Source organism: Cynocephalus volans, chromosome 12, assembly GCF_027409185.1.
Source record: "Cynocephalus volans isolate mCynVol1 chromosome 12, mCynVol1.pri, whole genome shotgun sequence".
Classification (NCBI taxonomy): Eukaryota; Metazoa; Chordata; class Mammalia; order Dermoptera; family Cynocephalidae; genus Cynocephalus; species Cynocephalus volans.
In genome coordinates, this window is record NC_084471.1 from 100602982 (window position 1) to 100675070 (window position 72089).

Genomic DNA, 72089 nt, shown 5'->3' on the forward strand with positions numbered 1-72089 from the left:
TGCCGTCTTGACCTGAAGCCCCCTCATTAATCTTTCACCTTAAAGGTAGTCATTATTATTAGTCTCATTTTGTAGGCCAGGAACCTGAGGCTCCAAGAATATTAAGTAGCTTTCTAAGAGTCTAGAGCTAGCAAGAGAGAGAGAGAGAGAGAGAGAGAGAGAGAGAGAGAGAGAGAGAGAGAGAGAGAGAGAGAAGAGTTAGGACTTAAACTCAAGTTGAAAGACTCCAAATTCTTTGGCACTTAAAATACATCATGCTGCCTCCTGTATGAAATCCACTCAGATTTTGTTAAAGAATTGTGAGAAATGTAGGGAGGGAGAGAACTGAGCAAGGATAAAAAAGGGGAAAAAGGAAAAGGAGTGTAGTGAGTTCCAGGTAAAAGAGGACGAGGACCGCAATGATTTCCCTATAATCTGGAATCAATTATTTTGGAAATTTAAAAAATTTTCTCATCTTCTGCAACTTTCTCACGTTAGTTATGAGTTACTCATAACTCCTCTCCAGTTACTAGCACATTGGTAAAAAATCTGAAAATGACACAAAATGAATTTGCACTATAGAAGCCAGGGAAAGGCAGCTGGCCTGATTAGGGTCCATCGGGGGAAACTTGCAGGGACATCAGTGAGAAGGGCTTCTGGATGTTCTTATGTGTGTTCATGGCCCTCAAATTCCGGTGATACACACGGCATCAGAAATTGGATGCAGATACTATATTCCTGGTGTGTTGAAGACAGAGTTATGACCACATTGTTCCAATGTCATGGCTTCCTGAGGGAAATTATGTTCTTATTCACTTTCTGAAACAAACAAATGAGGAAGTTCATAGGGAAGACTTGATGTGGCGGGAAGTTGCTAATCCCTTGCTGGTGTGACACAGGTGGGTAGGTGAGAGCCCACCTTCTCTCCCTGTCCCCTGCTCCAATCCCCCTTTCCTTCCTGATTTCTTGTTGCTCACTCTTTCTATGTGCCTGGCAGACAACGTGCTCTAAATTGTTGCTTAAAAGATGAAGACATAAAGATTATTCTTAGATTATATAAGATTATTAAAGATTGTTTAAGATTAATCTATAATTATAAGATTAATCTATAATTATATTACAGGTTATATAAGGTTATATCTTTTGGTTGCTACTGGAATTTCCGGAGATATATTTACAAAGATGGTCACTGAAACACATACCTGTAATATTGGAAAAGTGAAAGCAGCCTAAATATCAAATTGACAGGGGCTTGTTAAAGAAATTATGGTACAGCCACACATTGGAATAGTACACTTTTGTAAAAAAACTACAAAAAAAAAAAAAAAAAAGAAAAAAATTGAAGAACACACCATGAGAAAGATTATATATATTCAAAGATATATGTATCTCCGAAATGATGTGGAAGTTTTCTAAGAAACAATATTTGAAGTGAGTAACGCAGATCTGCATGCAGAGTATGATACCATTTGTGGAAAAAAGGATTATATATGTTTATATAAATAAATATTTCCAAGAGGATATCCTAAAGAGTTAATGGTGTTGGCTTTCGTAGAGAGAGATAGGAGGCAGGATGAGATATGCCTTTAAGATTTAGCTTTATTCCCTACTGTTCAGTTAGATTTTTTCTTTATTTAACTTCAGCATGTATTAATTGAAAAGTATTTAAAAAACTAGATGTCATTTAGCAGCATCAAATTAAGCTAGCAGATAACAGGCATACTGGACCTGAGATGTCTGTTGTGATACAGGCCTGTGCAGAGTGTACGCCTGGACACTTGAGATGAGAAGCCATTGAGTTTGAGCAGAGGAACAAAATCTTTTCCCAATGATTACCTGTCAGTTTAGGACAGGTACTCATTTAGAAAAAGGAAACTTTGGGGCATTGTTTTTCAAAATCAGAATTCCTTGAAGACCTTGTTAAAAGAGCAGGGACTTGCTATCCTAGCCCAGAATATATGAATAGGAATCTTAGAAATGTTTATGGACTGTGAATAGGAATCTTAGAAATGCTTAGGACTATGCAATTTTAACATGTTTCCAGGTGATTCATTTGCATACTGAAGTTTGAGAAGTGTAGGACTTAGGGCCTTTGTTGCAGAGTGACGTTGAAGCATACCTGTCACTGAATTCTAGATTAGTGGGATTATTGGTCTTATGAAGGTGGTAATGGTCTAGAAGAGGTGGTGATGTTCCATTCCTTTGGGGAGGTGGTGGTGGTCTCTGCCCTTGGGTAGGCGGTGGTGATCTCTGCCCTCCTGGAGGTGGGGGTGATATATCCCCCTAAGGATCTAGAAGACTCTGGGGCCCTACAGGAAGAGGTGGGGGAGGGCCTCCTAGCGTGCATAGTTTCTGGATCTCACCTTGGACTTCACCTCCAGGATAAGGAGAACGCAGAGAAAATGGACCCCTTCAGTCATTTCTTGGCATTTCTGCCTGAAGCCAAATAACAGTGGAGAGAAACATTTGGGAGGAAGGAAGCAGTTGAGGGGCTCTCAGTAGGACGGAGAAATCAGAATTTGGACCAGGTTCCAATAGTCTGTCATCTTCAACCTGTTGTTCCTGTCCTGGGGCAATAGGCAAACCACTCCTGTAGTCATCTGAGTCTCTGGTATTCAAGTGGGTGGCCTGTGCATGCACCCCATTATCAAGGTTGGCTAAGGTCTTCCTATATCTTGAGGGGTTCTAACATGAATCAATTGCTGACAAGAACATAATGGGTAAGAAGACACTGGAAAACTGAGAGATTCCTGAGGACCAACAGGAGAAAAAAGTTAATTGAAAATTGATTAGGATTCACCTCTCAACAAATAGGAATCATGTGCATGGTTGACACCTGGGTAAGGAAGTTCAGGATTAAGTGAGAAATTACGTCACAAATCTTTCAGGGCTCACAAGTGTTCAACAGGGAAAGGGGACTCTGACTGCACCCTGTATGTCCCCTGGTTAACTCGTCAGCCACTCTCTGTGATGCTGTTTGAAAGGGAGGAGATGGACAGGTGCACCAGGCTTGCTGCTGTGAGGAATAGAAAGTAGAAAAGCCCCTTTTTGTCCTCCCTAGGGTGCCACAAACCTCAATGCTAATTCATGTCAAGAGCTCTGGGTACTTTAATGTCATCTTTTAACATTATTCTGCCCTCTTCTTCTCTAAATACTTTGCTGACACTAACATGCTTCCTCCACAGGAGCAACCCGGAGTCCTCATTTGCACACAACCTTACACACACTGCACACGGCACAATGAAATTTAGATAAATTTAAAGTTGAACTGAAATTCTGTACTGGATAACCAGCTATCACCAGGCTCGGTTGGCTTTTCACCTCTACTCATAGGTCTTCTCACTATTTTGCCACATAGATGAGTTTGTCCTTGTGACTACCCATGAGTAGTTCATCTGGTTTCGGGTTTTTGGGTTAAAGTTCTCTTTGTCAAAGTTGTTCTAGTTAATCCATTATGTGAAAGGTACAAGGGGGAAGCTTTGCTATTTGGTATCGAAGCTTGTTCTTTCATCTTTCCCTTACGGTACTGTCTCTGTAGCCCCTGTGGATAATTTCTATCTCCTATACTTTTAAAGGTGTTTGAATGGTTTGGTTTAGAGTTGAGTTCTGTTTTTCATGTTTGGGTTGTCTGGGCTAGAGCTGGTTCAAAGTGGTCAGTTGGTGTGAAATCTTCTGGGTGTAGTCCAGATGCTTTGAATTAAGCTACACTTTGGTGCGTCTAAGGATACTTTCTAGTACACTTACCTTGTTGCGACTTGTCTCCTCTACGTCTATTGGCAGTAGCTTTGGTACAAATTTCTTCTGCAGTGGTATTTTAGGAGGGTGACGGGCGGTGTGTGCATGCCTCATAGCCTTTTTCAATCAAGCTCTCTATTCTTGGTTTACTGCTAAATCCTCCTTTGGCCCCTCGTTTTCGTGGGGGCTGTTGTGGGTGGGTTGTTCTGGGTCAGAAAATGTAGCCCATTTCTTCCCATCTCATGGGGTGCACCTTGACCTAACGTTTTTATGTAGATTCTTGGGCTTACTTTTTGTGCCTTGGAAGGGTTGGCTGAAGATGGCGGTATACAGGCTGAGTTGGCAAGGGATGGCGAGGCATATCGGGGTTTATCAATTAAAGAACAGACTCCAGTCCTCTGAGTTTTGGGCTGTTGCTGGCAGTACTCTGGCGAGCGGTTTTGTTTGACTAGCCCTTGGGTTTATGGCTGAGCATAGTGGGGTATCTAATCCCAGTTTGGGTCCCAGCTGTCGTGTGTTCAGGCTGTTATAAAGTCACTTTCGTGGTTTATTTTGTCCATGGCTATGGCTTTTTACAGTTTGGATGTGGTTTAACTTTATTTGTTGTTTGTACTCCTAAACAAACATTTGTTTGGATTGATTGTATGACCGCGGTGGCTGGCACGAAATTTACCAGTCCTAGGTTAGCGTAGCTTAGTCAAACTTTCGTTTTTTGCTAAATTTTTATCACTGCTGTATCCCGTGGGGGTGTGGTTAAGCAAGGCGTCGTGAGCTACCTGGTTGGTGTGCCTGATGCCTACTCCTTTTGGTTATTAATAATTTAGAGGGTATCTTCACTGGGTTGTGGATGCTTGCATGTGTAATTTCGCTAGTAACTAATAAAAAGGCTAGGACCAAACCTATGTGTTTATGGAGTTTTGGGGACTCATCTCGGTATTTTCAGTACCTTGCTTTGGTAATTTAAGCTACATCAACTCTACTGATTTTCAGCTGGGCACTAAATTTTTGAATGTGGGTGCTATGTGAGTATTGAGAGGGGGGTTAGAAATGCTGGTAAGAAAAGGGGTTGGGTTTCAGTTTATTAAGCCTAAATTTTGACAAAATTTTGGGCAAAAATTAAGTTGCTTTACTTCAGAGTTGGGCTGAAATCCGCTTCTAGATGAGTTTATAATTAAATTTAGGGGGAGGGTTTGAAGGATTTGTTTTGGTCGGGGCTTATTGGGCTGAGGTGTTATATGAGTGTTGTGTGGGGTTTTGTTTTACTGTTAAGTTTCAGTTTGGGTAGAGTTTAGGTGGCAGGGGTGTTATTGTGGGTATCTCCAGTTGATGGGCAGGGTGTATCTCTTGTTTTGGGGGTTTGGCAGGAGGAAATATACATCTATGGCTTGCTGAGATTGGGGAAGCGGGGAGGGTTGTGTGTGTGTATGTGCATGGGTTGCATATGTTTTATGTGTTATGTCCTACAAGCCTGAATGAATTAGCACCTTATGGTTGTCATGTGAGCAAGGAATATTGACTTAAAGTCCAGCTACAGCTGATTTGATTGTGTCAAGTCCTTCCTAGGCCAATGCTGAGCCCCAGCACTCCTCCCGCCCAAAAAATTTAAAAATACCAAATGCATGACAGCACAGTTATGTGTGATCCTGGGCTGATTAGTCATTAGTCCATCGAGATGTCTTATTTAAGGGAACGAATGGGTGATCTTCATTCCATGGCCCGGAAGTAAGAACCAGATGCCAGATATAGTTTCAGGCTAGAAACCCTCAAGGTTCGTGGGAACAGAGCTAGGAGGGGGACACTTCCCCACTGGGTTGCTGGTTTCTCAAAGCTTGGTAGTTAAGAAACCAATGTTGGAGGCGATGTGCATGTTGGCTGGAAATGATTTGGCTTGAATGTGCTATGTCCGATCAAGAGATTACATTTGTTGTGGATATTCCTGTTCCGGTTGGCTTTCATGTACGGTAAATCACTGTATGTCTTATTTGTAGTAAACTGTAACTTGTGCTTGCTTATACGCATTGGGTAAATAAGTTCATGTATGATAATATATATATGTACTATGTACTGTATAGAGTATCTAGTACTAGCATATTATTCATGGGGTAAATCACTTAATGCATGATGTACATAGGGTGTTCATAGTTTTATGCATTAGTTAGGAGAAAAAGGAGAAAATTGGGCCCTGAGATTTCCATATCTCCATGTGGGAAGAGACACAGTTATTCTCCGATGCCCTGTCTCTGAAATAGCTCTGATCAGTGTTCATATCCGTCATCCACCTTCTACTCTGATTACTGTGACATCTTCACAGTTGCGCTTCCCTGTATCAGTCTTGTCATCCTGTGGTGCTCTTTCACAGCACAGTCTAACAGACCTTTCTGAAAATGCAAACCTCACCTTGTGATTCTTATGGTCAAAATTCCTGATTGGGTTCTGATTGTATGTTAAATAAAGTTAATTCTTGTCATGGAATGGGACATAAATGATCTTCTCCTTGGCATGAGCACTCTGCAGCCCCATCTTTCTTCTCATCCCCTCCCCTCTCTCCCACCTCTTCATCCACAGTGTGGTCTCCTGAGCCCCAAGCAGGGTCACAGCACCTGCTTCCCTTCTGCCCCCCGCCCCTTTTTAAATCTTCTTTTGAGCTGTGAGCTGAGCTCAGGGCCAGCGAGGTGGCTGAGAGCAGGAGCAGCAGCATCTTGGAGAAGGCTCTGGAGTTGTTCCCAACTCTATGCTGGGAGAAACAGGGCTGCTGCCTTTATAAGGACAGCAGAACAGTGGCACCTTCAGGCCACATCTCACCTGGCAGTCTAGGCTTTGCTTTGTTCACATCAGGTCAACTGTATCTTTATTTCTCTTTGGGGCTTTAGCCCAGCAGGATGGGCTGGGAAGGATGTTGTTCATGTCGTTTCTAAAATATGCAGCATGTATACCTTTTGAAGGTACACAAAGATTTTGAAGAATCAGTTACTCTGTCCTTCCATTGTGCTGTGTGTGTGTGTGTGTGTGTGTGTGTGGGGGGTGATCCTATAACCAAAGTGATGTTGGTCAATATCTCTGGCTATTCCTATAGCCCAAGTTTTACCATTCATGCAGTGTATGTACAGATATGAATGATATTTACTTATTTATTTTTAATTTTAATTTTTTATTATTAGCATAAGCATTATTACAAATTGTAATTTTTCTTTATGCCCCTTACCCAACCTATCACTCCCCAAACCCTTCTGTCCCTCCCCACCACCATCTCTAGTATCCTTAGGTTTGTTCTCTCCTTCTGAAAGTTCAACATGTTGTTGTGGTTCTTTCTCTCTCTCTCTTTCCCTCCCTCCCTCCCTTCCTTCCTTCCCTCCCTCCCTCCCTCCTTTCCTTCCTTCCCTCCCTCCCTCCCTCCTTTCCTTCCTTCCCTCCCTCCCTCCTTCCCTCCCTCCCTCCCTCCCTCCTTCCCTCCCTCCCTCCTTCCGTCCTTCCTTCCACCCAGTTATTAGTGAGAACATGTAGTATTTCTGTTTCCTTGTCTGGCTTATTTCACTTAATATAGTTTTCTCCAGACTCATCCATGTTGCTGCAAATTGCAGAATTTTATTTTTTTGTTATTGCTAAGTAGTATTCCATTGTGTATATATACTACATTTTCCTTATCCAGTTGTCCATCGATGGACACTTAGGTTCATTTCATATTTTGGCCATTGTTAATAGAGCTACAATGAACATGGGAGTGCAGGTATCCCTTTGTCATGTTGATTTCCATCCTTTTGGATATATATACCCAGTAATGGGATGTATGGATCATATGGTAGTTCTATCTGTAGTTGTCTGAGAAACTTCCATACTGTTTTCCATAATGGTTGTACTGAATTATATTCTCACCAACCGTGTAGAAGAGTTCATTTTGATTTGATTTTAGTATATGATGAGAGGTACCAGTCCAGTTTCATTCTTCTGCATATGGAAGTCAATTTTCCCAGTACCACTTATTGAAGAGGCAGTCTTTTCCCCAATATATGTTCTTGTTGCCTTTGTCAAAGATCAGTTGGCTGTAAGTATGTGGGTTGATTCCCAGGTTATCTATTCTGTTCCATTGCTCCAAGTGTTTTACTGCTTTTATGCCAGCACCATGCTGTTTGGGTTACAATAGCTTTGTAGTATAATGTGAAGTCAGGTAGTGCTATGCTTTATTTATGTTGCTTAGGATTGCTTTGGCTATTTGTGGTCTTTTGTCATTTCATGTGAATGTTAAAATTGATTTTTCTATTTCTGTGAAGAATATCATTGGCACTTTGATGGGTATGCATTGAATCTGTAGATCACTTTGGGTAGAATGGACATTTCCATAATGCTAATTATTCCAATCCAAGACATGGTATGTCTTTCCACCTTTTTGTGTCCTCTTTAACTTCTTTCAGTAGTGTTTTATAGTTCTTATTGTAGAGATTTTTCACCTCCTTGGTTAAATTGATTCCTAGGGGGCCGGCCCCGTGGCTCACTTGGGAGAGTGCAGCACCGGTAGCACCAAGGCTGTGAGTTTGGATCCTATATAGGGATGGCTGGTGCACTCACTGGCTGAGAGTGGTGTGGACGACACCGTGCCGAGGGTTACAACCCCCTACTGGTCAGGAAACAAAAAATTGATTCCTAGGTATTTTACTTTTTTGGTGACTATTGTAAATGGGCTAGCTTTCTTGATTTCTTTTTCTGGTAGGTCATTACTGGAGTATAAGAATGCTACTGAGTTTTGGGTGCTTATTATTTTGTATCCTGCAACATTATTGAAATTGTTAGCCAGCTCTAAGAGTTTTTTGGATTTTCTCTATATAAGATCATGTCATCAGCAAACAGGGACAGTTTGACTTTGCCCTTTCCAATCTGCATGCCCTTTCTTTCTTTCTCCTGCTTGATTGCTCTGGCTATTACTTCCAATACTATGTTGAATAGGAGTGATGAAAGTGGGCATCTGGGTCTTTTTCCTGTTATTAAGGGCTCTTCCCCATTCAGGCTGATACTGGTGATTGGTTAGTTGTAAATGGTTTTTATCATGTTTAGGTAAGTTCCTTCTATACCACATTTGCTGAGAGTCTTTATGATGAAGGGATGTTGAATTTTGTAAAATGCTTTTTCTGCATCTATTGAGATAATCATGTGGTTTTTGTCCTTGATTTTGTTGATGTGCTGTATCAAATTTATTGACTTGTGTATATTGAACTATCCTTGCATCTATGGGATGAATCCCACTTGATCATGGTGCTTAATTTTTTTCATGTGTTGCTGTATTCTACTTGCTAATATTATGTTGAGGATTTTTGTGTTTATATTCATCAAGGTTATTGGCCTGTAGTTTTCTTTTTTTTGTTGTATCTTTATCTGGTTTTTGGTATCAGGGTGATGCTGGACTTATAGAGTGAGTTTGGGAGAGTGGCTTTTGTTTCAATTTTTTGGAATATTTTGAAGAGAAATGGTATTAATTTTTCTTTAAAGCTTTGATAGAATTCAGCTGTAAAGCCATTTGGTCCTGGGCTTTTGTTTGTTGAAAGATTACTGATTACTACTTCAATCTCATTGCTTGTTATTGGTCTGTTCAGGTTTTCTATTTCTTGGTTCAGTCTCAGTAGTTTTTATGTGTCCAGAAATTTACACATATCTTCCAGGTTTCATATTTGTTGGTGTACAGTTGTTTATAATAATCTCTAATAATTCTTTGTATTTCTGTGGTATTGGTTGTAATGTCTCCTTTTTCACTTCTGATTTTTGTTATTTGGGTCTTCTCTCTTCTTTTTTTTGTTAACCTAACTAATGTTTTGTCTATTTTATTTATTTTCTCAGATAACCAGCCTTTTGTTTCATTGATCTTTTATAACATTTTTTAGGTCCCTATTTCATTTGATTCTGCTCTGATCTTAATTATTTCTTTCAATTTACTCCCTTTTTGGATTGAATTGTTGTTTTTTTCTAGTTCTTTTAGGCATAGCATTAGGTCATTTATTTGAAGTCTTTACAATCTTTTGATGTAAGTGTTTATTGCAATAAACTTCCCTTGTAGCACTGCTTTTGCAGTATCCCACAGGTTTTGGTATGATGTATCTTTATTTCATTAGTTTCAAGAAATTTTTAGATTTTCTGTTTAATTTCTTCTTGGACCTATAGGTCATTCAGGGGTCTGTTGTTTAGGAATAAATAACACTTGTATAGTTTACAGAGTTTTGGTTGTTATTGATTTCCAGTTTTAACCCATGGTGGTCTAAACAGATACTTGGCATGATTTCAATTTTTAAAAATTTGCTGCAACTTAATTTGTGACCTAACATGTGGTCTGTCCTGAAGACTGTTCCATGTGGTGATGAGAATGTGTATTCTGTAGTTGTTGGATGAAATGTTCTGTAGATGTCTACCAGGTCCAACTGGTCTAAGGTGTAGTTTAAATTCTTTGTTTCTTTGTTGATTTGTTGCCTGGAAGATCTGTCCAATGCTGAGAGAGGATTGTTCAGGTCACCTACTATTATTGTATTAAGGTCTCTCTCTCTTTTTTGTTCTAAGAGTGTTTGCTTTACATATCTGGGTGCTCCAGTGTTGGGTGCATACATATTTATGATTGTTATGTCTTCTTGGTGGATAATCCCTTTATCATTATATAATGGCCTTCTTTGTCTCTTTTATGATCTTTGGTTTGAAGTCTATTTTAACCAATATAAGAATAGCTACTTCTAATAGTTTTTGGTTTCCATTTGCATGGTATATCTTTTTCCATCCCTTTGTTTTTAGTCTGTGTATGTCTTTATAGGTGAGGTGGGTCTCCTGAAGACAGCATGTAGTTGGGCCTAGCTTTTTTATCCGATCAGTCAGTTTGTGTCTTTTGGATGGGAAGTTTAGTCCATTTACAACTAAGGTTGTATTGACAAGTATTGCTTATTCCTGTCACTATATTGCTTTTTGTTTAGATGTTTTAAGTATCATTTGTTCCTTTATTCCCCTTTCATTTTTCATCTTCAATGTTAGTTGGATTTTTGAGGTGGCATGATTTACCTTCTTTCTCTTTCTTATTTGCATTTGGTTTTAACAGTGGGTTTTGCTCTTTCTTGTGAATCCATGATAGTGGTCATCATCTTCCAGATTCCGGATGCAGGACTCCTTTGAGAATTTCTTGCAGGGCTGGTTGTGTGGTAGTGAACTCCCATCATTTTTGTTTGTCTGGGAAATACACTATTTCTCCCTCATTTCTTTTTTTAAAAAAATTTTATTTTGTCGATATACATTGTAGCTGATTATTGCTCCCCATCACCAAAACCTCCCTCCCGTCTCCCTCCCCCCCTCCCCCCAACAATGTCCTTTCTGTTTGCTTGTTGTATCAACTTCAAATAATTGTGGTTGTTATATCTTCTCCCCCCCCCCGGTTTGTGTGTGTGTGTGTGTATGTGTGTGTGTGAATTTATATATTAATTTTTAGCTCCCTCCAATAAGTGAGAACATGTGGTATTTCTCTTTCTGTGCCTGACTTGTTTCACTTAATATAATTCTCTCAAGGTCCATCCATGTTGTTGCAAATGGCAGTATTTCATTCATTTTTATAGCTGAGTAGTATTCCATTGTGTAGATGTACCACATTTTCCGTATCCACTCATCTGATGATGGGCATTTGGGCTGGTTCCAACTCTTGGCTATTGTAAAGAGTGCTGCGATGAACATTGGGGAACAGGTATACCTTCGACTTGATGATTTCCATTCCTCTGGGTATATTCCCAACAGTGGGATGGCTGGGTCGTATGGTAGATCTATCTGCAATTGTTTGAGGAACCTCCATACCATTTTCCATAGAGGCTGCACCATTTTGCAGTCCCACCAACAATGTATGAGAGTTCCTTTTTCTCCGCAACCTCGCCAGCATTTATCGTTCAGGGTCTTTTGGATTTTAGCCATCCTAACTGGGGTTAGATGGTATCTCAGTGTGGTTTTGATTTGCATTTCCCGGATGCTGAGTGATGTTGAGCATTTTTTCATATGTCTGTTGGCCATTTGGATATCTTCCTTAGAGAAATGCCTGCTTAGCTCTTTTGCCCATTTTTTAATTGGGCTGCTTGTTTTCTTCTTGTAAAGTTGTTTGAGTTCCTTATATATTCTGGATATTAATCCTTTGTCAGATGTATATTTTGCAAATATTTTCTCCCACTCTGTTGGTTGTCTTTTAACTCTGTTAATTGTTTCTTTTGCTGTGCAGAAGCTTTTTAGTTTGATATAATCCCATTTGTTTATTTTTCCTTTGGTTGCCCGTGCTTTTGGGGTCGTATTCGTGAAGTCTGTGTCCAGTCCTATTTCCTGAAGTGTTTCTCCTATGTTTTCTTTAAGAAGTTTTATTGTCTCAGGGTGTATATTTAAATCCTTAATCCATTTTGAGTTGATTTTAGTATACGGTGAGAGGTATGGATCTAGTTTCATTCTCCTGCATATCGATATCCAGTTATCCCAGCACCACTTGCTGAAGAGGCAGTCCCTTCCCCAGTGAATAGGCTTGGTGCCTTTGTCAAAGATCAGATGGCAGTAAGTGTGTGGGTTGATTTCTGGATTCTCTATTCTATTCCATTGGTCAGTGTGTCTGTTTTTATGCCAGTACCATACTGTTTTGGTTATTATAGCTTTGTAGTATAGCTTAAAGTCAGGTAGTGTTATGCCTCCAGCTTTATTTCTTTTGCTCAGCATTGCTTTGGCTATTCGTGGTCTTTTATTGTTCCATATAAATGTCTGAATAGTTTTTTCCATTTCGGAGAAAAATGTCTTTGGAATTTTGATGGGGATTGCATTGAATTTGTATATCACTTTGGGTAGTATGGACATTTTCACTATGTTGATTCTTCCAATCCAAGAGCATGGAATATCTTTCCATCTTCTTGTATCCTCTCTAATTTCTCTCAGCAGTGGTTTGTAGTTCTCATTATAGAGATTTTTCACCTCCTTGGTTAACTCAATTCCTAAGTATTTTATTTTTTTGGTGGCTATTGTAAATGGGCAGGCTTTCTTGATTTCTCGTTCTGCATGTTCAGTATTGGAGAAAAGAAATGCTACTGATTTTTGTGTGTTGATTTTGTATCCTGCTACTGTGCTGAAATCATTTATCAATTCCAAGAGTTTTTTTGTAGAGGTTTTAGGCTATTCGATATATAGGATCATGTCATCTGCAAACAGGGACAGTTTGACTTCATCTTTTCCAATCTGGATGCCCTTTATTTCCTTCTCTTCTCTGATTGCTCTGGCTAGTACTTCCAACACTATGTTGAATAGGAGCGGTGAGAGTGGGCATCCTTGTCTAGTTCCTGTTCTTAAAGGAAAAGCTTTCAGCTTTTCCCCATTCAGGATGATATTGGCTGTGGGTTTGGCATATATGGCTTTAATTATTTTGAGATACTTTCCCTCTATACCTAACTTATAGAGGGTCTTTGTCATGAATGAGTGCTGAACTTTATCAAATGCTTTTTCAGCATCTATAGAGATGATCATATGGTCCTTGTGTTTGAGTTTATTAATATGGTGTATCACATTTATTGATTTGCGTATGTTGAACCAACCTTGCATCCCTGGGATGAATCCCACTTGATCGTGATGAATAATTTTTCGTATGTGTTGCTGTATTCTGTTTGCTAGTATTTTAGTGAGGATTTTTGCATCTATATTCATCAAGGATATCGGCCTGTAGTTTTCTTTTTTGGTTCTATCTTTACCTGGTTTTGGTATCAGGATGATGTTTGCTTCATAAAATGAGTTTGGGAGATTTGCGTCCGTTTCAATCTTTTGGAATAGTTTGTAAAGAATCGGTGTCAATTCCTCTTTGAATGTTTGGTAAAATTCTGCTGTGAATCCATCTGGTCCTGGGCTTTTCTTTGTTGGGAGCCTTCTGATAACAGCTTCAATCTCCTTTATTGTTATTGGTCTGTTCAAATTTTCTATGTCTTCACGGTTCAGTTTTGGGAGCTTGTGTGTGTCCAGAAATTTATCCATTTCCTCCAGATTTTCAAATTTGTTGGCGTATAGTTGTTTATAGTAGTCTCGAATGATTCCTTGTATTTCAGATGAATCAGTTGTAATATCGCCTTTTTCATTTCTAATTTTTGTTCTTTGAGTCTTCTCTCTTCTTTTTTTTGTTAGCCATGCTAATGGTTTGTCAATTTTATTTATCTTTTCGAAAAACCAACTTTTTGATTCGTTGATCTTTTGAATTGTTTTTTGGTTTTCAATTTCATTCAGTTCTGCTCTGATCTTAATGATTTCTTTCCGTTTGCTAACTTTAGGATTGGATTGTTCTTGTTTTTCTAGTTCTTTAAGGTGAAGTGTTAGGTTGTTCACTTGCCATCTTTCTATTCTTCTGAAGTGAGCATTTAATGCAATAAATTTTCCCCTCAATACTGCTTTTGCAGTATCCCACAGGTTTTGGTATGATGAATCATTGTTTTCATTAGTTTCAATAAAGTTTTTGATTTCCTGCTTGATTTCTTCTTGGACCCCTATGTCATTAAGTAGAATGCTGTTTAATTTCCATGTGTTTGTATAGTTTCCAGAGTTTTGTTTGTTATTAATTTCTAGTTTTAATCCATTGTGGTCTGAGAAGATACATGGGATAATTCCAATTTTTTTGAATTTATTGAGACTTGATTTGTGACCTAATATGTGATCTATCCTGGAGAATGATCCATGTGCTGATGAGAAGAATGAATATTCTGAGGTTGTTGGGTGGAATGTTCTGTAGATATCTGCCAATTCCAATTGGTCTAGAGTCTTGTTTAGATCTTGTGTTTCTCTACTGATTCTTTGCCTAGATGATCTGTCTAATATTGACAGTGGAGTGTTCAGGTCCCCTGCTATTATGGTATTAGTGTCTATTTCCTTCTTTAGGTCTAATAGAGTTTGTTTTATAAATCTGGCTGCTCCAACATTGGGTGTGTACATATTTATGATTGTTATGTCTTCTTGATGGATCAGTCCTTTTATCATTAAGTAGTGTCCCTCATTGTCTCTTTTTATGGTTTTTAGTTTAAAGTCTATTTTGTCAGATATAAGAATAGCCACTCCAGCTCGTTTTTCTTTTCTGTTTGCATGGTAAATCTTTTTCCATCCTTTCACTCTTAGTCTGTGTGAATCTTTATGGGTGAGGTGGGTCTCTTGTAGGCAGCATATAGTTGGGTCCTGCTTTTTGATCCAGTCAGTCAGTCTGTGTCTTTTAATTGGGGAATTTAAGCCTTTAACATTAAGAGTTGTTATTGAAAGGTGTTGATTTATTCCTAGCATTTTATTGGTTGTTTGGTTGTCTTAGGTGTCTTTTGTTCCTTGCTTTCTGATTTACTGTTTGGTTTCTTTGTTTGTTGGTTCCTTAGGTTGTAGATAGTGTTTTTGTTAGCTTGTTTTCTCTTCATGAATGCCATTTTTATTGTACTAGCGGGTTTAGATTTTTCTTAGGTGTTTATGGCAGTGGTAGTTATTTTTCAGGAACCAAACCCAGTACTCCCTTGAGGATTTCTTGTAAGGGTGGTCTTGTGGTAGTGAACTCCCGCAGTTTTTGTTTGTCTGAGAAATATACTATTTGCCCCTCATTTCGGAAGGATAACCTTGCTGGAATAGAATTGTTGGCTGGCAATTTTTTTCTTTTAATATTTTGAATATTTCATCCTGTTTTCTTCTGGCATGTTAGTTTTCAGCTGAGAGGTGTGCTGTTAGTGTGATGAGGGCTCCCTATAGTTGGCTTGATGCTTTTCTCTTGCTGCCTTTAAAATTCTCTTAGTCTTTGAGTCTTTGAGTTTGGCTGTAACGTGTCTTGGAGAGGATCTTTTGGATTAAATCTGTTTGGGGATCTTTGGGCTTCTTGGACCTGAAGGTCTGATTTTCTCTCCTTATACCTGGGAAGTTTTGTTATTATTTCTCTGAACAGATTTTTAATGCCTTTTCCTTTCTCTTCCCCTTCTGGAATACCTATGATTCAGATGTTTATGTGCTTGAGGTTGTCTGCTAGCCCTCTTAGCTTTTTCTTCATTTTAAAAAATCCTCTTTTCCTTTTTTATTTTTGTCTGCCTGGGTTATTACAAAAATACCATCTTTGAGGTTTGAAATTCTTCCTTCTGCTTGCTCTTTCCTGATGCTCAAGATTTGTTTTGTTTTTATTTCATTAAGTGAATTCTTCAGTTGTAGGAGTTCTGCTACATTCATTTTTAAAGTATTAATCTCTTTGTAAATTTCCTCCTTCATATTCTGGATATTTTTTATTGATTCTTGTGTTCTCTAATTGATTCTTCTCTTATCTCTTTGAGTTTTCTTAAGATCAGTCTCAGAATTCCTTTTCAGACATTTCAAGTGTTTCTTGCTCTATGAGGTCTGGTGCTTGAGAATTACTATATTCCTTCAGTGGTGCCATATCTTTTTGTTTATGTGTAGTTCTGTTAATTTTTCATTGATGTTTGGTCATCTGGTAGGACACTTGTTTCTTCTATTATTCTGGAGTGTGCTATGAGGAGAAGCACTTCCTCCTGTATTTGTAGGCTCTGCTGGTGATTATTCTTGTATTATTGCGGTTGAGCATGTGGTGGGCTGCCACAGCTCCTGGTCAGTCAGGGGTGGGCCTCTCCAGGGCTCAGGCATGGGCCTGTGGTGGTGGTGGGGGCATGCAGGATGGCACTCACCTGGGCTCCCACTCAGTCAGTGGGCAGGCTTCTAAGCAGTTTGGGCATGGGCTGGTAGCAGCAGTGGGGGTGGTGCACTGGGACCAGCACTCACCTGGGCTCCCATTTGGTCAGTCTGTATATGATATTTTGCTAAATTTTTGGTGCTATAGAGATCATTTCTGTGTAACTTTGAGATGTCTGTGGACAACACACATTTGGGCATAAATGGATGACAGAAGGTTGACCCTCAGCCTGCTTAGGCCCACAGATTCTCTGGATCTGGTTCTAATCAAGGAATTCTTGGTGTTGTAGAACACAGATGGCCTAAAACCTTCTATTTTTATTAGTGTCCTTTGAAGTTATTAAAGAAAAATTGTCTACAGAAATGACCATGGGAGTTCTAGAGCAGAACAATGTACATGCACAGTTACTTCATGAACCACACTTCTTCATGTCTATAAGACTTCTTCCATGCTCTTCCCCTTTTCTAGAATGTTCTGTATGATTCAGTTTGGGTCTTATTTCTTCTAGGAAATTTTAAAAATCATTGTCACTGATAATTGAGTGGAAACATTTATAGTCTCAAATAAGTTGTTCTGATACCACTTTCAGAGCCCCAGCTGCCCTGCACTGGCTTGCATTTCTCAGTTTCTACACTGTTTTCTCAGGTTTTCCTTCAAGATCTGGGATTTTCTCTACAATATCTGATGCCCAATCCTGTCCACTCTCCTTATAGAATTTATTCATTGATATTTATCTTTTGAATTAATCCTCCCTGTGTTTTGTTTTTTCCTCTTATGTCTGGCTTTTTTTATGGCTATGCATTTTGGGATAATTCCTTTATTTTCTCTTCTGAATCAGGGTCTACAGTATTCTTCACTAGCTTTGTTTCACTTTTGTGTTTAAACTTTGGCAGTAAGGTATTGTGTTTGCAAAAAATCTATTTTAGGTCCCTGAACTGGTCACTCCCTTTTCAGTGGCTGATTATTTCATCATGTGCAGTGGTTTTCTGCTCAGCCTTTTTGTTGAAAATGTAGATTAGTCATTATCATTGGCCATCACTTACCGTTTTAGACCTTATGTAGGACTCATGTTATTTCTCAGTTTTGTGTGAGGTTGGTGGTCATTGGAGGATAGTTTGGTAGGGGGGAGGGGAAGGAGGGCATGGGACTGCATCTTAAACACAGGCCCTTGACCATTGGGAATGAGTGAATCCTGTGCTGTGTATGTGGGCGTCTGGTCTAGCCCTATCCCGTGTGGTGCAGATAACATTGCAGGAGTGATTCTTAATACAGTAGTGTTTGCTACAGAACTTTGCCATTGCTAGGTGACCAGCAGATTGTTTTATCCCCCGGGCATGATTATGGTTGTTTTCTGCAGTGGTGATGTATTAATAGTTGGCAATTATCCTCTGGCTCTGTGGGAAGCAGAACGGTTCCAGCTGAGCTTTGGGGGCTTAAGGGAGGCAGAGGTTAGTTGCTAGGGCCTACTGTGTTATTGGGATGACTGTGTCTGGTTTCTGCAGACACTATTTGGGAAGGGAAACTAGAGATGAGTGGTCATGACTCAGTGACTCATGGTTGACCTTCAGGTAGGAAAAGCAGGTGGTTCTTTCAAACAATCCTCAGCTCCAGCTTTTCCCCTAACCTTGTTTAGCAATGTGTGAAAGAGATTACCGTATCATGAAAGAATAAATATCAGCTAGGAACTGACCATACACAACCAAAACAGAGTGTACAGAGACCTGAAAGAGGACACCGTGATTAGGAAGGGTGGGTTTAAAGCAAAGCCAGGGCAGTGGGCAGATCAGGGCCTTCAGGTGAGTGAAGATGCTCAAGGAATCCACCCTCCTCTGATAGATAGGATAAACTTCACATGTCCCACATAGATTTCTTGATTTTCACATCCTAAAACCTGTTCTTCCTCATATTAGTTTGCTATGGCTGCCCTCACAAAACACCACAGACTGGGTAGCTTAAACAACAGAGATCTATTTTCTAATGGTTCTGGAGATTAGAAGTCCAAGAGGAAGGTGTTGTCAGGCTTGGATCGTTCTTTGGCTTCCAGATGGCCACCTTCTTGCCGTGTCCTCACATCTTCTTTCCTCTGTGCAAATGTCTCCCTTTGTGTCTGTGTGTCCAAATGTCCTCTTGTTTTAAGGACACCAGTCAGGTTGGATTAGGGCTCATGCTAACAGATTCACTTTAACTGAGGCACTGCTTTAAAGGACCTTTCTCCAAATACCGTCACATTCTGAGGTTCTTGGCTTTAGGGCTTCATCATATTCAGTTGGAGGGGACACAGTTAAGCACATGTCACCTCCCAATTATTTCTCAAAGACAGCTGTTTTACTTAGGTGTTCAGAAAAGTAGGAGTCACTTTTGAATTTTCACTCTTCAGGCACCGCCTGTTAGGAAATTCAGTTGGCTCTACCTTAAAAAATGTGCCAGTTATGAGCACTTGCTTCACCTCTACTAAAAGGCCCTGGTTCAGGCCATGATTCTTTGTCTCTGGGGGATTTCAGCAGCCTCTCACCTGGTCTAAACATTCCAGCTCTCCACCAGACCTCCCATATCAGTTCTCCTCAATATAGCCAGAGGATTTTTTTTTTTTTATGAACAGAATTTAAATCATGTCACTTTCTTGCTTACCGTCCCCTAAGATGTCCCCATCAAACTAGTGGTGAGATGTAAATTTCATGCCTCATCTACTTCAGCAGCACCTGTCCGACTGGTGCTCTTTGAATGTGACAGAAAGCAAAATCTTCTTTGTCATACTGTAGTTTGCCCGGAACACTGAAGGGCAGTTTACCAGGAAAGATGCACACTGACAGACTACACAAATTTGTGCTGAGACCAGTGACCTGCAGTGGGTCCCTGTGGCCTAGGAGGAGTTCAGGTGAATTGGAAGAATTGTGTCCATTGAATCAACTAAGCATCCTGATGATGCAGTTAGAGAATAAACAGAATTGTCTCTGACAATTAAACTTTTCTTAGATATTTCTAAAAATTCTGGGTATACTATTATGATTCATTGAAATATGGGGAGAATAAAAAGTCTTTACACAGTGGTGCTAAAAATATCTAAGGACACTAATATCACTTTTCTGTATTTTATAAGTGAATTGTGAAATCAAAATTGTATGCTGAGGACTGATATTTTGGGCCAATGTGTCTACACTTATAAAGTGTTCATACAGACTTCCCTAAAAGTAGCTGTGCTAATTTATGGTGATTGGAGCAGGGTATGAAGATCCTAGTTTGCTCACACCCTCTCCATTCCTTGGTGTCTGTTACTTTCATATATTTGCAGGTCCGATATACAGAAACGGATCTTGATCTTCTTGTATATTTCCTGGTTATTGGTGAGGGTGCAAGTCCTTTGTATGATTATTGGCCATTCATGTGCCCTTTTGTGTGTGTGAAATGACTGTTCTTATCTGTCTCTGATTAGGAGAAAAAACATTCACAGGCACCATTTCGGTAAATCAAATAAGGGTGACGTGTTCAAAAGACGGGGGTGGTGGGGGGTGGCAGACAGCCAGAGTGCTTCCTGCAGGGATCAGCAAGGTCAGCCAGGACAGTGGGGTGAGGGCCCAGTGTGTTCATGGTGTTCGATGATGAGTCTGAGTCAGGGAGGGTCAGACTTCCTGGAAGATGAAGTGCCCCCTCTGGGCTCAGCAGCTCTTATGTCAGGCTGAGATGGGTGTGTAGGCGAGTAGGGCAAAGTGGATAAATGCCACATACACCTCATATGAGCAGGGATGTCATCTCTCTCAGAGGGTTCTAATTTTCCGTGTGACTGCAGAGTAAAGTGCCACAGCTGCAGGCATGAACATGATGTCACCCTGAGCTCTTCAGCCTGCTCTAGCCTGAAGAGCACATTCCAGCACATTCCTGGACATAGAGCTAAAGAACTGAAACATCCCATGGGAGCCCAGATGCCTTTGGGAATAAATTCCAGAATATCTCATATCAGCCAGAGTACCTGTTCAGCAATAACACTTATTTATTTGTATAATGTATATTTTGTAGTTTTCTTATTAATTGATTTTATTTCTTTACATGTTCTGGATATCAGTCCTGTGTATGGTATACATATGTGTGTTTGTATATATATATGTGTATATATATTTTTTAATCTATTGTTTTAAAATTTTATATTGATTTAGTTGTACATATTTGTGTTTTAGGGGTTATTGCTTCAATACATGCATATAGTGCAATGATTCAATTAGTGTGGATAGTGTAGTTTTATACTCATTAGTCCACCACTTCTCCTCTGCCCCTCGCCACTCCCCTCCCAGCTGGTGGTAACCATCATTCTACTCTTTTCTTCTACAAGAACCAGTTTTATTTTTACTTTTTTGGATTCCATGTATGAGTGAGATCATGTTGTATTTGTCTTTCTGAGCCTGGCTTACTCCTCTTAATATGATGGTTTCCTGGTCTACCCATGATGCTGCAAATGAATAGTATTCCATTGTGATTTATACCACAGTTTTTTTTTTTTAATCCATTCATCCGTTAATGAGCATTTAGGTTGATTCTATCTCTTGTCTATTGTGAGTAGTGTTGCGATGAATGTGGAAGTGCAAGTGTCTTTTTGATTTATTATTGATTTTATTTCTCTATTACTGGTATATACCCAGTAATGGGATAGCTTGGTCGTAAGGCAGATTCATCTATCTTTAGTTCCCTGAGGAACCTCCGTAATGTTCTGCACAGTGGTTATACTAATTTACACTCCCACCAGCAATGTAGGAGAGCTCCCTCTTCTCCCATCCTCCCCAGCATTTGTAGTTTCTGTCTCGTTGATAATAGCCATTCTGACTGGAGTGAGGTGATATGTCACTGTGGTTCTCATTTGCATTTCCCTGATGATTAGTGATTTTGAGCATTTTTCCATATGCTTGTCGGCCACTTGTATCTCTTCTTTTGAGAAATGTCTGTTCTGGTCCTTTGCCCATTTTGTAAATTGGGTTATATGTTTTCTTTTTGCTGTATAGTTGTTAAGGTTCCTTATATATTCTGGATATTAGCCCCCTTGTAAACACTTTCTTCCATTCTGTAGGTTGCCTTTTTACTTTGTTGACAGTGTCCCTGGCTGTGAAGAAGCTTTTTAGTTTGTGTAGTCCCATTTGTGCATACTTACTTCAGTAAATTTTAGTCTGGCTGAAAATAGCACAGCCCATTCCCATTTCACATAGGATTTCCCTATGTTTCCTTTTAGGAGTTTTAGAGTTTTGGGTCTTAAATTTAGGTCTTTGACACATTTTGAGTTGATTTTTTTTGTATGGTGGGAGATAGAGGTCTAGTTTTAAATTCTGCTTGTGGGTATCTTGTTTTGTCAGCACCATTTATTAAAAAGGCTGCCCCTTCCCCATTTTTGGCATGCCTGGTATATTTTGGCACCTTTGTCAAAAATCAGTTGGCTGTAAATGTGTGGGTGTATTTTGAGGATGTCTACTCTATTCTGTTGGTCAAATCATTTGTTTTTATCCCAGTACCATGCTATTTTGTTTATTAAAGCTTTGTAGTATGTTTTGAAGTCAGGAAGTGTGATGTCTCCAACTTTGTTCTTTTTGTTCAAGATTTCTTTAGCTATATGGGTTCTTTTGTGGTTCCACACAAATTTTAAGGTTGTTTTTTCTATTTCTGTGAAGACTGTCATTGGTATGTTGAAAGTGATCGCACTGAATATATAGATTGCTTTGGGTAACACGGACATTTCAGTTATGTTAATTCTCCCTACCCATGAACATAGGACATCTTTCCATTTATTTGTGTCCTCTTCAATTTTTTTCACCTATGTTTCATTGTAGGGGTTTTTCCTTTCCTTTGATAAATTTACTCTTAAGTCTTTCATTTTTTTTGGTAGCTATTGTGAATGGGTTTTCTTTCTTGATTTCTCCTTCAGCTATTTTGTTATGGGCGTATAGAAAGGCTATTGATTTTTTTGTCTTAATTTTGTATTTTGCCAATATCCTGAATTCATTTATGCATTCCAGTATTTTTTTTGTTGAGTCTGTATGGTTTTCTATGTACATGATCCTGTCATTTGCAAAGAGGGATAGTTTGACTTTCTCCTCTCCAATTTGAATGTGCTTTATTGCTTTCTCTTGCCTTCTTGAGCTGGCTAGAATGTTTGGTTCTATTGTACTGACTTGTACCTTTTTAAATTCATACTCTGGAGAAACTACCAGTTTTATAAATGTAATGTAATGGCAGTTGTACAATACCTGCATTCCAAAGTTTAAAATGTTTACTGTAAATTTCTGTTCCTTTAAAGATTACCTGGGACATTATCCACTGAAATTTATCATTCACTTTAATAATGCACTTTCTCTTATTAATTTTCTTTGAGTCATCTCCTTCGTTGTGTACATAAAATCACTTGAATCCATTGAAGTGTTTCAGGGGTAATACTGTGTTTCTGGGACCTTATCTATGATGTTTATTTTGGAATTGGAATAGCTAACCACTTGGAATAGCCCCGCATTTTCACTACCAAATAAAATCCATTGAACTCTGATGGCTGTTATAAAAGGAACTTCCCTTTTTGTTTATTTGCTTAAATCTGCTGCTTCATTAAGTTTAAAGGCAACTCTGTAGGAAGAAAGGAGACTGTTACTCAGAGTTCACATGTAGTAATTATTGGGGGTGATTATTTCATTTTATTTTGTTTACTGAAAAGTGGGGAATCATTTTTTTCCCTATATGTACCAAGAGTACTGTCAAAAATGGCATCAGCTCTTGTGTTGTGTTCTGTTTTTCTTATTGCTGATGTATGCTTAAATTTTCAAATCAAATACAGTTTGCTGAAGTTTTGTTTTGTTATTCCTTCTCTAGTTTCCAGTACGCATATGATAGACTTTCTTCTCAAAGCCATTCACTCAAGATTTTACCTGGGAAATATCCTACATACTGCTTACTTTCTCTATAAAACTCATAAATAAATCATGAAATGCACTAAGTTTTGTGAATCAGGACCCTAAATGTTTAATTGTAAATACTTTAAGCTTCAAATTATTGTTACTATAGCTTTGTGTTGAAGTTTTGTTTTTATTTTTCCAATTAGTTAAGTCTTTACTGCTTTTGAAATAACTATATATTGTAGAATATGCAAACCTTTACAAGCATAAATATTTAAACTGCAATGCTAATTTTAAGAGATTGCAATAAAGTTTCAGCTAAACTTGATTATGTTTAGATTCTAAGGTTTGTTCTCTATTTCATACATGCATTTTGAAGAATTAAAGAACCCCTGTTTTTCATTGGCAATTTGTTTTTGTAAATCAGCTTGTAAAAAGGCAGATAAACTGTTTGTGGTATGAGGAAATAAAAGAATGGAATTAGCAAAAATGTAAAATAAAAAAGAAATAAAAAAATAAAAGTGGGGAAAGTGGGCATACTTGTCATGTTCCAGATCTCACAGGAAAAGCCTCTGGTTTTTGTCAGTTCAGTCTGATGTCAGCTGTGGAGTTGTTGTATGTGGCTTTATTGTGCTGAGGTACATTCCTTCTGTACCTCATTTGCTGAGTTATTCTGTTATGAAGAGGTTTTGGATTTTATCAATTGCTTTTTCTGTGTCTATTGAAATAATCGTATGGTTTTTTCCCTTCATTCTGTTGATTCTTTGTATCACATGTGTAGATTTCTCTATGTTGAACCACTCTTCCATCCCTGGGATGAATCCCACTTGATTATCACGTATGATCTTTTTAATGTGTGATTGGATTCTGTTTGCTAGTATTTGGTTGAGGATCTTTGCATTTGTGTTTGTTAGGGATATTAGTCTATAGTTTTCTTTTTGTGTTGTGTCTTTTTTTGGTTTTGGTATGAGGGTAATGCTGAACTTATAGAATGATTTTGGAAGCGTTTCAACCTATTCAGTTTTTGGAGAAATTTGAGAAGAATTGGTATTAGTTCTTTTAAAAATATTCTATAGAATTTGGCTGTGAAACCATTTGGTCATGGTTTTTTTTTTTTTTTTTGTTGTTGTTGGAGGACTCTATTACTGCTTCAATTTCATTATTCGTTATTCATCTATTCAGCTATTGTGTTTCTTCATGATTCACCTTTGGTAAGTTGCATGTGTCCAGGAATTTATCCATTTCTTATAGGTTTCCTGCTCATTCATGTATAATTGTTCATACTAGTCACTTATGATCCATTATATTTCTCTGGTATCAGTTGTAATGTCTCCTTTTTCATTTCTAATTTTATTAATATAATCTTCTCTCTCGTTTTCTTTGTTAGGCTAGTTTAAGGTTTATCAATTTTCTTTATCTTTTCAAAAATCCCACTCTTTGTTTCACCAATCTTTTGTATTTTTTTTTTTTTTAAATCTCTAATTCATTTATTTCTGCTCTGACCTTTTTTTGTTTCTCTCCTTCTACTGATTTTGGGTTTGGTGTGTTCTAGTTTTTCTAGTCTCTGAGGTGTAATATTAGGGTGTTTATTTGAAATCTTTCAGTTGCTGTAGGTGTCTGTTGTTATGAACTTTCCTGTTAGAACTGTGTTTGCTGTATCCTGTAGGTTCTGGTATGTGGTGTTTCCATTTTCGTCTGTCTCCAGGAATATTTAGTTTCACATTCGGTTTCTTCTTTGACCCATTTGTTGTCTAGAAGCGCATTGTTTAATTTCTATGTATTTGCATGATTTCTAGTGTACCTTTTGTTGTTGATATCTAGTTTAATTCCATTGTGGTCAGACAAGGTGTTGATATGATTTCATTTTAAAAATATTTGTTGAGACTTTTCCTGTTTTCTCACCTATGGTGTATTCTAGAGAGTGTTCCGCGTGTCTCTGAGAAGAGTGTGCATCCTGTAGCTGTTGGACAAAGTGTTCTATATATGTTCATTAGGTCCATTTGACCCATAGGAAAGAGTAATTCTGATGTGTCCTGGTTAATTTCCTGTCTGGATAATCTGTCCTTTACTGAAAGTGGGGTACTAAAGTCACCAACTATTATCACGTTGGAGTCTATTTCTCCAGTTTTGTCTAATACCTTTATATTACTGGGTATTCCAGAGTTAGGTGTGTGTATATTTAGAATTGTTATATGCTCTTGTACAATTGATCCCTTTATCATTATATAATGACCTTCCTTATCTTGTCTTACTTTCCTTGGCTTGAAGTCTATTTTATCTGATAGAAGTATAGCTACTTCAACTGTTTTTTGGTTTCCAAAGGCATAAAGTATCTTTTTCCCTCCCTTCAGTTTTAGCCTGTGTGTGTCCTTAGAGGTGAAGTGAGTTTCTTGTAGGCAGCATGGTGCTGGTTCTTGTTTTATAATCCATTCAGCCAGTCTGTGTCTTTTAATTGGGGAATTAAAAAAATTTATTTTATTTTATTTTGTCAATATACAATGTGGTTGGGCCAGCCCCATGGCTCACTTGGGAGAGTGCGGCACTGGGAATGCTGAGGCCGCAGGTTCGAATCCTATATGGGGATGGCCGGTGCACTCACTGGCTGAGCGTGGTGCAGACAACACCATGCTGAGGGTTGCGATCCCCTTACTGATCAAAAAAAAAAAAAAAATATATATGTATACAATGTGGTTGATTATTGTGGCCCATTTCCGAAACCTCCCTCCCCACTCTTTCACCCCACTCTGTCCCAACAACCTCATATCTGTTCACTTGTCATATCAATTTCAAGGAATTGTAATTGTTGTGTCTTCTTCCCTCCCTCTCCTAGTTCATTTGTGTATTTATTTATTTATTTTTAGCCCCCACAAAGAAGTGAGAACATGTGATATTTCTCTTTCTGTGCCTGTCTTGTTTCACTTAATATAACTCTCTCTAAGTCCATCCATGTTGTTGCAAATGGCAGTATTTCATTCTTTTTTATAGCACAGTAGTATTCCATTGTGTAAATATACCACATTTTCCGTATCCACTCATCTGATGATGGACATTTGGGCTGGTTCCAACTCTTAGCTATTGTAAAGAGTGCTGTGATCAACATTGGGGAACAGGTATACCTTTGACTTGATGATTTCCATTCTTCTGGGTATATTCCCAGCAGTGGGAGAGCTGGGTCATATGGTAGATCTATCTGTAATTGTTTGAGGAACCTCCATACCATTTTCCATAGAGCCTGTACCATTTTGCAGTCCCACCAACAATGTATAACAGTTCCTTTTTCTCTGCAACCTCACCAGCATTTATCATTCACAGTCTTTTGGATATTAGCCATCCTAACCGGGGTTAGATGGTATCTCAGTGTGGTTTTGATTTGCATTTTCCAAATGCTGAATGATGTTGAATGTGTTTTCATGTGTCTGTTGGCCATTGGTATATCTTCCTTTGAGAAATGCTTATTTAGCTCTTTTGCCCTTTTTAAAATTGGGTTACTTGTTGTTTTGTTGTAAAGTTGTTGGAGTTCCTTGTATATTCTGGATATTAATCCTTTGTCAAATGTATGTTTTGCAAATATTTTCTCCCACTCTGTTGGTTGTCTTTTAACTCTGTTAATTGTTTCTTTTGCTGTGCAGAAGCTTTTTAGTTTGATATAATCCCATTTGTTTATTTTTCCTTTGGTTGCCCATTCTTTAGGGGTCGTATTCATGAAGTCTTGCCCAGTCCTACTTTCTGAAGTGTTTCTCCTATGTTTTCTCTAAGAAGCTTTATTGTTTCAGGGTGTATATTTAATTTTTTAATCCATTTTGAGTTGATTTTAGTATATGGTGAGAGGTATGGGTCTAGTTTCATTCTCCTGCATATGGATATCCAGTTATCCCAGCACCATTTGCTGAAGAGGCAGTCTCTTCCCCAGTGTATAGGCTTGGTGCATTTGTCAAAGATCAGAGGGCTGTAGGTGTGTGGGTTGATTTCTGGGTTCTCTATTCCATTCCATTGGTCAGTGTGTCTGTTTTCTATGCCAGTACCATGCTGTTTTGTTACTGTAGCTTTATAGTATAATTTGAAGTTTGGTAGTGTTATGCCTCCAGCTTTATTTTTTTGCTCAGAATTGCTTTGGCTATGAATCGTCTTTTGTTATTCCACATAAATGTCTGGATAGTTCTTTCCATTTCTGAGAAAAATGTCATTGGAACTTTGATGGGGATTGCATTGAATTTGTATATCACTTTGGGTAGTATGGACATTTTCACAATGTTGATTCTTCCAATCCAAGAGCATGGGATATCTTTCCATCTTCTTGTATCCTCTCTTATTTCTCTCAGCAGTGGTTTGTAGTTCTCATTATAGAGATTTTTCACATCCTCAGTTAACTCTATTCCTAAGTATTTTATTTTTTTTGGTGGCTATTGTAAATGGGCAAGCTTTCTTGATTTCTCTTTCTGCATGTCCACTATTGGAGAATAAAAATGCTACCGATTTTTGTGTGTTGATATTGTATACTGCTACTGTGCTGAAATCATTTATCAACTCCAGTAGTTTTTTTGTAGAGGCTTTAGGCTGTTCAATACATAGGATCATGTTATCTGCAAACAGGGACAGTTTGACTTCATCTTTTCCAATCTGGATGCCCTTTATTTCCTTCTCTTCTCTGATTGCTCTGGCTAGCACTCCCAACACTATGTTGAATAGGAGTGGTGAGAGTGGGCATCCTTGTCTAGTTCCTGTTCTTAAGGGAAAAGCTTTCAGCTTTTCCCCATTCAGGATGATATTGGCACTGAGTTTATCATATATGGCTTTAATTATGTTGAGATACTTTCCATCTATACCTAACTTGTAGAGAGTCTTTATCATGAATGAGTGTTGAATTTTACCAAATGCTTTTTCAGCATCTGTAGAGATGATCATATGGTCCTTGTGTTTGATTTTATTGATATGGTGTGTTACATTTATTGATTTGTGTATGTTGAACCAAACTTGCATCCCTGGGATGAATCCCACTTAACCATGGTATATAATTTTGCATGTGTGTTGCTGTATTCTGTTAGCTATTATTTTATTGAGGATTTTTGTGTCTATATTCGTCAAGGATATTGGCCTGTAGTTTTCTTTTTTTGATGCGTTTTTGTCTGGTTTTGGTACCAGGGTGGTGTTTGCTTCATAGAATGAGTTTGGGAGAATGGCCTCTGTTTAAATCTTTTGGAATAGTTTGTAGAGAATTGTATCAATTCCTCTTTGAAGGTTTGTTAGAGTTCTGCCATGAACCCCATCTGGTCCTCAGCTTTTCTTTGTTGGGAGCCTTCTGATAGCAGCTTCAATTTCTTTTATTGTTATTGGTCTGTTCAGATTTTCTATATCTTCTTGGCTGAGTTTTGGTAGTTTGTATGTGTCCAGAAATTTATGCATTTAATTCAGATTTTCAAATTTGTTGGCATATAGTTGTTTATAGTAGTCTCTAATGATTTCTTGTATTTCAGAGGTACCAGTTGTAATATCACCTTTTTTTATTTCTAATTTTTGCTATTTGAGTCTTCTCTCTTCTATTTTTAATTAGTCATGCTAATGGTTTGTCAATTTTATTTATCTTTTCAAGAAACGAACTTTTTGATTCATTGATCTTTTGTATCATTTTGGGGGTTTCTATTTCATTAAGTTCTGCTCTGATCTTAATTATTTCTTTCTGTCTGCTAATTTTGGGTTTGGATCGTTCTTGTTTTTCTAGTTCTTTAAGATGAAGTGTTAGGTTGTTCACTTGCCATCTTTTCATTCTTCTGAAGTAAGCATTTAATGCAATAAATTTCCCCTTTAGTACTGCTTTTGCAGTATCCCACAGGTTTTGGTATGATGTATCATTATTTCATTAGTTTCAATAAATTTTTTGATTTCTTGTTTGATTTCTTCTTGGACCCATATGTCATTAAGTAGAATGCTGTTTAATTTCCATTTGTTTGTATAGTTTCCAGAGTTTCATTTGTCATTGATTTTTAATTTTAATGCGTCGTGGTCTGAAAAAATACATGGAATAATTCCAATTTTTTTGAATTTGTTGAGACTTGATTTGTGACCTAACATATGATCTATCCTAGAGAATGTTCCATGTGCTGATGAGAAGAATGAATAGTCTGACGTTGTTGGATGGAATGTTCTGTAGATATTTGCCAAGTCCAATTGGCCTAAAGTGTTGTGTAGATCTTGTGTTTCTCTGCTGATATTTTGCCTAGATGATCTGACCAATATTGATAGTGGGGTGTTCAGGTCCACTGCTATTATGGTATTAGTGTCTATCTCATTCTTTAGGTCTAATAGTGTTTGCTTTATAAATCTGGCTGCTCTGATGTTGGGTGCGTATATATTTATGATTGTTATGTCTTCTTGATGGATAAATACTTTTATCATTATGTATTTGCCCTTATTATCTCTTTTTATGGTTTTTAGTTTACAGTCTATTTTATCAGATATAAGAATAGCTACTCCAGCTTGTTTTCCATTTCTGTTTGCATGGTAAATTTTTTTTCCATCTTTTCACTCTTAGTCTACATGTGTCTTTACAGGTGAGGTGAGTCTCTTGAAGGCAGCATATACTTGGGTCCACCTTTTTAATCCATTCAGTCAGTCTGTGTCTTGAGTGGGGAATTTAATCCTTTTACATTAAGCGTTGTTATTGAAAAGTGTTGATTTACTCCTAGCATTTTATTGATTTTTGTTTGAATGTCTTAATTGTCTTTTGTTCCTTTCTTTCTGATTTAGTGTTTGTCTGTTGTATTTGTTGGCTTCTTGGGGTGGTAGATAAACTTTTTTCTCTCTTTATTGCTACCATTTTTATTTTACTAGTGAGTTTTGTTTTTTCTTGAGTATTTATGGCTGTGGTTGTTGTTTTTCAGGTACCAAACCCATACTCCCTTGAGAATTTCTTGTAAGGCTTGTCATGTGGTAGTGAACTCCTGCAGTTTTTGTTTGCCTGAGAAATATACTATTTGCCCCTCATTTTGGAAGGATAGCCTTCCTGGACAAAGTATTCTTGGCTGGCAGACTTTGCCTTTTAGCATTTTGAATATATCATCCCATTCTTTTCTGGCTTTTAGTGTTTGTGATGAAAAGTCTGATGTTAGTCTGATTTTGGCTCCCTTGATGCTTCTCTCTTGCAGCGTTTAAGATTTTTTCTTTGTTTTTGAGTTTTGCTAATTTGACTATAACATGTCTTGTAGAGGACCTTTTGCAGCTGAATAAATTTGGGGATCTTTGAGCCTCCCGAATCTGAAGATCTGTGACTTTCCCTATACTTGGGAACTTTTCTGCCATTATTTCATTGAATATGTTTCCAGTGCAATTTCCTTTTTCCTCCCCTTCTGGAATACCCATGATTTGGCTATTTGAGCGCTTAAAGTTGTCTGTTATCTCTCTCAGATTTTCTTCAATGTTTTTAATTCTTTTTTCTTTTCTTTTTTGTCCACCTGTGTTATTTCAAACAGCCCATCTTCAAGGTCAGAAATTCTCTTTTCTGCTCCATGCATGTATGGAAAATTTTGCCTTCTCAATTCTAAATTTTCCTTTGTTTTCTGTCTTTTGCTTTGATTAGTATTATAGGAAGATTTTTTTTTTAGTATAATGGAAAAAATATCTATTGAATCTATTAGAAATTAGTGTTTTTTTTCCCTCATTCTATATCCTCTGTTCTAATCTGGATGGTAGATTGAGGAACTTTGACACTATATAGGCAATATTTCACTCTATTAAGTAACACATTCCTGATGTTTTAGTTTTAGAAGACTTTTCTTACATGTTTTTATGTATTTTATCTCATTAATTTTCCACTTTTAAGGTAGTGTTTGTTGTTATTCTCATTTTGTAGATAAGGAGACTAAAGCTCTGAAAATTTTAAATAGGTTGCTAACAGTCTAGGGCTAGCAAAAAAAAAAAAAAAAAGAGTATAACGAGTTCCAGGTAAAAGAGGACTAGAGCCACACTGATTTCCCTAGGAACCAGACTCAATTATTTTGGAAATTTAAAAAAATTTTTTAGCTTCTGCAACTTTCTCACATTTGTTGTATTTTCCTCCCCCCCCCCCAATTACTAGCATATTGATAAAAATCTGAAAATAATACAAAATACATTTGTGCTGTAGAAGCCAAGGGAAAGGGAGAACACTGGAACTCTTCCACCTGGCAGCTGGCCTGATTAGGGTATGTCAGGGGGGCAGTTTGCAGGAAACATCAATGCCAGGGGTCCTGGATGTTCTGCCATTGCGTTCATGGCACTCAAAATCCAGACCCACAAATAACCAAAAAGGCAGATGGCAATCAGAAATTGGATGCAGACTATTTTATTGGTATGTTGTAGACAGAGTTACGACCACATAGTTCCAATGTCACGGCTTTCTGAATGACACTGTCTTCTTCTTCTCTTTCTGAAACAAACAAACGAGTAAGTTTAGAGGGAAGCCTCGACGTGGCAGGAAGTTGCTAATCCCTTGCTGGTGTGACACAGGTGGGTAGGTGAGAGCCCACCTTCTCTCCCTGTCCCCTGCTCCCATCCCCCTTTCCTTCCTGATTTCTTGTTGTTCCCTCTTCCTATGTGCCTAGCAGATAACGTGCTCTGCATTGTTGCTTAAAAGATGAAGAAAAGAAGATTATTCTTAGCTTGTTTATCTTTTTATGCTACTGAAAATGTCCAGGGATATATTTACAAAAATAGTCATTGCAACATAAACATATAATAATGAAAAAGTGAAACCAGCCTAAATATCACATTGCAGGGGTTGGTTAAAGGAATCATGGTACAGCCACACAATGGAATAGGATGCTATTGTAAAAAAACAAAAAGAAAAAAAAAGAAAAATGGAGAACACACCATGGAAAATATTTACCCATCCTTGAAATGATGTGAAAGTTTTCTAAGATATATGCTATTGGAAATGTGCAACACGCAGGTCTGCATGTAAAGTGTGATATCATTTGTGTAAAAAAAAAGGATTGTAGATGTTTATATACACAAATATTTCCAAGAGGATATCTTAAAGAATTAATGGTTTTCGCTTTGGGGAAGAGGGCGGGTAGTAGGGTGAGATATGCCTTTAAGATTTAGCTTCATTCTTTCTTGTTCAGTTAGATTTATTTTTTGGCCTTGAGCATGTATTAATTTAAAAGCAAGTATTAAAAAAACCAGATAACTTTTATCAGCATCAGATTAAGGGAGCATTTTGCAGGCATATGGACCTGAGAGGTCTGTTGTGATGCAGAAGTGAGCAAAGAGTGTACAGGTAGAAACTTGAGACGAAAAGCCACTGAGTCTGAGCAAAGAAATAAAATCATTTTTCAATGATATTCTGTCAATTCACGATAGGTAATCATTAGGAAAAAGGAAGCTTTCGGGCATTTGCTTTCCCAAATCAGAAAACCCTTGAAGAGCTTGTTAAAAGAAGGACTTGCTACTCTATCCCATAATATCTGAATAGAAGTCTTGGGAATGGCTATCTAGGACTATACGATTTCAACACGCTTCCAGTCGATCCTTTGGCATTCTCAAGTTTGAGAGGTGTGGTAGTTAGTGCCTTTGATGGAGAGTGAACTTAAAGCATAAAAGCATACCTGCTATTGAAATCTAGATTACAGGATGATCAGTCTACGGAGGTGGCGACTTTCCGTGCCCTGGGGAGGTGGCCACGTTCCGTGCCCTGGGGGAGGCGGCGGTGGTCCGTGCCCTGGCGGAGGCGGCTGTGGTCCGTGCCCTGGGGGAGGCGGCGGTGGTCCGTGCCCTGGGGGAGGTGGCTGTGGTCTGTGCCCTGGGGGAGGTGGCTGTGGTCCGTGCCCTGGGGGAGGCGGCGGTGGTCCGTGCCCTGGGGGAGGCGGCGGTGGTCCGTGCCCTGTGGGAGGTGGCTGTGGTCTGTGCCCTGGGGGAGGTGGCTGTGGTCTGTGCCCTGGCGGAGGTGGTTGTTTCTGGGGCCCTGCAGGAAGAAGTGGGAAGGACCTCCTGGGAGGGGTGGTTTCAGGCTCTCGTCTTGGATTTCATCTCCAGGAAGTGGCCCCTCGGGGTGCTCCTCTGGGCTGGAGATCTGGTCCCCTTCACCTTGATGGGTGCAGCAGAAGAACAGATGAGTTTAGTGATAGAAGACTCCTTCTTTTTTTTTTTTTTTTTTTTTACCCCTCTGACCCTCCCACACAGTCTCTTTATCCTAGAAGCTGCCTCTCAGCTGCCAACCTCCCTGGGGCCCACTGCTTCTGTGGCAATGCTTTCTTCATCTGTCCACTGGTGATGTTGAGGGAGGCTTGGATACCTCAGAATTCCCGGAAGATGTCTCCAAGGATAGAAGAGAAGCAAAGGATCAAAGTGGCAGTTATGATGTCAGTTATAGTTTGGGCTGCCTTAATAACTTGCTGGGTCTGACTCTAAGTCTGGACACCTGAGTTCCATGTGGAAACTAGAGCTGGTTGCTCAGGATCCAACATATAAGTAGAGAAATAGTGAGAGAGAGAGAGAGAGAAGAAAATCGAAGTGATGGCCCACATGTGACTCTCCGTATATCTGTTGCAAACTTCTACGAGCTACAGGGGCACAGTTAAAGTGCAAAATGCAGAGAAAATGGATCCAGTCAGTCGTTTCTTTGCATGTCTCTCTGAAGTCATATAACCATTTAGGGGACCATTGGGGAAAAAGGAAGCAGTTGAGGGGCTCTAAGTACAATGGAGGAATCAGAATTTGGACTAGGTTGCAATAGTCTTTCATCTCTCACCTGTTGTTCCTGGCCTGGGGCAACAGACAAACCACTCTTGTGGCCATCTCAGCCTCTGGTATTCACGGGTGTGGCCCTGTGCATGGACCCCATTATCAAGGTTGTCTAAGGTTTGCCTGTGTCTTTAGGTGTACTAACATGAAGCAATTGCTGACAAGAACATGATGATAAGAAGAAGCTGGAAAACTGAGAGATTCCTGAGTTCCAAAAGGAACAGAAAGTTGATTGAGGATTAATTAGGATTTACCTCTCAATAAGTTGGAATTGTCTGCATGGTTGACATCTGGGTAGAGAAGCGCATGCTGAAGTGAGAAATTATGTCACTAATTTATCAGGGATCACAAGTTCAACAAGGAGAGGGGGCTCTGGCCACAGCCTGTATGTCCCCTAGTTAAATTGTCAGCCACTCTCTGTGACGCTGTTGGAAAGGGAGGGGATGGACGGGGGCAACCAGGCTTGCTGCTGTGAGGAGTACAGAAGGTAGAAAAGCCCCTTTCTGTCCTCCCCAGTGTCCTCAGACCTCAATGCTAATTCATGTCAAGAGCTCTGAGTATTTCAATGTCATCTTTTCACATTTTTCTGCCCTCTTCTTCTGTAAATACTTTGCTGGCCTGATGTGCGTCCCCAACAGAAGCAACCAGGAGTCCTCATTTGCACACAACCTCACACACACTGCACAAGGCAAAGTGAAATATTAAATATGGGTGGAGAAAAAGGAGAAAAGTAGGTCCTGAGATTTCTATCTGTCCTTCTGAGGAGAGACACGATTTTTATCCTATGCCCTGTCTCTGAAATAGCTCTGATGAGTGTTCATCTCCATCACCGACACTGCCTCCTAGGCTGCAGTCGTCCACCTTCCACACTCATTACTGTGACATCTTCACAGTTGCACTTCCCAGAATCAGTCTGGCCATCCTTGGGTGCATCCTTCACAGCGCCATCTCACAGATCTTTCCAAATATGCAAACCTCACCTTGTCATTCCTCTGGTCAAAATTCTTTATTGAATTTGGATTTCATGTTAAATAAAGTTAAGCCATTGGTATGGGATGAGACCCAACTGGTCTTGTCCATGGCATGAGAACTCTGCAGCCCCATCTTTCTTCTCATCCCCTCCCATCTCTCCTCCCCATCTATAGTGTGATCTCCTGAGCCCCAAGCAGAGTCACAGCACCTGCTTCTCCCTTTTTACCTTCAATTGAGCTCTGAGCTGAGCTCAGGCCCAGCAAGGCGGCTGAGAGCAGGACCAGCAGCATCTTGGAGAAGGCTCTGGAGTTGCTCCCAACTTCGTGATGGGAGAAGCGGGGCAGCTGCCTTTATAAAGATGGCAGAACAGTGGCACCTTTGAGCTCCATGTCACCCGACAGACCAGGCTTTGCTTTGTTCACATCAGGTCAAGTGCATCTTTGTTTCTCTCTGGACTTTAGCCCAGCAGGATGGGCTGGGTAGGATGTTGCTCGTGTCTCATTTGTAAAACGTGCAGCATGTGCACCTTTTGGAGGTACACAAAGGTTTTGAAGAATCAGTGTCCAAGCAATCAACACAGGTATTAGAATTGAAATTTCATCATTTCATATTCAGTCTGTTTGATGAAACTTTTGTTCTGTCCTCTCACTCTGTGTGTGTGTGTGTGTGTGTGTGTGTGTGAGTGTGTGTGTGTGTGTGTGTGTGTGTGTGTGTGTGTGTGTGTGCAGTGATCCTATAACCAAATTGGTTATGGTCAGTATTTCTGGCTATTATTATAGCCCAAACTTTATTATTCATGCTGTTTATGTATCTATGAGTATGACATTTAGCTAAATTTTTGATGCTATAGAGATAATTTCTGTGTCACTTTGAGATGTGTGGGTACACCACACACTTAGGCACACATGGATGACAGCATGTTGACCCTCAGCCCACTCAGGCCCACAGAGATTGTCCAAGATTCTCTGGATCTGGCTGTAATCAGGGGTGTCTTGGTGTTGTAGAACACAGATGACCTAAAACATTCTATTCTTATTTATATCCTTGGAGATTATTAAAGCAAAAGTGGCTACAGAAACAATCATGGAATTTCTAGAGAAGAACACTATATACACACACTTCCTTAATGAACCACATTATTTCATGTCTCTAAGACTTCTACCATTGCTCTTCTTCTGTTCTAGAATGTTCTATAAATTCAGTATGGATCTTATGTCTTCAGGAAATATTTAATCACCAACACTGAAAATTGAGTGGACACAATTTTACTCTCAAATAAGTTGTTCTGATACCTCCTTCAGAGTCTCAACTGCACTGCACTGGCCTTGCGTTTCTCAGTTTCTACACTCTTAGATTTTTCTCCCAGACCTGGGATTTTCTCTGCAATATTCTGGTGCCCTATCCTCCCCACTCTCCTTATGGAACTTATTTTTTGATACTTGATCTTCTGAATCAACCTTCCCTGTGTTTATTTTTTTTCCTTCTTGTATCTGGTGTTTTTTGCCATGCATTCTGGGAGATTTACCTTATTTAATTCCTTGTAAATCTGGGTCTATGGTATTCTTCACCACCTTTGTTTTTAAAGTTTGGAAGCAAGGTACTGTGTTTTAGAAAAGCCTGCTTCTTGTCCCTGCATTGGTCACTCTCTTTTCAATGGCTGATTACTCTGTTACATTCAATAGTTCCAGCTCAGCCTTTTCTCACTGAAGATTTAGATTATTAAGTGTCACCAGCTGCTATTTACCATTTCAGACCTTGTGTTATTGTTCAGTTTTGTGCAGGGCTGATGGTCACTTGAGGATAGCTTGGTTGGAGGGAGGGCAGGAAGGGCCATATGACTGGAATCCCAAAGACAAGCCCTTGACCATCGTGGATGAGTGAATCCTGGGCTGTGCATATGGAATGTGGTCTGGTTCTATCCCAAAGAGTGCAGATAACATTGCAGTAGTGATTCCTTTTTATTTGTTTATTTAATTATTATTATTTTTTATTGAAGCATAATTGAGTATACATATTTGTAGGGTAGAGATTTGAATATCAATATGTGTATACAAAATGTGGTGATCAAATCAGGATAGTTAGTGTACTCATGTTTACAAAATGTAATGCATCTTTGTGACCCTTAACTCATTTCTAATTAATCCCCCTCCCCCTTTCCCCCATTCCCACCTCTAATAACTGCAGTTCTGTTCTCTGCTTTTGAAAGTTCAATGTATTTTTGTGATCCTTCCTTCCTTCTGTCCATCCGTCCATCTGTCTTTTCTTCCTTCCTTTCTTTTCTGATTTTCTTTCATAATTTATTTTAGTTCCCCCTTATCAGTGAGGACAAGCAGTATTTCTATTTCTGTGCCTGGCTTATTTCACTTAACACAATTTTCTCTAAGTTCATCCATGTTGCTGCAAATAGCAGAATTTTATTCATTTTTATGGCAGAGTAGAACTTCACTAAGTATATATACCACATTTTCCTTATCCAGTCATCTGTCAATGGACATTTAGGGTGCTTTCAACTCTTGGCTATTGTACATAGAGCTGCAATAAACATGGGAGTGTAGGTATCTGATTTCAGTAAAGCTGCAGGATACAAAATCAATATACAAAAATCAGCAGCATTTTTATACCCCTATAATGAACTAGTAGAAAAAGAAATCAAGAAAACAAGCCCATTTACAATAATCACCAAAAAAAAAAAAAAAAAAAATAGAAATACCTAGGAATAAATTTAACCAAGGAGATGAAAGATCTCTACCATGAGAACTACAAATCACTGCTGAAAGAAATTAAAGAGGACATGAGAAAATGGAAAGACATTCTGTGCTCTTGGATTGGAATAATTAGCATTGTGAAAATGTCCATACTACCCATCGGAATACCAGTAACAGTCTTCATAGAAATAGAAAAAACAATCCCAATATTCATATACAAATAGCCAAAGAAATCTTGAGGGGGTGGGAAGCTAGGGGCATAACACTACCTGACTTCAAATGATACAGCAAAGCTATAGTAACCAAAACAGCATTGTACTGGCATAAAAACAGACACTCTGACAAATGAAACAGAATAGAGAACCCAGAAATCAACCCTCATACATACAGCCAACTGATCTTTGACAAGGCACCAAGAACATACATTGGAGAAAAGACTGCCTCTTCAATAAATGGTTCTGGGAAAACTGGACAGCCATTTGTAGAAGAATAAACTAGGTCTGTACCTCTCGCCACAAACCCAAATCAACTTGAAATGGATTAAAGACTTAGACAGAAGACCTGAAACTATAAATATCCTAAAAGAAAACACAGGGGAAACACTTCAGGATGTAGGACTGGGCAAAGGCTTTATGAGTAAGACCTCAAAAGCATAGGCAACAAATGAAAAAATAAACAAATGGAATTATATGAAAATATAAAGCTGCAGAGCAAAAGAAACAATTAACAGAGTGAAAAGACAACTTACACTGAATGGGAGAAAATGTTTGCAAACTATGCATCTGACAAAGGATTGATATCCAGAATATCAAAGAACTCAAACACCTCAACAGTAAGAAAACAAATAACCCAATTAAAAAATGGGCAAAGGACCTGAATAAACATTTCCCAAAGGAAGCAAATAACCTAATTAAAAAATGAGCAAAGGAGCTGAATAAATATTTCCTAAAGTAGGACATACAAATGGCCAACAGACACATGGAAAAATGCTCAACATCACTTAGCATCAGGGAAATGCAAATCAAAACCATGTTGAGAGATCATCTCATCCCAGGTAGATTGGCTATTATCAAAAAGACAGAGAAAAACAAATGCTGGCAAGGATGTGGAGAAAGAGGAACCCTTATATGCTGTTGGTGGGATTGTAAATCAGTGCCTCCATTTGGAAAACAGTATGGAGGTTCCTCTGACAGCTACAGATAGAACTGCCATATGACCCACCCACTGTTGGGTATATACCCAGAAGAATGGAAATTATCATGTCAAAGGAGTGATTCTTAATACAATGGGATTTGCTACAGATAAATTTGCCCTTGAAAGGTGACTCGGCAGATTGTTTTTTTCTACTGGCATGATTATGGATGTATTCTGAAGATGGTATATATTAGCAGCTGGCAATTCTACTCTGGCTCTGTGGGAAGCAGAATGGTTCTGGCTGGGCTTTAGTGACTTAGGGGAGGCAGAGGGTAGTTGCTTGGGCCTAGCAGGTCCCACTGTGTTATTGAGATGACTGCCTCTGATTTCTCCGGACACTGTCGGGAGATGAGTGGTCCTGACTAGGAGGCTCATGGTTGACCTTCAGGTAGGAAAAGATGGTGAGAGAGAGGAGCAGAGGGGAGTGCCAGGCCGACTAGTTCACATGATGTGGGTGGCAGCGGACAGATGTAGTCCTGGTGGAAGGCAGGCTTGTGCCTGGCTTGGTGAGTACTGGACGGGAGCAGGTGATTCTTACAAACATTCCTCAGCTCAGGACTTTCCCCTAACCTTCTCCAACATCAGCAATGCGTGAAAGGGATTACTGAATTATGAAAGAATAAATATCAGCTAGGAGCTCACCACACACAGCCAAAACGGAGGGTACGCAAGAGCTGAGAGAGAAGACTGTGGTCAGGAAGGGTGGGGTTAAAGCAAAGCCAGGGCAGCAGGCAGCTCAGGACATTTAGGTAAGTGGAAGAGGTCAAGGGATCCACCTGCCTCTACTATGTATATTAGAGGTAACATGTCTTGAATAGAATTCTTGGTTTCGACATCCTTAAACCTGCTCTTCCCCGTATTAGTTTGCTATGGCTGCCCTCAAAAACACCACAGACTGGGTGGCTTAAACAATAGACATTTATTTTCTCATGGTTCTGGAGATTAGAAGTCCAAGATCAAAGTGTCAGCAGACTCACTTTGTTCTGAGGCTCTGTCCCTGGCTTCCAGATGGCCACCTTCTCACTGTGTTCTCACACGGTCTTTCCTCTGTGCACGTGCCTCCCTGTGTCTGTGTGTCCAAATGTCCTCTTGTTTTATGGACATCAGTCAGATTGGATTAAAGCCCACCCTAACAGCCTCATTTTAACTTAATCACTGCTTTCATGGATATAGTCACACTCTGACATACTAGGGGTTAGGGTTTCAACATATTCATTTGAGGGGACACAGATAAGCCCATGCCACCTCCCAATTATTTACCAGTTAAAGACAATTATTTCACCCAGTTGTTCAAAAATATAGAAGTCCCTTTTGACTTCTTGCTCCCCCAGACACTGCCCATTAGCAAATCCAGTTGGCTCTACCTTAATAAACGTCCAAAGTATTAGCAGTTTCTTAATCTCTACTACTAGGCCCTAGTTCAGGCCACGATCCTCTGTGTCTCTGGGGGACTTAAAGAGCCTTTTACTATACATCCCATATCAGTTCTCCTCACCACAGCTAGAGTGACTTTTTAAAAACAGAAATTAGATCATGTTACTTTCTTGTTTAAAATCCTCTAAGGTTTTCCCATCGCACTTGTAATAAGATGTAAATTTCATATCTCATCTCCTTCAGCAGCACCTGTCAGACTGGTGCTCTCTGAATGTGACAAAGGGCTGAATCTTCTTCTTTGTCATGCTGTACTTTGCCTGGAAAGCTGAAGGGCAGTTTACCAGGAAAGATGCACTTTGACAGGCTGGATGAACTTGTGCTGAGACCGAGTGACCTGCAGTGGGTCTCTGTGGCCTAGGAGGAGTTCACATGAATTGGAGGAATTGTGTCCATTGAATCAACTAAGCATCCTGATGATGCAGTTAGAGAATAAACAGAATTGTCTCTGACAATTAAACTTTTCTTAAATATTTCTAAAAATTCTGGGTATACTATTATGATTCATTGAAATTCAGGGAGAATAAAAAGTCTTTACACAGTGGTGCTAAAAATATGTAAGGACACTAATATCACTTGTGTATTTTGTAAGTGAATTCCACAAATCACAAGTGTATGCCAAGAACTGATATTCTGAGCCAAAGTGTCTGCAGTCATAAAATGTTCATATAGACTTCCTTAAAAATAGCTGTGCTAATTTATGACAATTACAGCAGGGTATGAAGATCCTAGTTTGCTCACACCTTCTCCATTCCTTGGTATCTGCTACTTTTATATATTTGCAACTCTGATATACAGAAAAGTTACTTGATCTTCTTGTATATTTCCTGGTTATTGGTGAGGGTGCAATTCCTTTGTATGATTATTTGGCCATTCATGTGCCCTTTTGTGTGTGTGAAATGACTGTTCTTATCTGTCTCTGATTAGGAGAAAAAACATTCACAGGCACCGTTTCAGTAAATCAAATAAGGGTGACATGTTCAAAACACAGAGAGCGGGGACAGCCAGAGTGCTTCCTGCAGGGATCAGCAAGGTCAGCCAGGACAGTGGGGTGAGGGCCCAGTGTGTTCATGGTGTTCGATGATGAGTCTGAGTCAGGGAGGGTCAGACTTCCTGGAAGATGAAGTGCCCCCTCCGGGCTCAGCAGCTCTTATGTCAGGCTGAGATGGGTGTGTAGGAGAGTAGGGCAAAGTGGATAAATGCCACATACACCTCATATGAGCAGGGACGTCATCTCTCTCAGAGGGTTCTAATTTTCCGTGTGACTGCAGAGTAAAGTGCCACAGCTGCAGGCATGAACACGATGTCACCCTGAGCTCTCGAGCCTGCTCTAGCCTGAAGAGCACATTCCTGGACATAGAGCTAAAGAACTGAAACAGCCCATGGGAGCCCAGATGCCTTTGGAAATAACCCCAGAATATCTCATATCAGCCAGAGTGCCTGTTCAGCAATAACACTTATTCTATTTTATATTGGTTATTTTGTAGTTTTCTTAGTGTTTGGTTTAATTTCTTTGCATACTGTAGATACCGAAATTGTGTGTGGTATATATTTTGTAAATATTTTCTGATAACCCTTGGATGTCTTTTAACTTTGTTAATGGTGTATTTTTTAACTGTCTGTTATTTATAAATTTTATTTTAGCATTTACTTGTATGTATTTGTGGTGTACAGTGTCATTTCAATACATGCATATGCTGCAATGATTCAGTTAAGGTAGACGGCATAGTCTTGTACCCAGTAGTCCAGCACTTCTCTCTTCCACCTTCACTCCCTTCCTGGCATCTGGTAGTCATTATTCTATTCTCTACTTCTATGAGAACCACTTTAAAAACAAATATTTATTTATTTTTTAAGTATTCAGCATATGAGTGAGGTCTTGTGGTATATGTCTTTTCGTGCCTGGCTTACTTTGCTTAACACGATGGTTTCCAGTTCCATCTATGTTGGTGCGTGGTAATGACAGGATTTCATTTTTTGTTATAGCTCAATAGTATTCCGTTATGTATATATAACACAGTTTTATTTATCCGTTCATCCATTAATGGACATTTAGATCAGTTCCATCTCTTGGCTATTGTGAGTAGTGCTGCGATGAACATGGAAGTACAGGTGTCTTTTTGATAGATTGATTTCCTTTTCTTTGGGTAGATACCCAGTAATGGAACAGCACGGTTGTAAGGTAGATCTGTTTTTAGTTCTTTGAGGAAGCTCATACTGTTTTCCACAATGGCTGTACCAATTGACACTCCCATCAACAATGTAGGAGAGCTCCCTCTTCTCCCCATCCTTACCAGCATTTGTAATTTTCTGCCTTGCTGATCATAGCTATTCTAACTGTAGTGAAGTGATATGTCACTGTGGTTTTCATTTGCATTTCCCTGATGCTGAATGATGCTGAGCATTTTTCTCAGGTGCCTGTTGACCCTTTATCTTCTTTTGAGAAATTTCTGTTTGGATCCTTTGCCATTTTTTAATTGAGTTATTTTATTTTATTTTATTGTTTTTTGCTGTTGAGTTGTTTCTGTTCCTTATGTATTTTGGATATTAGCCCCTTGTGTGATGTCTAGTACAAACACCTTCTCCCATTCTGTTGGTTGCGTCTTCACTTTGTTGATAGTGTCCCTGGCCGTGCAGAAGCCTTTTAAACTATGTAATCCCATTTGTGTGTTTTTGTTTTAGTTGCTTATGCCTTTGTAGTCTTGCTCAATGAAGTGCTGCCCACTCCCATTTCATGTAGAGTTTTTCCTATGTTTTCCTCTAGAAGTTTCATAGTTTTGGGTCTTAAATTTGGTCTTCAATCCATTTTGAGTTGATTTTTGTTTACAGTGTAGAGACAGGGGTCTAGTTTTAAATACTGCACGTGGATATTTAGCTTTCCCAGCACCGTTTATTGAAGATGCTGTCTTTTCTCCATTTAATATTTTTGGCACCTTTGTTGAAATTCAGTTGGCTGTAAATGTGAGGGTTTATTTTGGGACTCTCTATTATATTCCATTGGTCAATTTGTTTTTATGTCAGTATCATGCTCTTTTAGTTACTATAGCTTTATAGTATATTTTGATGTCAGGAAGTGTGATGACTCCTACTTTGTTCTTTTTGTTCATGAATTGCTTTAGCTGTCTGGAGTCCTTTGGATAATATGGACATTTTGATGACCTTAATTCTTGCAACCCATGAACATGGAATATCTTTCCACTTATTTGTGTCCTGTTGCATTTTTTTTTTTATCAGTGTTTTATAGTTTTCATTTAGAGGTCTTTCACTTCCTTGGATAAATTTACTTTGAAGTATTTCATTTTATTGGTAGCTATTGCAAATAGGGTTAGCTTCTTGATTTCTTTTCAGCTATTTTGATATTGATGTATAGGAAGGCTATTGATTTTTGTGCCTTGTTTTCGTATCTTGAAACTGTACTGAATTCACTTATTTGTTCTAGTAGTTTTCTTTTTTGGTGGAGTCTCTAGGGCTTTCTATGTACATGATCATGTTATTTGCAAATAGGGATAGCTGACTTTCTCCTCTCTGATTGAGATGTCCTTTATTGCTTTCTCTTGCCTTATTGCACTGGCTAGAACTTCCAGTATTACATTGAATAAGAGTGGGGAAAGTGGGCATCCTTGTCTTGTTCCAGATCTTAGAGAAAAAGCCTCCAATTTTTGCCCATTCAATATAATATTAGCTGTGAGTTTGTTATATGTCCTTTACTGTGTTGAGGTACATTCCTTCTATATCTAATTTGTTGAGTGTTTCTATCTTGAAGGGTGTTGAAATTTATCAATTGCTTTTTCTGCATCTATTGAAATGATCATTTGGCTTTGTTCCTTCATTCTATTGATGTGATGTATGGTGTTTTTAGATTTCTGTATGTTGAACCATCCTTTCATCCCAGAGATGAATCCCACTTGATCATGGTGTTATGATCTTTTTAATGTGTTGTTGGATTCTGTTTGCTAGTATTCTGTTGAGGAACTTCACATCTTTGTTCATTAGGGACAGTGTTCTGTAGTTTTCTTTTTTTGTTGTGTCTTTTTCTAATTCTGATATGAGAGTAATGCTGGCTTCATAGAATAAGGTAGGAAGTATTCCATCCTCTTCAATTTTTGGAGGAATTTCAGAAGAACTGGTATTAGTTCTTCCTGAAATATTTGGTAGAAGTTGTGTATTAGTCCATTTTGTGTTGCTATAACAGAAATACCTGAGACTGGGTAATTTATAAATAACAGAGGTTTATTTGGCTTATGATTCTGGGACAGCTGCATCTGGAACAGGCTTCAGGCTGCTTCTACTCATGGCAGAAAGTGGCAGACAGCCGGCGGGTACAAGCAGATCACATGGCGAGAGGAAGCAAGACAGAGAGGAAGCAAGAGAGAGAGGGGAGATGCCAGGGTCTTTTAAACAACCAGCTCTTGCAGGAACTAATAGAGGAAGATTTCACTCGGGCTCCTGCTCCCAGGGAGAGCACTAATCCATTCATGAGGGATCCACCACCATGACTCAAACAACTTCCAATGCTGTCACATTGGGGATCAGATTTCCATATGAGTTTTGGCAGGGACAGCACATCCAAACTCTATCAAGTTGGTAGTGAAACCGTCTGATCCTAAGGTGTTCTTTGTTGGAAGACTTTTTATTACTGCTTCAATCTCATTACTTGTTATTGGTCAGTTTAGGTTTTCTAGTTCTTCCTGATTCAACATTGGTGTGTGTTGCATGTGTACAGTAATTTATCCATTTCTTCTAGGTTTTCCAATTTGTTTTAATATATTTTTTTGTAGTAATCTCTTATGACTGTTTGTATTTCCATGGTATCAATTGTAATGTCTCCTTTTTCATTTCTAACTTTATTTATTTGAATTTTCTCTCTTTTTTTCTTCAGTAGGCTACCTAAAGGTCTATTTATTTTATCTTTTTGAAAAAACAACTCTTTGTTTCATTGATCTTTTGTATTTTTTTTTAACGTCTAATTCATTTATTCCTGCTCTGATCTTTTTATTTCTGTCCTACTGATTTTGGGTTTGGTTTGTTCTCATTTTCCTAGTTCTCTGAGGTGTAATGTTAGGGTGTTTATTCAAAGGTTTTATTTTTCTTTTGATATAGGTATTAATTGTGGTAAAGTTCCCTCTTATAACTGCTTTGGCTGTTTCCAGTAGGTTCTCATATATTGTGTTTTCATTTTTATTTGTCTCCAGAAATTTTTTAATTTCCTTTTTGATTTCTTCTTTGACTTATTTGTTGTTTAGGAGCTTGTTGTTTGATTGTCATGTATTTGCACGGTTTCCAGTGTCCCTTTTGTTTTTGATTTCTACTTTCATACTATTGTTGGACAAAGTAGTTGATAAGATTTCATTTTTCTGAAATTTGTTTAGACCTGTTTCTGTCCTAACATATGGTCTATTCTAGAGAATGTTCCAAGTGCTGCTGAGAAATATGTATTCTGCTGCTGGTGGATGAAATGTTCTATATACGTCCATTAGTTCCAGCCAGCCTATAGTAGATTAATTCTGATGTTTCCTGGTTAATTTTCTGTATGGATGATCTGTTCTTGGCTGAAAGCGGGATGTTAAAATCCCCAACTATTACTGTGTTGGAGTCTATCTCTTCTGTTTTGTCTAATAGCAATTGCTTTATATTACTGGGTACTCCAGAGCTGGGTGGGTATTTATTTAGAATTATTATATCATCTTGTAGAATTGATCCCTTTATCATTATATAATGACTTTCCTCATCTTGTTTTAGTTTCCTTGGCTTAAAGTCTATTTTATATGATAGAAGCATAGCTACTCCAGCTCTTTTTTGATTTCCATTTGCATCAAATCTCTTTCTCCATCCCTTCACTTTTTGCTTGTGTGTATCTTTATTGCTTAAGTGAGTTTCTTGTTGACAGCACATTGTTCGTTCTTGTTTTATAATCCATTCAGCCATTCTGTGTCTTTTATGAAACTGACATGCTGCCTACTGCAATAAGAGGGCAATCGGTCTGTGTCTTTTAATTGGGGCATTTAATTTGTTTACATTTAGGGTTATTATTGATATATAGGGACTTGTTATTGCCAGTTTGCTATTTTTTTCTTTTTTCTGGCTGTTGTAGATCTTTATTTCCGTTCTTACTGTCTTCCTTTGTGGTCGAGTGGTTTTTTCTAGCAGTATATTTTTATTTCTTGATATTTATTTTTAGTGTGTCTCATAAATTTTTGTGTTTTGGTTATCATGAAGCTTACAAAAAACATGTTATAGTTTTCACAAATTACTTTAGACTTATAGCAACTTAACTTTCATATCTAAGAAAAAAGAAAGAGCAAATTCAACCTAAACTTTGGCATAATTTTCCCCCCACTCCCACTTTTTGACATTTCTTGCTTCAAGTTACATCTTTTAATATTTCCTTTCTTTTATATGATAGTTGTATATGTTAGAGTCTTGCTACGTTTGTCTTTTTGTCTTCATACTAGTAATATAAATGGTTTATTCACCATCCTTACAGCATTGGAGTATTCTGAGGTTGTCTGTGACCTTACTATACTAATGAGTTATGTACCTTCAAAAATTTTCTTTCTGCTCTTTTGTGGTGTCTTCTTTCAGATCAAAGCGCTCCGTCTAGCATTTCTTGTAAGGCAGGTCTAGTGCTGATGATTCTCTTAGCTTTTATTTTTCTGGGAAAGACTATTTCTCCTTCATATTTGAAGGTTAGTTTTGCTGGATTCAGAAATATTTGCTGACAGTCTTTTTCCTTCAGCACTTTGAATATATCATTTCATTCTTCTCTGTCCTGTAGGGTTTCTACTGACAAATCCACTCAGAGATGCACTGGGGCTCTGTTGAATGTTATGTTTCTTTCACTGCTTTCAATATTCTCTCTTTGGTTTTGGTTTTTGATAATTTGATTATGATAAATCTTGGGGTTCTTCTATTGATTGAATTTATTGGTGACCTTTGAGCTTCCTGCATCTGGTGCCAACATCTTTCTTCTTACTTTGGAAAATTTCAGTCAGTTTTTCATTCTAGGTCTCCCTTTTTCTTCTTCTGTTATGCAAGTGATACAGAGGTTATTTCACTTGACAGAATTCCATATTTGTTGTACTTCTGTTTTAGTTTTCTATTTTTTTTCCTTTTCACTCCTCTGATTGAGTAATTTCATATGCTCTTCCTTTGTTTGATCGAGTAATTTCATATGTTCTTTCCTTTGTTTGATCGAGTTTTTCAGTTTAGGTAATGTATTCTTTATTTCTAGAAATTTTATTTGGTTTTTAAAAATTGATTGTATTCCTTTGTCTAGTTTCTTTTCTGCTCCTGAATTCTTTCCCAAATATCATTTAATTTTTTTGTGTGTGTGTGATTTTTCAAACATCCTTAAGAATGTTGCTCTGAATGTTCTGTTAGACGTTTCATTGATATACTGTTTCTCTGGGTCCACTGCTGGTGCTTTGTTTCTTTTGGTGGTGACATATTTCTCTGTTCTTTCTTGGTCTTTATGTCTTTATGTTGATGCCTGGGCATTTGAAGAGACTGCTCCCTCTTCTATATTTTATAGGTGTTCTTTGGTTGTGTTCAGCCTTTACTGTTTAATATCAGAGCCTTGTCTCTGGTCTGTGGTTTCTCTTCCATTCTGTGGTGGATTAATAGCTACCACGAGCACTTAGACTCTGCACTGGAACTAATGTGCTGTCCTGTTGTTAATTTTTGAACTGGGGGAACTTCTACTGGGGACCAGAACTTGAGCTCTGTGCTTGAGCTAAATTGCTGCTTTGTTGCTAATTCCCTGGAGAAGGCTTTTTGTGCGGATCAGATTTTAACATTGCACTTTAATCACTTCTGGGTTTTGAATGTGTGCAAATTCTGGCCTTGTAGATTGTGTCCCCTGCAGTTCTATCACCCTGAGACTAGCTGCCTATGCTGTCCCCTCGTATTTCCCCAGCAGGACAGTCTTTTCTCTGTACTCCATCTGCTTCATATGAAGCAGGCCATGTATGTATCCTTCGTGATGATTCACCATTCTCTGTGTAGTTCCTTTCTCTGGTTGGTTGGGGCCCTTTGCTCCCATGAGGACCCAGGGGAACCCTGCCTGTGGTCTTTCATTCCTGTGTGCTGGTGTGGTGTGCTATGAAGTCTCCTCTTCCCTGCAGAACCTAGGCAAGTTCGCATGAAGGAGTCTTTGCACCTTTTGCTGGCTCTGGAAGTTGATCCATGTGTTGCAGCTCCTCGCCAATCCGTGCCAGGCTGCCTCAAAAGTGACCAGGGCTCAGAATGACTGGAGGCATCTCTACTCCCTCTTGCCATGGCCTCTCGTGCCTTCATGAACTCCGCGGGTCTCTCCTCCTCCCCCAGCTGTAACAGTCACAGGTTGGCCGTCTTTGCTTTCTGATAGTTGCAGATTGACTGCCTGTGGGAGGGAGCAGCACTGGGTATCATCTGTTTTGCCATCTTGAGGGCATCGCTCTCCTGCATCTTAAGTTTCGAGGCCTCTCATTTGCACCGTCCTCTTCTATGGTCCTGCGAGGGGCTGCACGAATTGGTATTTATGATTTTGTATTATTTTTCTTAAAGAGAGAAACTAAACTCTATAATCTTTGGGTTCCACAAAACCTGGGTGGTTCCCTACATTTGGTTGTTAGGTCTCTTATTCTAGTGAAGGGCATCCTCTCTCTTTTCTTTTCGTGCCATTAACTTATTGACGTAAATGGGTCCTTAGGATTGTCCCATGTTCTGAATTTGTTTGTTGTCTTTTGTGTCATTTAACTTCTTACTTTACCCCCTGTATTTCCTGGAAACTAGAAGTTCTAAAGTCTTTTGAATTCAGAACTCCAGTTTAATACTTGAGCTTCTTTCTCACCACCCTCTGTACCCCGTCTTACTCCACTTTCCACTCACATTAAAAATCTTTCTAGGAGAGAATCAAGATGGTGGAATAAACAGTCTCCAGTGTCACTCTCTCCCTCAATTGACCAATTTGCAACTATTAAAAAGCAAAGACTGCCAAGCTGGGACCACTAGAGCTCAGGGAAAGAGGAGGAGAGACCTATGGAGTTCATAAAGGTTGGAGAATCTGTGCTGAGAGAAAGAAGGGACTGCTCTGACCTTTTAGAGCCCTGGCCATTTCAAGACTGACCCTGGTGAGCAGACAAAGGAAGAGCTGTTAAAAGGTACTGCTGTGCCCTGTGTGTGAAGTTACTTGGAAACTGCAGGGGCATGGAGGGCCTTGGTGGTTCCCAGGCCAGCAAGGCCACTAACAGGGTTCCTGTGGACCCACATAGGAGCGAGAGGCCACAGACAACTGACAAAAGGAGCCACTCAAAGGCCGGTGAGTCTTTGCAAGGGGCCAGTGCACGGCCTGTCCCATGGGAAGTATTTGGAGTCTGGGGGCTGGGGAGATGGGCCACTGGGGGAACACTGGGGCACAACATGGACAGCTAATCTGCCCTCCAGTCATCACAGGTCCACTCAGCATAGACTGGTCATGAATATAGAACTGCAGGTGCAGTTTGCTGAAATGACTCAGGGCCAGATCAGAGTCTCCACATAACCCAGGTGCACTGGACCTCACAAGACCCAGAAGTGCTTACAAGGTCAGCAATTAAAATCTGAGCCACACAAAAAATCTTCCTCAGAGAATCAGCAGCAATGAAGCAATTTGGTTCAACCACAGAGCTCAAGTGCTGGTCCCCACAGAGAGTTCCCTCATTTTAGAAGTAAGCAAATGATAGCAAATTAGTTCCAGCACCGAGTTTAAGTGGTGGCAACAGTGAATAATCCAACACAGAACTGAAAGAAAAAACAAGATACCCAAAGATCAGACACAAGTTTGATATTAACCAGTAAAAGTCTAACAGCACCAAAGACAACTCTAAAACCTAAAAGAGTTGGAGGTTCCCTGGGCTCCTGAGCTGGGGTGGGGTGGGAGCGAGAACCTCAGCCCTAACCTCCCACTGTCCACAACCAAGCCAGCGAAGGAGCCGGCGGCCGTAGGCCAGCCCTGCCGCCCACCCCCCACCCCCACTTCCGTCCCCCTACCTCCTTCCACTCTGTCCCTCCCACTGTCCTGCAACAACATCTTTGAATGTAAAATACTAATTAATTAACTATAAATAAATAAATAGATAAAGTCCTTTAAAAAATTCCTTCTATCCTTCCAGGGCTCCATGCTTTAGCTCAACTTCAATTCTGTGCATATTCTGCTCTCCTTATATGGAACTTCTTTCCATCAGGTTTTTTTTCCCTAAATTCTATCTGACCTTCTAGGATTAGTTTAAGTGTCCCCTTCTCAGCCTGTCCTGTGATTCCTTTTAGTTCTCTCCCGTCTGTGGTTCTTTGGCCCCTGCCCATCTCTATCTCACCTGTTTCCATTATTTGATTATGCAGTGGTTATGAGGTCAAAGACCATGAGCACAAGTGTGTGGCTAAATACCACCTTCATTGTTTTTGTCTATCTAAAGTTAATCTCTATCTCTTGCCCTGGCTGTGTGTAATTCTGGTCTGTTCAAGATAAACCCGGTTATTTTTGGGTCCTTCCTCATCCTCCTTTGCCCTGAGCTGGCACATATGTTCTGTCAAAGCATGAATGGGGCTGGCGCTGCCTGGTTATTAGTGGTCGCTGCTGCATCTTCCTCCCCACAGGTCTCCACTGGCCTGCCCAACACTGGCACTGGTTGAGAATTATGAGGGTCTACCTGGCTCTGGTCTTCAGTCCACACCGGCCCCCACCACTGTGTCCCTCTGTCCACAGGACTACCAGTCTTTCTGGTTCAGCCATCTTCTAGGCCATGTTCATGCCTATCTTGGTCACCCGGGAATGATTTTTCCTTTGACTGTGTCCCGCTAGGAACACAGGAACCATTTGTCTAATCCTCTTTATGCAGTCATTTCTTTCTTTCATTTTTTAAAGATTTATTGAGGTACAATCAATACACAAAAGTTTCAAACATTTGATGTATACATCTTGATGAGTTTGGACACATGCATTCACTTGTGATACCATCACCAAAAGGAAAGTCTTAAGCTTATTCTGTCATTTCTAATCTATTGTGTGGCTTCCTGCTAGACAGAACCTTTCCTCTGCCAGGCTTGCTGCCTCCTCAGGCTTCACCCTAAGGCCACGCAGTTGTCTTTTGCTCTTCTTTAACTAAACTTATTTAAGAATTTGTTACTCCCTCCTGGGTGCTTCAAGTTTGATGTAGGTTTAGGGATGGGGGACAGACAGAACGTAGGGAGCCCTACTCAGAAACTTGGAGAGCATTTCTCCCATTGCTGTTCTCTTAGGCATTCTTTTCTACCCCAATTTTTTGGTTTTATTTTGTTTTTGGTGGCTGGCCAATATGGAGATCTGAACCCTTAACCTTGGGGTACAACACCAGGCTCTAACCAAATGAACTAACTGGCCAGCCCCCCAAATTTTTATCTGTGACAGGAAATTCTTGGTTTCCAAGAATTCTTTAAAATGTATAGTCTATTGGACGTAGGTCTGACCAAAAAACAAAAAGGAATCAATTTACAGCTCTGGCCCAGATCTTGGCCAAAATTAAGTTTTTATTTCTATGGGTATTTTTTAATAAATTGGAGCACCTTAGACAAAAGGAAAATTATGATCATGGTTAATAAAAAAGAGTCCACATTATACCTTTTAATGTGGAACTAATGGTCACATCCGAATTAGAAGGTGAGATGCAGATGAGAGCATAAGTAATGATCAAACACCAGGATGATCAGAATTGGGCGAGGATGTGGCGTAAGGACAGACTCAAGATAAGGGGACTTTTATCACTTAAGGTGATAAAATGGGGAGAGGATATTTGAACTTGGAGTACTGGGATGCTTTGTTAGGAGTGAGCTAATCTGAGGAAGAGTCACAGTTTGAGGGATTTTAGGAGAAAAGACTGAGAACAAAAAATCTTACTGGAGAACTCAGAAAAAGTACAGTAAAAATGAGGGCCTGGAAAAAACAATTGAGGCTCAGGAGATTTTCTCGGAGTAGAATCTTCCCTTGCCACGCTCACCTGTCTTGTCCTGTCTCCAGTTGGGAACAGAGAACTGAGGCCAGACCCTGGTGTATAGCCTCATCGAAATCTGCAGCGTTTCTCAAACTTGCCTGAAGCCAGTGAGAACCGGGTTTTCTCCCAAATACGTTCATAAGGTTTCTAACCGATGTCATAAGGAGTAGCTGCATCTCTCATCAACTTTTCTTAGGGACAAGTGTGTTCAGATTGGAGCACTTCCCCAATTGACAGGTGTTTGTTATTTGGAAACCATGGTTCTTCTCTATAGGGCTAAGGACCACTGAGATCCTTCTTACTCTTTTTGAGGACTGATAACATCTTAATAGAACCGCACTGTAATTCTGTTGAAAATTATGCTGGTTCTGATGAAACTCTTTTGATTCTGTTGATTTAGTCTGTCTTTGATAGATAGGGCTTGGGGGTCACCAATTCTCCCCCCTACAATTGAAAAATTGTGAGTTGGGTATGATAAACCTCTTCTTTTCTCTCTTGAAAGATGTCATTTGCTACTCCAGGAAAGGATTTCAGGAATTTCACTCTTGTTCTCTGCACCGTCTTCAGGCTTGTTTTCCAGTCATCTTAATGTCTACTGCCCACTTCCATTTCTAGCCCTGTTCACAGAGCGTCCTCGCAGGCTAATTTGATATATTTACTGCTTCTTCCCTGAATCTCTTCTGTCTCCATTATGTTAAAGACCAAATAATTGGATTACTAGGGAGGAACATATAGTTCTTTAAATCAGAAAGCCTTTCTAAAGACAGTGTTATACATGGGAGGTACGAAGAATACAGCTTTAATGTAGCTGGAAGTCTTAAGTTTTTGAAAAGAAGGTGTCCTACAAGAGCACATTCCATCTTTCTCCTCAATGTCATCTACTTTACCCACGCTTCCCTTTATCACGTGTTCTTCACTTTTTCCCTTGGGGGAATCTGTCTCTTCTCACGGGAGTTAAGTTCTTCACGCAGCCTTTTGTTATGAGCTGTAAACTGGAGCATCTCCAGCTAAGGAAGGTCTTGTGGGTAGTCAGTGCCAATTCAAAAGGGGATGGATAAGGTGTAGTTCCATCAATGTCGGTGGCAAATGGCATTTCATTATGTCTTCTGAGGTTCACTGTGGCTAAATTTTCATTTAAATAAAATCTAGAAGGCAAATAATGCCACTAAGGCAAGTATTAATTTTATCAGAGACACACAGTGTCATTTCACAGGAGGAAAGTCAGTGCTCCTGTAATGGTTTTGAAGATGTACCCACACATTATTCCACACTCCTCTTCTCAAGCGGTAGAGCTTAATTACCTTGTCCTCGAAATGTGGGCTGAACTCACCTCAAGTGAAAAGAATATGGCAGAAGTGATGGGATGTCATTTCTGATTGCAAAAAGACTGTGACTTCTATCATGGGTGGGCTCTCTTACTTTCTCTTGAATCACAACTTGCGCTGGGGGAAGCCAGCTGTCACAGGGCGGTTTGGGGATGGTGACCTTCACTGCCACCGTGTTAGGACACTCAGCCTAGAAAGTTGTCATGTGGTGAGGAACTGAGGCTCGCTGCCAGCAACTGTGAATGAGCTTGGAAATAGATCTTCCACCATTGGACCTTGATATGAATGCAGCCCTGGCTGACAGCTTGATTGCAGCCTCATAAAAGACCCTGAACCGCAGCCGCTAAGCTAAACCACTCCTGGATGCTATCCCACAGAAACTGTGAAGTAATTGATATTTGGTATCGTAAGCTGCTAAATTTGGGGTAATTGTTGTGTAGCTCTTGCATTAAGGAAAACATACCATACCTATTTCCTCAGCCTGGTTTATATTATTAGAGTCACTACGTAGGAAGTAATTTTTTGTTGTTTTTATGTTGGTTATCTATGACAGATGTTGCCAACCCAGGAAGAGGTTATTTTTTATTTCTTCTAATAAATGAAGGAATATGAGGCTTCTCAGTTCAGTCCACCACAAATAGTCTCCATCAGTGGGAGACTGTGTTCAAAAATATTTTAAAGAGCTTAAAATCCAAGGTATATAATAAGGAAGTAAGAGACACTAGGAAACTTCAAATATATTCATGTTCTCAGAGTCAGACCAATTGCGTCTTGGGTTATAAGGAATTTGTATATAAGATCTTAAAAGTTAGAACATGGATGAATCTGGAAGACATTATGTTAAGTGAAATAAATCAGATACAGAAAGATATATTCTCAGATGGCTAGAAGAGAGTTCAAATGTTCCTCTCACAAAGAAAGGATAATTTTTTGCAATGACAAATTTGCTAACTACCCTGATTTGATCATTGCACATTGTATACATGTATTGAAATATAGCTCCATAAATGTGTGCCATCAATATGGGTCAATTAAAAATAAATAAAATTTTTTAAAAAGTCAGAAATCTTTGGGACAAGGAAATTGCAGGAGAGGTGGGAGCATAAGGCCAAGCTTGTAGAACCCCTACCCCAACCAAAATTGAACAAAATAACATAACAAAAGGGGAAAAAATGTGGGGGATGAGGTTAATGCTGAAACCACAGAAGAGGTACTGAGTTTGGGCCATCTTGCCAGCATCTCTTTCTTAGGGAAAACTACTTCAAACCTTGTGGTCCTAGCAGAGTTTCTAATCATAGTTGCCCAAACCCCCAGCCACTGGGGTTGGCACATATCCAGTCTGGGCCAGTTATGATACCCGGTCTTTTCCACAGTGATTGGTGCGGAATTGCCATGGGATTAAAGCAGATGCAGTGTCATCCAAGTGTGGACGAATTGCTAAGATGGGGAGATGGGAATGTGGGGCTGCTTGCTGGCTGTCACTCTGGAAGCTGGATGGAGCGAGTGGAGAGACTGTGATTAAAGCTTTTTGATAGCAGGTTTGAGCCACTGGATCCAGTCATTTTTGAAATCCCAGTTATTTACATCATCAAGTTTCCTTTTATGCTTAAGCTAATTTTAGTTGGGTTTCTTTCATTTGGAACCAAAATGATCCTGGTGGGAAAAAGGTGCTAATTGTAAAACACAAATTTTGACATATTTCTGCCAGAAACAAAAAGTATTGGACTTCCCTGAATAAGAGAGTAGCACACATTTTATGAAACGAGAAGTGGTGATTCTGTCGAATTCCATAAATTTGAACTTCCTAAAGCTGGAGGATTGGCTGCCACAAGAGTCATATCCTGCCCGTTTTGGGGCCCCTTTTTCTGAGACCAGTGGTGTTTGGGGGTACAACAGTAGAGTAGAGCTGTGATATGATGGGGTGAGTTAACGATTCTTCATCCTTTTGGGTATTTTTTAATACTCTGTTTTCTTTTTTTTTTTTTAATTTTATTTTGTTGATATACATTGTGGCTGATTATTGTTGCCCCTCACCAAAACCTCCCTCCCTCCTCCCTACCCTCTCCCCGCACCGATGTCCCCTCTGTTTGCTTGTCGTGTCAACTTCAAGTAATTGTGGTTGTTATATCTTCTTCCCCCCCCCCCGTTTTTTTTTTTTTTTTTTGTGTGTGTGTGTGTGAATTTATATATTAATTTTTAGCTCCCACCAATAAAGTGAGAATATGTGGTATTTCTCTTTCTGTGTCTGACTTGTTTCACTTAATATAATTCTCTCAAGGCCCATCCATGTTGTTGCAAATGGCAGTATTTCATTCGTTTTTATAGCTGAGTAGTATTCCATTGTGTAGATGTACCACATTTTCTGTATCCACTTATCTGATGATGGACATTAGGGCTGGTTCCAACTCTTGGCTATTGTAAAGAGTGCTGCGATGAACATTGGGGAACAGGTATACCTTCGACTTGATGATTTCCATTCCTCTGGGTATATTCCCAGCAGTGGGATAGCTCGGTCGTATGGTAGATCTATCTGCAATTGTTTGAGGAACCTCCATACCATTTTCCATAGAGGCTGCACCATTTTGCAGTCCCACCAACAATGTATGAGAGTTCCTTTTTCTCCGCAACCTCGCCAGCATTGATCGTTCAGAGTCTTTTGGATTTTAGCCAACCTAAATGGGGTTAGATGGTATCTCAGTGTGGTTTTGATTTGCATTTCCCAGATGCTGAGTGATGTTGAGCATTTTTTCATGTGTCTGTTGGCCATTTGTATATCTTCCTTAGAGAAATGCCTACTTAGCTCTTTTGCCCATTTTTTAATTGGGTTGCTTGTTTTTTTCTTGTAAAGTTGTTTGAGTTCCTTATATATTCTGGATATTAATACTTTGTCAGATGTATAGTTTGCAAATATTTTCTCCCACTCTGTTGGTTGTCTTTTAACTCTGTTAATTGTTTCTTTTGCTGTGCAGAAGCTTTTTAGTTTGATATAATCCCATTCGTTTATTTTTCCTTTGGTTGCCCATGCTTTTGGGGTCCTATTCATGAAGTCTGTGTCCAGTCCTATTTCCTGAAGTGTTTCTCCTATGTTTTCTTTAAGAAGTTTTGTTTCAGGGTGTATATTTAAATCCTTAATCCATTTTGAGTTGATTTTAGTATATGGTGGGAGGTATGGATCTAGTTTCATTCTCCTGCATATGGATATCCAGTTATCCCAGCACCATTTGCTGAAGAGGCAGTCCCTTCCCCAGTGAATAGGCTTGGTGCCTTTGTCAAAGATCAGATGGAAGTAAGTGTGTGGGTTGATTTCTGGATTCTCTATTCTATTCCATTGACCAGTGTGTCTGTTTTAATGCCAGTACCATACTGTTTTGGTTATTATAGCTTTGTAGTATAGCTTAAAGTCAGGTAGTGTTGTCCCTCCAGCTTTATTTTTTTTGCTCAGCATTGCTTTGGCTATGTGTGGTCTTTTATTATTCCATATAAATGTCTGTATAGTTTTTTCCATTTCTGAGAAAAATGTCTTTGGAATTTTGATGGGGATTGCATTGAATTTGTATATCACTTTGGGTAGTATGGACATTTTCACTATGTTGATTCTTCCAATCCAAGAGCATGGGATATCTTTCCATCTTCTTGTATCCTCTCTAATTACTCTCAGCAGTGGTTTGTAGTTCTCATTATAGAGATTTTTCACCTCCTTGGTTAACTCAATTCCTAAGCATTTTATTTTTTTGGTGGCTATTGTAAATGGGCAGGCTTTCTTGATTTCTCGTTCTGCATGTTCACTATTGGAGAAAAGAAATGCTACTGATTTTTGTGTGTTGATTTTGTATCCTGCTACTGTGCTGAAATCATTTATCAATTCCAAGAGTTTTTTTGTAGAGGTTTTAGGCTGTTCGATATATAGGATCATGTCATCTGCAAACAGGGACAGATTGACTTCATCTTTTCCAATCTGGATGCCCTTTATTTCCTTCTCTTCTCTGATTGCTCTGGCTAGTACTTCCAACACTATGTTGAATAGGAGTTGTGAGAGTGGGCATCCTTGTCTAGTTCCTGTTCTTAAAGGAAAAGCTTTCAGCTTTTCCCCATTCAGGATGATATTGGCAGTGGGTTTGGCATATATGGCTTTAATTATGTTGAGATACTTTCCCTCTATACCTAACTTATAGAGGGTCTTTGTCATGAATGAGTGCTGAACTTTATCAAATGCTTTTTCAGCATCTATAGAGATGATCATATGGTCCTTCTGTTTGAGTTTATTAATATGGTGTATCACATTTATTGATTTGCATATGTTGAACCAACCTTGCATCCCTGGGATGAATCCCACTTGATCGTGGTGAATAATTTTACGTATGTGTTGCTGTATTCTGTTTGCTATTATTTTAGTGAGGATTTTTGCATCTCTGTTCATCAAGGATATCGGCCTGTAGTTTTCTTTTTTGGTTATATCTTTACCTGGTTTTGGTATCAGGATGATGTTTGCTTCATAGAATGAGTTTGGGAGATTTGCGTCTGTTTCAATCTTTTGGAATAGTTTGTAAAGAATCGGTGTCAATTCCTCTTTGAATGTTCGGTAAAATTCTCCTGTGATTCCATCTGGTCCTGGGCTTTTCTTTGTTGGGAGCCTTCTGATAACAGCTTCAATCTCCTTTATTGTTATTGGTCTGTTCAAATTTTCTACATCTTCATAGTTCAGTTTTGGGAGCTTGTGTGTGTCCAGAAATTTATCCATTTCCTCCAGATTTTCAAGTTTGTTGGTGTATAGTTGCTTATAGTAGTCTTGAATGATTCCTTGTATTTCAGATGAATCAGTTGTAATATCGCCTTTTTCATTTCTAATTTTTGTTATTTGAGTCTTCTCTCTTCTTTTTTTTTGTTAGCCATGCTATTGGTTTGCCAATTTTATTTATCTTTTCAAAAAACCAACTTTTTGATTCATTGATCTTTTGAATTGTTTTTTTTGGTTTCAATTTCATTCAGTTCTGCTGTGATCTTAATGATTTCTTTCCGTCTGCTAACTTTAGGTTTGGATTGTTCTTGTTTTTCTAGTTCTTTAAGGTGAAGTGTTAGGTTGTTCATTTGCCATCTTTCCATTCTTCTGAGGTGAGCATTTAATGCAATAAATTTCCCCCTTAATACTGCTTTTGCAGTATCCCACAGGTTTTGGTATGATGTATCATTATTTTCATTAGTTTCAATAAATTTTTTGATTTCCTGCTTGATTTCTTCTTGGACCCATATGTCATTAAGTAGAATGCTGTTTAGTTTCCATGTGTTTGTATAGTTTCCAGAGTTTTGTTTGTTATTAATTTCTAGTTTTAATCCATTGTGGTCTGAGAAGATACATGGGATAATTCCAATTTTTTTGAATTTATTGAGACTTGATTTGTGACCTAATATGTGATCTATCCTGGAGAATGATCCATGTGCTGATGAGAAGAATGAATATTCTGAGGTTGTTGGGTGGAATATTCTGTAGATATCTGCCAATTCCAATTGGTCTAGAGTCTTGTTTAGATCTTGTGATTCTCTACTGATTATTTGCCTAGATGATCTGTCTAATATTGACAGTGGGGTGTTCAGGTCCCCTGCTATTATGGTATTAGTGTCTATTTCCTTCTTTAGGTCTAATAGAGTTTGTTTTATAAATCTGGCTGCTCCAACATTGGGTGCGTACATATTTGTGATTGTTATGTCTTCTTGATGGATCAATCCTTTTATCATTAAGTAGTGTCCCTCATTGTCTCTTTTTATGGTTTTTAGTTTAAAGTCTATTTTGTCAGATATAAGAATAGCTACTCCAGCTCATTTTTCTTTTCTGTTTGCATGGTAAAACTTTTTCCATCCTTTCACTCTTAGTTTTTGTGAATCTTTATGGGTGAGGTGGGTCTCTTATAGGCAGCATATAGTTGGGTCCTCCTTTTTGATCCAGTTAGCCAGTCTGTGTCTTTTGATTGGGGAATTTAAGCCTTTTACATTAAGAGTTGTTATTGAAAGGTGTTGATTTATTCCTAGCATTTTATTGGTTGTTTGGTTGTCTTAGGTGTCTTTTGTTCCTTGCTTTCTGATTTACTATTTGGTTTCTGTGTTTGTTGGTTCCTTAGGTTGTAGATAGTGTTTTTGTTTGCTTGTTTTCTCTTCATGAATGCCATTTTTATTATACTAGTGGGTATTGATTTTTCTTGGGTTTTTATGGCAGTGGTAGTTATTTTTCAGGAACCAAACCCAGTACTCCCTTGAGGATTTCTTGTAAGGGTGGTCGTGTGGTAGTGAAGTCCCACAGTTTTTGTTTGTCTGAGAAATATAGTATTTGCCCTTCATTTCAGAAGGATAGCCTTGCAGGGTAGAGTATTCTTGGCTGGCAATCTTTGTCTTTTAGTATTTTGAAAATATCATCCCATTCCTTTCTAGCTTTTAGGGTTTGTGATGAAAAGTCTGATGTTAGCCTGATTGGGGCTCCCTTATAGGTGATTTGATGCTTCTCTCTTCCAGCTTTTAAGATTCTCTCTTTGTCCCTGAGTTTTGCCAATTTGACTATGACATGTCTTGGAGAAGGCCTTTTTGGGTTGAATACGTTTGGAGATCATTGAGTTTCCTGGATCTGAAGATCTGTGATTTTTCCTATACCTGGGAAGTTTTCTGCCACTATTTTGTTGAATATGTTTTCAATGCAATCTCCGTTTTCCTCCCCTTCTGGAATACCCATGATTCGGATATTTGAGCGCTTAAGGTTGTCTGATATCTCTCTCAGGTTTTCTTCAACATCTTTGATTCTTTTTTCTTTCTTTTTGTCTGCTTGTGTTATTTCAAACAGCCCATCTTCAAGTTCAGAGGTTCTCTCTTCAACTTCGACAAGCCTGCTGGCTAAACTCTCCGTTGTGTTTTTTATTTCACTGAATAATTTCTTCAGTTCAGCAAGTTCTGCTACATTTTTTTTCAGGACATTGATTTCCTTGTACATTTCCTCTTTCAGGTCCTGTATACTTTTCCTCATTTCATCATGATGTCTACCTGAGTTTTCTTGTATCTCATTCAGTTTCCTTAGAATTATCACTCGAAATTCCTTGTCAGTCATTTCAAGGGCTTCTTGTTCTATAGGGTCTAGAGTTTGAGATTTATTAACTTTTGGTGGTGTACTTTCTTGATTTTTTGTATTTCTGGTATCTTTTTTTGATGTTTATTCATTGTGGCAGGGGGTTTCACATTCTCCCAGTTTGAGACTATTGACTAACTAAGATGTTGCTGTGGTTGGTAATTTGGTATGGCTACCTCCGTGACTGCTCATTTGGCCTCTAGTGCCTTGTGTGTGTGGTTGCCTTGGGTCTTGGGCCTCTCCGGGGAGCCACCTCTCTGGTCAGCTTGGACTCTTCTGGGCTGGTGGATCACGTACCACAGGGTGTGTGATCTCTGCTGATCTTTCACTTCCCATGCAGGACTTCTCCCTGTTCCGTGCGCTCTGGCCCGGGCTGTTGGATCGTGCAGTGGTGACCCCACAGGGTGTGTGGTTTCTGACGAGTCTCCGCCTCCCTAGCTGGATGTGTCCCCGCTCTGTGTGCACTGGGCTGTTTTGGGACATGTCTTCTGCAACCCTCGTCTATCAGCTGGGCCTTCAAGACCCTGCTCTGCACCGCCTTGCCCAGGAAGTCTACCAGGTTTCTCCTAGGCATAGACGACCGGTCGTTCTGGGTGCCTTTGTAGCACTGTGTAGATCTTTCTCAGGACTTATAACCTTCCACCTGGTATCGCGGTTATTTGTGTACTTGTCTTATCTCCCACACCAGAGCATGAGCTCCTCGGGGGAGGAGCCCACAGCACACGGTTCACCTTTGTATCCCCCCAGCGTGGACCGAGTCCGTTGCCCGCCCGCAGTCAGCTCTCCAGCAGGTTCAAGCGGACTTGGGAACTCTCCAACCACACTATTCCTAACCAGAAATTGGTTAGGCATTTTTCCGAACTGGTGGCTGCAGAGATGATATCTGCCTCCCAGTAACAGGAAGTTTACCAGGGGCCGGAGCCCAGGGTGCGGTGGAGTGACAGTCGGCCCCACCCGTACTTCCTTGCCGTCCCAACGCTGGCTGGGGATGCCCCATGCCACCAGCCCTGCCAGAGAACCACGGAGGGAGTGGGAGGGGAGGCTGGCCCGCAGGCCCCGGGAAGTCCCGTGCCGGGGCAAGCAAGTGGGAAGGCTCAGTGAGGAGCCGAGCTGGGTGAGGAGGACAGGCTTGGCTGAGCCGGGCCGGAGCTGCCACCACCTGAGAAAATGGAGGCAGCCCCAGGGGCGGTGAGTGGCCCGGTGATGCAGGTGGAAGCCGGGCAGGTGTCAGCCCCCCGAGCAGGGCCGGGTCGAGGGTCACTCACAGGGCTGTGCCAGGTCGGGTGCTTCCTCTCTGCCTCTGGCTTGTCGCCTTCCCCGTTCTCGGCTCCCGCCGCCTCAGGCTGCTCGTTCTGTCCCGCGGCGCAGCTTGGACGCTCCCAGGAACCTTCTCTTATGCCAGCCTGGGCTGCGGGCTGCTCCTGCCGGCTGGTTCTGCCACCACTCGTCTCCAAGTTCCTCTGCCTTTCTCTGATTTTCTGAGCTCTCTGCTGCTTTTTTGGTTGGATTGTATCTGCTACTATGTAGGTGCACCCTGGAGGGCTCCCGACTATCTAATACTCTGTTTTCTAAATTGAGTTTCACATTGGAATCACCTTGGAAGTTTTTAAAAAAACCCTTATGCCTGAATTGCACATCCCCAGAAGTTCTGATTTAATTGAAGTGGGGTGTGGCTTGGGCATTAGGAATTTAAAACTTTAAAAAAAATTTAAAATTTAAAAATTTCAAACTTACAGAAATGTAAGAATAATACAAGGAGCTATCATTATTTAAATTTTACTCAGATTCCTAAATTTTTTATAATTTCCCACATTTGCTTTGTAAATATCTCTCATACACACACATGTATACATATATGTATTTTTTTCTAATCACTTTGAATGTAAGCTGCATATATCATGACTCTTAGCTTTTAATATTTCAGTGAGTTTTTCTTAAGAACAAGAATATTCTCTTATGTAAGAATATCATAGTCATCAAATTCAGGAGATTTAACACTGATATATTACATTTCATTTAATATGAAGTCTGTTAAAAGGAAGAACTCATACACATGATGTATCAGATTTATAAAAAGCATAACATTAACATAGATAAATTCTTGATGCCTATTTAATAATACCAGATATAAATATCTCCTATAGAATATATCACATTGTTTGTGTGTCTGTGTCATTTTTTTCTTCCAGTAGACTGAGTCATTGAGGGCAGGAGCCGTGTCATTTTTATCTCTGAACCTGTAGCAACGTGCACAATTCCTGATGTGTACTAGGTAATAAATGAAAGCATAAAGCATAAATGTTTAAATAAATAAATGTCTGTGTGTCATATAACATTTTAGAAGTGTTTATTAAATAAATGATTTGGTACCTTAGCAAAGAAACTTATAATCAGTAGGGTTCATGACAATTTCATCAAGACTTGCTAAAATTATATTAGGCACATACCTGTTTTGAGAATAGAGAATATATTTATCAATTTGAGGATATAAAGCCAAAAGTTCTATTAAATTTGGTAGATACCAAAATCAGGATTTGAATTGCTCCCAGCCCAAAGTTACAATCAACCATGTATGAAGTTTTGAATTAGTTTAAAAAATTAGTTGTTCAAATAGAAGTTTAAACAAAATTTATTTGTTTTAGTTAACTGCTAGCTTAATATACGTGAATAATGTTGAGATAGGAGGTGCTCAGTTTCCATGGGTTTGGGTTTCAGGACACACCTCTGGGTTTCAAGCCATTTCCCAAGGTCTCAAGCTTCTCCCCTAGACCCTCCCGCAGAGGTGAGGTCCTATTGCTTGTTGGACTTATTTTCATTACCAACACAAGGAGTTTGGGACCTCAAGGGGCAGACTTATACAAATCCAGTAGCTGAGCATGCTCCATAAAAGGAATTTATACAGGCTTATACGACCTCAGTGACTGAGCATGCTCAGTGGACGGGAGTTTAACCTTTGAGTGACCTTCCACTGAAGCTGCCAAAGAGCACAGAATATTCTTGAATGTGTCTAGTGCATGTGATAGAATTTGACATGCCCTAAGAGGAGGCCAACTGAGCATGTGCAAGACTGGCACATAACTGGGAACCACCCTCTTAGAATATTCATTAGATAGCATGAATATGTATTAGATAGCGAGATTATAAAAGCTGAATCTTGGCAGCAGGTGGGGCTGCTGCTCACTTTCCTAGAGCCAGCCTCCACTCTGCCTGTGAAGTGTGTATTTTTTTTCTTTTTATATTAAACTTACTTTCAGCAAGCAGCTGCTCACTCTCTTGAGCCAGCCTGCACTCTGTACTAAACTGTAAGTGTGTAGTTTTCACTATTCTATTAAACTTTGTGTGGGCCCTGCTTAGTTTCTGGAGGTGGGCCACACTCTGTGGAATCTGTATCTCTTATTCATTACATTAAATCCGTATCTCTTATTTGTCACTTTCTGCTGTGACTCTGCCCTTGATTTCTTTCCTGTGGTGGAGTCTAGAACCTGGTAAGAGGATGGGGTAGACTGAGGCCAGCCATTGGGCCTCTCTAGACCCTCTCCTCTAGCATCAGTGCGAGCCAGTATGTTAGAAAGTAAAATTAGCCTTAGCTTTCATTACAGAAGTATAGTGACTAGACTATTGGAGTTGAGCATAAATTTGACTCTGAAGGAATGGTTCCTCAGTTCCCTTTCTCCCTGTACACGAGGTTTGTCAATCTTTTCCAGAGATATTCATGAATGGGCTTTGGCCATTGTAGAGAACCATCTGGAGAGATTCTTACCTTTCTATACTATTTCAGTGAGGAGCTAGATGAAATCCTAATTTTCTTTTTACTTGAGGTCGGCACCCTCAATGTGCAGGATTCTTTTTTAATACTGATTTTGTTATGCCCATTGTAAAAGTGTCACTTAATCCAGGCACTTTTCTCAACTTTTTTCAATAATGGGAATGAGTATAAGTTAGTAATGTACCATAACAGAATAAATATCAGAAACAGTATCCCTGAATAAAACAGGAAGACTGCCAGAAGAGGAATGACTCCCAAGGATAAAGGTCAAGGTTAAGTGAAAGTAGAGAACAATTTATAGCAGGGCACAACACAAGCTTGTTATTACTTCCAAGCAATCTAGCTTCAAACCCCTTTTCTACTCATTTGTAACAATCCAGTTATTTTTTTTTTTTGCTTTTTCATCTGAAATATTAGAAATTTGTTGACTTATAAACTAACCTTCAATAATTGATTAACGATCAATTTTGATAGGGGTTTCCATCAAAAATAGGTGCAGAATTGTAAGCTAAAATCTTTTCTGTGATTACTGAAAGTCAATGTATTGAATGTTTAAGAACTTCAGCAGAGGGCAGTCCTGTTGACAAAGACTTATAAACCCATTAATTCAGAATATTTTGTTTTTACTAACACAGCACATGAAATATATCTGATTATATATATATTTATCTATATGATTATGTCTTTGTACACAGTCTAACCAGAGGCATTTTAATTGTAATTTCTTTTATTTAAATTACCTTTCTATACTATTTCAACGAGGAGCTAGATGAAATCCAAATTTTCTTTTTTATTTGAGTTCAGCAACCTTAATGTGAAGGATTCTTTTTTAATACTGATTTTGTTATGCCCATTGTAAAAGTGTCACTTAGTCCAGGCACTTTTCCCAAATTTTTTCAATAATGGGAATAAATAGAAGTTATTAATGTACCATAACAGAATAAATATCAGAAACAGTATCCCTGAATAAAACAAAAAGACTTCCATAAGAGGAATGACTGCCATTAAATAACAAATTAACTTTTCTATTCCTGATTAATAGATTTCCTGCCTGCTTTTCCTTAGTTTTCTTCTATTGCTGTTATTACATTTTTGTCAAGATGACTATTTAATTCACTTGTTTTCAACTGTCTGGAATTTATTTTCTTATGGTGTGAGATAAAAATATAATTTTAATTTTTGTGAACAGCTTGTCTGGGTTTATATTTTTTCATTAATATTTGTATTGATTTGTGTTCATTATATTTATGGAATCAATATCTTTCAAGTTCCCCTCTAGATACACTCCAAATCTCCTATGTATGCTTTTTCCCCCCGTCTTTCCCTACCATACCACTTCCCACTCATGCTTGATTAAAAATCAGCTAGAATTTTATTTCTAGGTTAAAAAATTATTTATTTTCACAGTCTTGGAAATTATTTCTGATTTCTTTACATTGTACAGCTATTTTATTAGTAATTATTAGACAATTATTATGTGTATCCTTACTACTGTTTTCTTGGTTCTTTTTGTGCTGGTTTTAGTGGGCAAATTCTTTCAAAAATAATTGCAAGTCTGAAATGTCTTTATTTGCCTTCACAATTAAGTGTTAGAAATCTTAGTTTAAGAAGTTATCCCTCAGGAATTAGAAAAAAGTTACTTTATTACTTTTTAGCTTCCAAAATTTCAGATGACAAGTCAAAGGTCAATATGATCTCATGTATTTGTTGATAATTTCTACGTTTTGGCTTCCTACTTTACATTTTAGGGGCTTTTAAAATTTTCTGTTTATATTTTAATTTGGAAAAATTTCCAATATCTTTCTGACAGTGTTTTTAACATTATTTTCTCTCACCTCTAGTGGGTCTATATTCATTTTCACTTTAGAAAATTTTTCTTCTATTATTTTATTAATGATTTATTCCTTGTGATCTTTATATTTTCTTATTTTGAACTCCTATTAGGTAGTTATCAACATTTTTGAATCTATTCTGTCTGTGAAATTTTCTTTTACACATATTTTCTCTTTTTGTTCTTTTGCCATTTATTCTGAGAAAATACTTTAACATTAATTTTACCTCACTAATTCAGTCTTTATCTGCTCAATCTGCTATTTAGACAACCTACTTTCAAATAATGTTTTAAATTGATAAGAATTGTTTTCCTTCTATTATGGCAGCCTGCTTTTCTAAATTTAGTATTCCTGCGAATACAATTTTATTTAAATATTTTTTTGCCTCTTTTTGTGTCTATTTTCTGGGTTTGGAGGTGGTATGGAGGTGGGCTTGTTTTGGAGCTTATGTCCATGAAATGATGTATGTTTCCTCATGTGTGGATGATGGCAGTCCAGACTGAACTGTATTGATAGCTGGAGTATGTCTTCTCAGGAAAGAATAGAAATCCTGTTTGCCTGTCAATGAATGCAGTTTCTGATAGTAAGATTTCCTTTAAATGTGTTTGCAATGCAACATTTAAAAAAAGATTCCATTTTAAAAAAACCTGTATTGTTGGTGCCTCAAGCTGGTGCTACAATTGTGTGGAGTTAGCCTTTCTTTGACCCCTGTCTCAGGGATATTGAAAAATGTATCTGATTCACTATTCCCTACCACTCCCACAACTATTTGGTTCTCAGGGTCTAAAGGAGTGCTCTACTATAGTTTTTGGGACTTTCTTTCAAAGCCACTGACAATCACATTTTGAAGTTGGCATTCCTGATTTCTGTTCACGCATCAGTAATTGGCCAAAAGAAATTGTGAGACTTGATTAATTTTATGATACAGACTGATTTCAGAGATGCTATAAGAGAAAAGTGTGTATTGGAATCAATGAAATGTTATAATTAAGCAAACATCGTTGGGAGAAATGGGCAGAAACATCATAATGTCACAGTAGCTTTATATACATCTGTCATTTTTTAAAAACAGATGTTGTACACATAAAGGGCTAAAGATGATCTAAATAACTAACAACATGACTGCTGTACATGTTAATGTATACAAAAAGTATCTCCTAAAGAAATTGAACCATTTTCTCCAGCATCTATGGAATAATTACCAATATTAGCCATTTATCACTGTATTAGGGTTCTCCAGAGAAACACAATCAAATAGGGTATGTTAGGAATATATGAGAAAGGATTTATTAGAGGAATTAGCTCACGCAATTGTGAAGAGAAGTCCCACAAAAGGCCGCCTACAAACTGGATGCTGGTAGCGTGGCTCAGTCCAAGTCCAAAGGCCTCAAAACCAGGGAAGCTGATGGTGTCCTTGGTGTAAGACCTGGAATCCAAAAGCTGAAGAATCTCAAGTTCTCATGTCCACGAACATGAGAGAAGAGTATATCCCAGCTCCAGCGGACAGAGAGAACAATTCACCTTTTTTTCTGTTTTTTGTTTGGCTGCAGCAGATTGAATGGTTCCCGCCCACACAGACGGTGGATTGTTCCCACTTTCTCCACTCAGGTTCTTATGCTAATGTCTTCTGGAAACACCCTCATGGACACACCTAAAAAGGTAGCTTTACCAGGTTTCTCGGCGTTCCTTCATGTAATCAAGTTGACACTTAGAATTAACCTTCATAATTACAGTATCCCTAAAATCTGTTTTTTGTAGATCACTGGTACCAGAATCACATGGGATATTTACTAAAAACGCAAATTTCCAGGTTCTGTTGGAGACATACTAAATCAATATCTATGTGTCTAGAGCTCTGGGAACTTCATTTTGAAGAAACACCCAAGTGATTTTGATGTACTTTGAAAGTAGAGAGCAACTCCACAATCACACTGCTAAGAAGAGCTCCACAAATCCTAAAAAAGAAAGTTAATAAGCTGCTTTTTTGTTCACCATGAAACACAACTTAGAATTTAGTGATAATTATCAACAAAGCCTTCTAACTTGAAAATGAAAGGGAAGATATTGCTAAGAAAATCCGGTGTTGAATAAAATCAAATATGAAATCATAGACTACTCAGTTTTATAAAAATGAAAATCTTATATGTTAAAACCTATGGATTCAGGATTCAGCCAGCATTTTACTCATAAAAGTTCATGGAATTAAATACTTCTATTACCAAACAAGGTACTAGGGTACTAGGAATATAAGTAAAATAAATGTTAAATCCAGAAAAAGCAAAAGACTATTAAAAGCAAAAGAATATTAAATATTAAATCCAGAAATGGCAAAAGAACAACACAATAAACCCAATAAAATAGTCAAAAATCAGAACAAAAATAAAAACAGAATTTTAAACAAACCTAAGGCTGTCATTTGCAATAAATAGACAATAAACTAACCCAATTAAGAAAGAAACCAGGATAGATAAAATGAAATGGATTAAGAAATACATAGTACAACTCTGTGCAAATTAATTTTAAATTCTAAGCAAAACGATTTCTTAATAAAATATAAATGACCACAATTGAGTCAAAAATATATCATTTATATACAAGAATAGATCAAATACCTATGGATGGAATTCAGAAAGTTGTTAAAAATTATCTCTGTGAAAAAGCACAGGTCCACATAGTTTTAAGTTTAGTTCTTTTAAATCTTCAAGGAATAGACAATTATTACACTATTTAAACTGTTCTGCAGCATAGAAAAAAGGAAGATTTCACACTTTCATAAAGCTATCATTATTCTGATAATAACATTCTCTATAAGCCAAAATATTTAAGTTACAGACTTCATAACAAAAAATGTAAACAAATGCATATGCTTATAATTTTCTTTACGAGTTTTCTAAATAATAAAAAATTATAAACAACCTAAATGTTCTTTAGTCATGTAATATAACCATTAAAAATCATTGGACATGAGATTCAGTCAAGAAAATGAAATTGAATCTATTTGTTTACATTGCCTTTTGACCCAAAGTCTCTGAAATGGTGAAAAATACTTTTAAAAGAATAAGCTTATAATATTTTTGGAAAATAACAGGGAGTATTAACTGTGGATTAGAAATTTATGAAGAATTCCGAAAGGTAGTGAGCATAGGTTGTAGATTAACAGAGAAATAAGATGGAAGGAAACACCCAGCTGAAAGCACATACAGAAGGTGGCCGAGGAGGTGCGAATGGGTCAGTGTTCCAAGCACGGAGCTCAGTGGATGTCAGCAGTGGGAGGTGGCCCTGTAGAAAAAAGCAGGATGCTTAATTGACATAAAAACCTGCATCTCCAACACTCTGCATCCCCTACTAATGCTGAGCAATGGACCCTTGTGTGTTTGCCACCAGGTTACAGTGATGAAGGTGAATTTTCTGTCCTAACTCCTAAGAGGTACATAGTGACTGGATACCTAAAATTACAGATCTGGGGAAAATCGTTTGGAACTAATACCCAATTGGTGTATAGAAATGTGAGTAGGGAAATTCAGAGGTCAGTGCTGCTTAGTGACAATCGGTGGACAGTGCAAGACAACGGAAGAGACTCCTAGTTTTAACACTAGGAGTCCACAGTTTTAACACTCCTGAGAAGATATCAAGTGCTGTCAGGAGATTCAGGAAGACTTGACAGAATTTACTGAGGAGATTCACTTCCTTACGGTTTATAGGAAAGCATCAATAAAGAGAGCGCACGAACGATATTTTTTTAAGACTCCTATCTCAGGTTCTACATTTCTTTAAAATATGGAATTTGTATAAAACGGTGGGCACAGTAGCCAATATTGCTGTAGAAGTAAGAACAGAAATGTTTTTTATTCCTCAAACTTGGACATGTCAGATGAGATAAGGTTTAAATGTTGAAGCAACAGAAGAAAGTCATCTGCCAGTGACAGTTACAGTCAACCAGAAGAAACCAGGATGTTTCTAAGGCATAACATTTCCTTGTTGGGGAAAGATGACATTAGACCTTGGGCTCGGATATATAATTGAGAGGCTGCAGAATTGGCATGCCAACAGAAATAAGTGCCTGATGGCACATCTCAAGTGTTTTGAACCTTGAGGCTGTTAATGTCCTCAGATTAAACCACGTAACAACAACTGTGATGTCTTTGGGGCCTATTGAAAACTAGATAGTAAAAATTCTTCGTTAAAAATAAGCAATAAAGTAACAATTTCAGGACATCAAAAGACCTACCAGGTCATTCAAGGGGTTATTTTGTCACCCCTTTGTTCTCTACTGAAAGAATTATTACTCGACATTAGATATTACCATATTGGTTTCAGTGGTTTGCATGTCAGAGATTTTTTTAAATGTCGGAGAATATATGAACTTCTGACATTGAAAAATTAAAGGGAATGTAGGATGTTAGAATATTCTCACGTTGTGTAAACAAGTCTCAGAATAAAAATATTAATACTACCACCACTAATAGAATTTCTAAGAACAGTAAAATTTTATTATTTTGCATGTGCTTTCCCTATTCTGCCCTCCTATTTTTAAATGGTTTTCCTGTATCTACATTGTCAGGTCATAGAACCATTGCATATTATATTTTCTCCTCTGAACCTTCACTCAGTCTTAGTTCTACAAGTAACTGTGTATTTATTGGCTTACCACAATTTATATTGATGGCTGTCTAGGCACATTGTTTGCCTAGACTCATTCTACAGTAAATTCTTCAGGAAGCGTTCAACATTCCCTTAGTCAACAACAGTTTGCTTATGCCCTTTTACTTGAAAGTTAATTTTGCAGATAACTTTGCATATAGAAAATCACATTTTCTTTCTTTGGGCATGTTTAATACATTATACCATTTTCTTTTGGAAAAGAGATTATTATTGTTGAAACTTAGGATAATCTAGTTTTCTTCATGTTGTAAGTGATTGCGACTTTTTTATACATTCCTAAAAGATTTTTTTCCTTTGCTTTAAAGTCCAATTATAATATCAAGATATGGCTGCCTCTTGGTTGTTCTGGGTCAATATTCTCTGGCAGGTAGTGGGTAGTTTGCTTTTTCAATTTCTAGTTTCAAACCTTTTTTTAAAAAAAAATTTCAGGACAATTTTCTTGAGTTATTGATTTTAGACTTTGTTCTATTACCTTGCTTTGGTTTGCTTCTTCAGGGATTCCTATTAACTGTATATTAGCTTTTCTTTGGCTACGTTTCCATTTTTTTATTTTAACTTTCTTTTGAACCCCTTTATATACCTTCATAACTTTGTAATTTTAAAAATTGTCTTCCTTTTTACTTTTAATATCTTTAAAGGCATTATTCATTGCTTATATATGCTTCTGTATTCCTTGTAGATCAGACTTTGTTTACAAAGTGATTTTTCTCCGTTATTCCTAATTATTCCCTAAGTTATGCTACCTTATTTCTATTATGAGGGTATTTTAAAAAAATCTTTCGGCGGGCACGTCTTTTTAAAGCGCTTTCATTGTCTGTAGGGATGTTACTCTGCTTCTCCTCCTCCTTTTTCTCATAATAATTTTATGAGAGGTTTGGCTTAGGTTCTTTCATATTTACCATTTTTATATAAAATCCCTTTTATGTATACCTAAACTTTTATAAGGAGGCATGTATCAGGATAGCTTTTCTAATTCGCAACGCTTCCTCTTTTATTGTTTTCTTATAGTGTTAAAAAATGTGATGGCTTGTTTCATGAAATTTTCTGCCCACGTTTCTGTCCATTTTTATCTGGAACTTCTCTTTCTTTGTCTATTTTGTCCTCGCTGTGCTCAGTTTTGATGACTGTCTTAGCAATTTCTCCTCACTGTGGGACCCTGTGTGCAAGGGAGCCCTCGGGGTTCAGTTCCAAGTAT